Genomic DNA, 66,106 nt, shown 5'->3' on the forward strand with positions numbered 1-66,106 from the left:
GAGGTCAGCTAAGACAGTCGCCTCAGGCGACCGGCAGGGGCACCCATCCCTGTCTACCTCCTTCCTCCACCTCTTGCCTCTCCTGCTTCCTTGATTGAAAAGGGGAACAGGTGTGGAGTTTCTGACGGTCTAGCCCCCTTTCCCCTCTCCTCCACACCCCCTCCTATGCTCACTTTCAAGGCCAGCAGCAATGTGTCTCTGAACACCTTGCAGAACACCTGTTGCAAGGAAGGAATAGCACTGAAAACAGAATTTAAACACACACACACACACACACCCCCAGATAAATATCATAGCAACCTGGAGTGCCAACCTCTGCATGTTCACTCAGAATCAAATTCCGCTGTGTTCAGTAGGACTTAAACCTGCCCAGGCCTGAATGCCACACGGTCCCCGTGCTGTGTCTCAGGCAGCCTTTGAGAAAGGCAACATAGGCATTAGCAGGTGCCCCTTGGCAAATTTCTCAGTTTGCCTCCCGCTGAGCCGGTCCTGGACTAATATTCTCAGCTAAAACGGGGAGCGGTGTGAGCAGGTCTTCCTGTTGCTCTTGCCACAGAAAACAACGGCCTGCTGTTCGTGGAGACGTCGGCACTGGACTCCACCAACGTTGAACTGGCCTTTGAAACTATTCTGAGAGGTGAGTGGGCTGGCGTGGCCTTCGGAGGGGCTGCTCCCAGCACCCAGAGTGCTTCCAGCTGGTGGGCCTACCTGCAGGGCTGGAGCGGGGGGCATGTCTTTCCTCATCTCTTGGCTGCAGGTGACAAATCAAAACCAAAGGCGGTGTGTTTTCGCCCCTCTCTTTCTCCTAGACATTTTCAACAAAGTGCAGAAGCAGAAGCAGAAAAGCCCCCTGGACCCCACCGTGTCCCTCTCGGCCGAGAGCAGCGGCGTGGCGTCCACCTCGCAAGCCGTGGAAGCGAAGCGCGCCTGCTGCCTGAACCTCTGAGGGGCAGGGACGGGGCTGGGGGTCGCGTGGGGCCCGCAGCCACGTGCCAGGGAGTTGGGTGGGTGGACGAGGATGCTCCTCTTTCTGGGTGCCTCTGCAGTCCGGGGCTGGCTTTCGAAGGGGTTTGGTCTGCCTCTCCTCCTCAGTCGAGGGGCCACAGCGGTGTCTTGGAGCAAGATGGTCTCGTGCTTTTAAAAGCCTCTCGGTGTGCCTGGAATGACTGGCGGTCCTTTCCGCTGTTCGTGAGAATGGGCTCTGATGCCATCGATGAACAGGGGAACATTTGCGTGTGCCTGTGCGTGGGCTGCACTCTGATTCCTCCGGTGCGTGGAGGTAGCTTCACTCCTACAGTCTCTCCGCATCAACATCACACGTCCCTCTGCCTGTGTTTGAACAGCTCAGCAACGTCAGAACCTCCTTCCTCCTCCGTCAAGTCATCTTCCCTTTTTTTTCAAGGTACCATGTTAAATTGACTGTATAATTTCATTGATTAAATATGAATGTAACGTTTATTTCAACCACGTGCCTCTTTGTGTTAGGCTAGCACTGCGTTTGTTTTGATCTGGAGTCATACTTGGGGCCTCTCCAATCAATAAGCTTTCCTTGTCCTCCTTTTTGAAGGTTCCTCTCTTGTTGCTCCCCTTCATGCCCTCCCTCTTTCCCTCCCAAAACAGAGCCAGACTTGGCTCCGGAAGAGCCACGTATGATAAACTTCAGACGCTTGAGAGCTTCAATATTTAAGAAGCATTAAAAATCTTAAATGTATTGACTCGCTGTGAACATTAAACTTAATGTTTTAATCCAGTGGACTTTCAGTTGATACCTGAGAAATAATTATAAAGCTTAAAAATGTCTCATTTACCTTTCAATATTGATTATGATGCAAAAAGGAGCTCAGCCCACGTATTTCTGTGAGCCACGCATTATCTGTCAAGGAGCCACAGTTTGGCTACCCCTGGGCTAGAGCATCTGTCCTGACTTCGGCGAGACTTTCAGAGTCCAGCGGTGTTTATGCAGAAGTGACCCTCAACTAGGTGAGGGAGGGTATCTTACTTGGGGCTTAGTTGCATGCCTTGCACAAAGACCCCAAAGCTTTGGGATGGGGGTGGCTTGGAGTGGAGAAAGGGAACCATTCCATGTCCCCACCACGAAGCTGGGAACCTGGTGCCGGTCAGTGTTGCTGGAAAAACCACGTACTGGCTCTTGGGAGACCAGCAAGTGTGCGCTCTGGACTTCCTGGCCTGCCCTGGAGAGGTGCCAAGCTGTGTTCACACACAGTCTGGTCAGACCTGGAACAGCGGAAGTGTTTGAGTGTCGTTTCAGAGGGTGTGGACACTTTTCCCTCTTGTACCGCCCGGCCTGGGCACCGCCCGAGGTGACGGATGGGCAGTCAGTTCAGAGCAGACAAAAGACAGCCTTGTGCAACACAATAATCATCACCATAATAATAGCAAATTATTATTATTGATGACAACGGAGGGAATTTTCTGTCAGGAAGTGTGATGGTGGCCTCTGGCTCAGAGGATTTGAAAAGGGGGTTGGCAAATGTGTGGTCTAGCGATGGTTCTTAGCTGTGCTGTGAGATGGAACCTCCCCATTCAGGGGCAGTTTATCTCTGAATACAAGCAGAGGAAAGGCCTTCCAGGGGGGGTTTTGTCCTTGGAATGTAGGCCAACTCGCAACTCTCTCTTGCTGGATCGTATCCAACGTCCGCACTCCATAGTCACCTCTCTTGTAAAATGGAAATAATTTTCCTTGCCATTCGTGCCATTGATAAGACACAGGCTGGCCTTTGTGGGAAGGGAAATGTGTGGGTATCCATATGTGTGCGTGTGTGTTAATGTATAGATACATACATGGAACTTATTTTGTAAATAAACAGTTCTTCATTCTGGTTTTTATTTCCTGGCTTTGCTTAACAGGCTGATCTTTTGGGAGGGGAGGAGTGTCAGCAGGTGTGGGGGAATCGTTTATCCCACCAGAGCTGGTTTGGGAGAAGGTTGTCATTTCCACAGGACCGGGGGGGGGGGGGGAGATCCACTGAAGCTGGGGTGTTTACATACACAAGCTCCCTGAGACAGAGACTGGTCTGCATAACTTTGGAAAGCACCGAGTAATCTCTCTCTCACACACACACACATTCACACCTCCGAGAGGGAGGGGAGAACTGGACAAATGCTGGATGCCATTTGGGAAGGAGGACTAAGAAGTAAGCTGAAGACCAGGCTGTAACAAGGATGGATTTCGAGGAGGGTTTTCAAGCCAGACCCCTGCATTGGCTGCTGCAAAACTTCCCACTGTCAGGACTCTGTGCACTTGCTGAAGCCAAGAAGGATCAGGCCTCAACCTGTTGGGGGAGGGGGGAGGCCTGGGAAATGGCAAGTTGGCTGCCTTGCAACCCAAAGCCCATGAAGGGAGAGGAACAGTCAAGAGTCTGGTCCACTCCAGTGATTTTCAACTGGTGTGCTGGTCAGTGCCGCAAAAGGTTCACAGGTGTGTTGTGGGAGTTTGGGAGAGGGTCATTTTATGAGTAGGGCTGCTGTTGGGGGACGTGAGCCGGCAGCCTGGTGGGCCTTGTCAAGGGTAGAGAGACAAGCAGCGTGCCCTGAAGACCCACCTCCCCTCTTCTGCTTGGTTCTCTGTTTTCAGGGTCAGGGAGTGGGAGGGGGCAGCTGGAGGCCAGGCACTCCTCGGCTGGCTCATCGGGAACAGGCCCCGTCACCCCACAGTCATGAAAACCGGCATGTTTGGCAGGTCTTGAGCAAACTGGTCCGGCGAGTCCAAAGCAGCCGAAGAGCGGCCATCAGGCAGATCTCGGCCAGGCGGCCGCTGCAAAGAAGCAACACAGAGGAGGTCACACCAAACAAACACTTCCGGCCGTTTCCACCAGCCTGAAAGGCACGTGAGGGCCTTTGTGAGACCCCTGGATGGGCAGCCGCAGAACCATCCGGAACTGCACAAGGAAACCACTCGTATTTCTGGAAACATCTTCAGCACCGGGTGTGCTGCTGTTGTGTGTGTTTTTGTGTTGTTAACAAAAACTAACAGTGCTGGGACAGGAGCTCTCCCCCCCCCCCCAGATTCCAGGCATCCCTTGAGGGCTGACCTGCTCAGACTTCCACGTTCAGGGGCAGTCTACGTTTGAGAAGGTGGGCACAGGCACGAGGGACGAACTGCCTTTCTGGGGGCTCCTCCAGAGGGCTTTTTGGTCTCCCCCAGAGGAGCTGCTCCCTCCTAGTCCTCAGTGAGGCGTGGAGGACAGCCTGCGGTCCCGGGAGGAGCCTGGAGAGGGATGGGGGGGCATGTGAGGCGGCTCCAGTCTGCATCCACCCAAGAGTTATTAAGGAATTGAAGAATGAAGTTGCTGATCTCTTGACTAAAATATGCAACTTGTCCCTCGAACCGGCCACGGTGCCAGAAGATTGGAGGATGGCAAATGTCACGCCTATCTTTAAAAAGGGAAAGAGGGGGGACCCGGGAAACTATAGGCCGGTCAGCCTAACATCCATACCGGGTAAGATGGTGGAATGCCTCATCAAAGATAAGATCTCAAAACACATAGATGAACTGGCCTTGCTGAGGGAGAGTCAGCATGGCTTCTGTAAGGGTAAGTCTTGCCTCACGAACCTTATAGAATTCTTTGAAAAGGTCAACAGGCATGTGGATGCGGGAGAACTCGTGGACATTATATATCTGGACTTTCAGAAGGCGTTTGACACGGTCCCTCACCAAAGGCTACTGAAAAAACTCCACAATCAGGGAATTATAGGGCAGGTCCTCTCACGGACTGAGAACTGGCTGAAGACTAGGAAGCAGAGAGTGGGTGTCAATGGGCAATTTTCACAATGGAGAGAGGTGAAAAGCGGTGTGCCCCAAGGATCTGTCCTGGGACCGGTGCTTTTCAACCTCTTCATAAATGACCTGGAGACAGGGTTGAGCAGTGAAGTGGCTAAGTTTGCAGACGACACCAAACTTTTCCGAGTGGTAAAGACCAGAAGTGATTGTGAGGAGCTCCAGAAGGATCTCTCCAGACTGGCAGAATGGGCAGCAAAATGGCAGATGCGCTTCAATGTCAGTAAGTGTAAAGTCATGCACATTGGGGCAAAAAATCAAAACTTTAGATATAGGCTGATGGGTTCTGAGCTGTCTGTGACAGATCAGGAGAGAGATCTTGGGGTGGTGGTGGACAGGTCGATGAAAGTGTCGACCCAATGTGCGGCGGCAGTGAAGAAGGCCAATTCTATGCTTGGGATCATTAGGAAGGGTATTGAGAACAAAATGGCTAGTATTATAATGCCGCTATACAAATCGATGGTAAGGCCACACCTGGAGTATTGTGTCCATTTCTGGTCGCATCTCAAAAAAGACATAGTGGAAATGGAAAAGGTGCAAAGGAGAGCAACTAAGATGATTACGGGGCTTGGGCACCTTCCTTATGAGGAAAGGCTACAGCGTTTTGGCCTCCTCAGCCTAGAAAAGAGACGCTTGAGGGGGGACATGATTGAGACATACAAAATTATGCAGGGGATGGACAGAGTGGACAGAGAGATGCTCTTTACACTCTCACATAACACCAGAACCAGGGGACAGCCACTCAAATTGAGTGATGGGAGAGGTAGGACACACAAAAGAAAATATTTCTTTACTCGGCGTGTGGTTGGTCTGTGGAACTCCTTGCCACAGGATGTGGTGATGGTGTCTGGCCTGGACGCCTTTAAAAGGAGATTGGACAAGTTTCTGGAGGAAAAATCCATTACGGGGTACAAGCCCTGATGTGTATGCGCAACCTCCTGATTTTAGAAATGGGTTATGTCAGAATGCCAGATGCAAGGAAGGGCACCAGGATGAGGTCTCTTGTTATCTGGTGTGCTCCCTGGGACATTTGGTGGGCCGCTGTGAGATACAGGAAGCTGGACTAGATGGGCCTGTGGCCTGATCCAGTGGGGCTGTTCTGATGTTCTTAACTACAATTCCCAGGAAGCCTTGCAGGTCTCTTGTTGTCTGGTGTGCTCCCTGGGACATTTGGTGGGCCGCTGTGAGATACAGGAAGCTGGACTAGATGGGCCTGTGGCCTGATCCAGTGGGGCTGTTCTGATGTTCTTAACTACAATTCCCAGGAAGCCTTGCAGGTCTCTTGTTGTCTGGTGTGCTCCCTGGGACATTTGGTGGGCCGCTGTGAGATACAGGAAGCTGGACTAGGTGGGCCTGTGGCCTGATCCAGTGGGGCTGTTCTGATGTTCTTAACTACAATTCCCAGGAAGCCTTGCAGGTCTCTTGTTGTCTGGTGTGCTCCCTGGGACATTTGGTGGGCCGCTGTTAGATACAGGAAGCTGGACTAGGTGGGCCTGTGGCCTGATCCAGTGGGGCTGTTCTTATGTTCTTAACTACAATTCCCAGGAAGCCTTGCAGGTCTCTTGTTGTCTGGTGTGCTCCCTGGGGCATTTGGTGGGCCGCTGTGAGATACAGGAAGCTGGACTAGGTGGGCCTGTGGCCTGATCCAGTGGGGCTGTTCTGATGTTCTTAACTACAATTCCCAGGAGGCCTTGCAGGTCTCTTGTTGTCTGGTGTGCTCCCTGGGGCATTTGGTGGGCCGCTGTGAGATACAGGAAGCTGGACTAGCTGGGCCTATGGCCTGATCCAGTGGGACTGTTCTTATGTTCTTAACTACAATTCCCAGGAAGCCTTGCAGGTCTCTTGTTGTCTGGTGTGCTCCCTGGGACATTTGGTGGGCCGCTGTGAGATACAGGAAGCTGGACTAGGTGGGCCTATGGCCTGATCCAGTGGGGCTGTTCTTATGTTCTTAAACTACAATTCCCAGGAGGCCTTGCAGGTCTCTTGTTGTCTTGTGTGCTCCCTGGGCATTTGGTGGGCCGCTGTGAGATACAGGAAGCTGGACTAGCTGGGCCTATGGCCTGATCCAGTGGGGCTGTTCTTATGTTCTTAACTACAATTCCCAGGAAGCCTTGCAGGTCTCTTGTTGTCTGGTGTGCTCCCTGGGACATTTGGTGGGCCGCTGTGAGATACAGGAAGCTGGACTAGGTGGGCCTATGGCCTGCTCCAGTGGGGCTGTTCTTATGTTCTTAACTACAATTCCCAGGAAGCCTTGCAGGTCTCTTGTTGTCTGGTGTGCTCCCTGGGACATTTGGTGGGCCGCTGTGAGATACAGGAAGCTGGACTAGATGGGCCTCTGGCCTGCTCCAGTGGGGCTGTTCTTATGTTCTTAACTACAATTCCCAGGAAGCCTTGCAGGTCTCTTGTTATCTGGTGTGCTCCCTGGGGCATTTGGTGGGCTGCTGTGAGATACAGGAAGCTGGACTAGATGCGCCTATGGCCTGCTCCAGTGGGGCTGTTCTTATGTTCTTAACTACAATTCCCAGGAAGCCTTGCAGGTCTCTTGTTGTCTTGTGTGCTCCCTGGGCATTTGGTGGGCCGCTGTGAGGTACAGGAAGCTGGACTAGGTGGGCCTATGGCCTGCTCCAGTGGGGCTGTTCTTATGTTCTTAACTACAATTCCCAGGAAGCCTTGCAGGTCTCTTGTTGTCTGGTGTGCTCCCTGGGACATTTGGTGGGCCGCTGTGAGATACAGGAAGCTGGACTAGATGGGCCTCTGGCCTGCTCCAGTGGGGCTGTTCTTATGTTCTTAACTACAATTCCCAGGAAGCCTTGCAGGTCTCTTGTTATCTGGTGTGCTCCCTGGGGCATTTGGTGGGCTGCTGTGAGATACAGGAAGCTGGACTAGATGCGCCTATGGCCTGCTCCAGTGGGGCTGTTCTTATGTTCTTAACTACAATTCCCAGGAAGCCTTGCAGGTCTCTTGTTGTCTTGTGTGCTCCCTGGGCATTTGGTGGGCCGCTGTGAGATACAGGAAGCTGGACTAGCTGGGCCTATGGCCTGATCCAGTGGGGCTGTTCTTATGTTCTTAACTACAATTCCCAGGAAGCCTTGCAGGTCTCTTGTTGTCTGGTGTGCTCCCTGGGACATTTGGTGGGCCGCTGTGAGATACAGGAAGCTGGACTAGATGGGCCTCTGGCCTGCTCCAGTGGGGCTGTTCTTATGTTCTTAACTACAATTCCCAGGAAGCCTTGCAGGTCTCTTGTTATCTGGTGTGCTCCCTGGGGCATTTGGTGGGCTGCTGTGAGATACAGGAAGCTGGACTAGATGCGCCTATGGCCTGCTCCAGTGGGGCTGTTCTTATGTTCTTAACTACAATTCCCAGGAAGCCTTGCAGGTCTCTTGTTGTCTTGTGTGCTCCCTGGGCATTTGGTGGGCCGCTGTGAGGTACAGGAAGCTGGACTAGGTGGGCCTATGGCCTGATCCAGTGGGGCTGTTCTTATGTTCTTAAACTACAATTCCCAGGAGGCCTTGCAGGTCTCTTGTTATCTGGTGTGCTCCCTGGGCATTTGGTGGGCCGCTGTGAGATACAGGAAGCTGGACTAGATGGGCCTATGGCCTGATCCAGCGGGGCTGTTCTTATGTTCTTAACAGCTGTTCCTAGAGCGCCCCCCCCCCCGCGCGGGACCGGATCCGGGCTCTGCCCGCTTCCCACGTGCAGGGTGCTCCGGTCCTCAACAGTGGAGCCCCTTCCCGGGGAGGGGGTGAACAGCGCCCCCCTCGGCTGGGCTTTGCCTTGCAGGGGGGAGGGGGGTGGGAGGCGCCGCCCACTTACCTGGCCAGGTGAGCTGCGCGCAGCCACTGCGGGCGCAGCTGGGCCAATGGCTGCGGAGCGGAGGGAGGGAGGGAGCGGGCGGGCGGCCAATGGGGGCCCGCTCCCCAGCCGAGCCCAGGTGTGCGCTGCGTCCTCCTCCCGGCGCGGCGAGAGGCAGCAGGTGCGGGGCTGGGCTGGGCAGCCGGCAGCATGCGGGGCAAGGACGACGAGTACGACTACCTCTTCAAGAGTGAGTGCGACCCCCGGGCCCCCCTCCCCTCCCCGCCGACCTCTTCTCCGGGCGGGCCGGGACTGCGAGGCGGGACCTCTGCTGGGGCGCCCACAAGAGCTCCCGGACCCCCAGGCGGGGCCTCCCCTGACCCGGCCCTGGCTTGCCTGGCAGCGGGGCTGCCCCGCCTGGCACCGCTCAGCTCAGGACAGCACCCTGCCCGGAAAACTCTCCCCCACTGAAGCTGGAAGCGGCAACGCGGTCAGGGCACGGACCTGGCCTGGGGAACCTCCCTGTTCAGGAGCAGTCTACCTCCCTGCTGGGGAACAGCTCGGCCCGGAAGCCTCCCGGGTGCGCTTCCCACAGATGCTGGGCTGACAACAGCCCAACGGGGGAGATCGCCCCAAGATGTGTCAGGAAAGGCCTCTGCTTGAAACATGTTCCCCCCCCCCCCGAAATCTCAGCCCCAGGAAGGCAGCTGAACTGGGGAGTGGGCTTCACTTTCACTTGCCTGCAGCTGTTAAGAGAAGCTGAGATGGTGACTTAGGAAAGGACGCCAGGGGGCTGGAGCCTGTGGGCTTGCCCAGCCTGCCAGGGGCTATTTCTTTCTCCCCCCCCCCCACTTGATGTCAGGCCAGAGGCCCTGCTGAAGTCTTCAGGGTGACTTTCAGGAGTCCTCCGGAGACAGGGGCTCCTCCTGGGAGACTGCAGGCCATTCCTGTTTGGCTAGCAACCCTAGAAAGCCTGGTGCTGGATCACGAGGTGGGCATGCAAATAAAACCCTGAGATCTCCGTTGCTGAACAAACCAGCGCCTGGCAGAGGAGACTGACCTGAAGTCAGAAGTCAAGTGAACCGCAGCCCTGCCGGGAGGGGGCTGTTTAAACCTAATTATTTTCAAAACCACGTTCCTAATTGCGGCCTGGCTTGTATCATGGCGGCCACCTGACAAAAGAGCTTTAAAATACTGTAGGTGCAGAGCCTAGAATTCCTGGTGTCCCTGTCCTCGTTCTTGCCCTTCCTAGTGCACCTGCAGTACTGGAAGAATTGCAGCAGCCTACCCTGCAGGGCTGTTGCCTGGGTTGTTTAAACGCTCTACTGTAAAGCGCTTGTTGCACTGAAGCCTGGTTTAAACAAAAACCCCAAGTCCCTTGTTTATTTTCCCCACAACGCCTGATTGCACCTGATAAGGATCAAAAACGGCCCCTTCTGTCAGACTTTTCCAGGTGGCTGAATATCAAAACTGGTTTGTGCTGCCTTCTGGGGAAAGGGGTGTCCTTCCATTGCAGAGGAGCAGGAGACTGGCGGGCTAGAGTGGCCCCTCTTCCTCCACACTTCCTTGTCTGCTCTCTGTTTTCCCCTTCTGCATGCAGGGAAGGAGAGTGTTGTTGTGGGGCTTGTGTGGCATTTGACTTGCTGTCTTGAGAGCCGGGGAAGGGGGAGGTCTCGCTTATCTGGGAAGGAGGGGGAAGTGTGGAAGGGTGTCTCTGCGAGCAGCGGCCTGTCTGTCGAGGGTCTGGATGGATTGGCCGTGGTCCTCCCGCGGAGTGTTTGAGCACATGAGTTTGGGGGGATGCATCTTACTGCTCTGGTGGGTCCAGCCCCATCAGGCTTGGGTTGCTGTGGGGGCAGAGGCCCCGGCTACACAGCCCCTGGGTTTTTAACAGGGTTGGTCCAAGCGAAGGGGATGGTCTGCCCTTGGCCTCCCTCCTGCCGGGGAATGAGTCACATCAGCCTGTGGAATGAAGTCATCGGGCTGAGCTTGCTGTGACTCACCTCCTTGTTCCGTAGCAGCCGCACACCTTCAGGAAGGGGGTGCCCCCACCGGCACACCTGCGCCCCACACCCAGGTTCGCACAGTGATACGCAAGGACAGAGGTCGGCCACCTGGAAACGACAGGAGAGGCTTTTCAAGTGAAAGGGAGCCGTTGGGTGCTGCGCTTTCCTTCTGGCTCACGCTGTCTGTGCAGGGAGGGGGGAGGGAGAAGAAATGCAGCCTTTCCGGTTTAGTGGCGGGTTGCCTGGACGAGGCAAACTGCAGCTCAGGTGTGCAAAGAGCCAGCAGCCAGGAAGCTGCGTAGCATCCTTTGCAGGAGGGAGGCTTTTCCTCCCACCAGGGGCCCAGCTGGAGCTGGAGCTTAAACTGATCTCCAATGGATTGAGCTCGCCTTTAAGAGTGTAAGAAGAGCCCCACTGGATCAGGCCAAAGGCCCACTGAGCATCTCACAGTGGCCCACCAGGTGCCTCCGGGAGCACACAGGACCACAAGAGACCTGCATCCTGGTGCCCTCCCTTTCACCTGGCATGCAGAGGCAGCACACTTCTAGAACCAGGAAGTTGCGCACACCTGTGATGGAGCTTTCCTCCATCAATCTATCTAATGCCCTTGGAAAGGCATCTAGGCCAGGTGTCATCACCACATCCTGTGGCAAGGTGTTTCACAGGCTGGGTAAAGAAAAAAAACAACTCTTTCATCCATTCTAATTCTCCTGCCAATCAATTCAAGTGGTTGTCCCCGGATTCTGGTGTTGTGTGAGAGGAAAAAGAACACCCTTCTATCCATCCACTCCATGCATAATTTTATGTCTCAGTTCACTCCCCCACACCTGATAGGGCTGTCTTGACTCAGTGATCTTGCATCATGCTAGGATGGGAGCGAAGTATCTCTGGCAATGGCTTCAGACAGAGTGGGTGGGCACAGGAGACAACCTTTTGGAGGCTGCCCCCCCCATTACGGACTTCCCAAAGAGCTCTACCAGCCCTGTACTTGTGGTTCCTTTTAGGAAAGAAGTCTCAAAGGGTCTTATTAGGCAAGGGCTGCCCCAAATCTAGAACTTGTTGCTTTTAATGTTTGCATTTAATTGTATGTGTGTGTTTGTGTAAATTGTCTTGGTTTCTTGGGAAGAGAGTCTAATAACTTAAGTAGCTAATAAATTAGTGTGTGCGCGCTTGGCACAATGGGAGAGGTCAGATCTCTGCCCAGGGGCCCAGCTGTCAGAACGCGATAAAGATGTCAGGGAGGCTGTTTGTACAGTTTGAGGAAGCCCTCAAATGCTGGTGGACTTTGCTTCGTAGAATCATAGAGTTGGAAGGAACCTAATAGGTCATATAGTCCAACCTTCTGCCTTAGGCAGGAAATCCTCTTAGAGCATCTCCAACAGGTGCTTGTCAAGTCTCTGCTTGAATATCTCTAGTGAGGCAATCTCTCTCGGCAATCTGTTCCACTGCCGAAGCACCCTGACAGTCAGGAATTTTTTCCTGATGTCTAATCGAAATCTCCTTCCTTTCAGAGGAGGGGGCCAGGCTCTTTTGGGAGGCCCTTCCTGTTTGTATCTGGTCTTGACCACTGCAGATGGGTTGGGGGGGCAACGGGGTGCTTACATGACAGAATGCTGCTGTACGAATTCCCTGTGCGTAGAAAACTAGGTGCTGGCGTGAGAGTTTCTACCCATACTTCCTTCCTGACCAGCTTGCTTTCAGAATGCGGGGATTTTTTATATTTTTTATTTTTTGCTTAGAGCTGCATTCAGTTATTTTACGCCGGCAACGTTGGCCAGAAGTGATCCAGCTCAGACACGAGGAGAGCTGGGCCTGCACACGAGCGAGGCTGCCAACTCTGAGGATTTTGATCCAGGCCAGCCCTGGAGGTGTCCTCTCCAAAGCCTGTAATTGGAAGCTGTAGAGCGTGGGAGGTTCCAGGGATGTGCTGCATCCTTCAGGCAGCCTCATCCCGATCTGCTTGCTATCAGGAAGAGGCTGTGGCTAAGTTGATGTGGTAGCTGGGTCAACAGGAAGCAGCCGTTGGTCGGCGACTCTTCCAGAGATGCGGCAGCCAAACCTTACGGCCGCGTGAGCTTCTGCTACAACCAAGCAGCCTTTCCAGTGTTCCGAGACCCTGTGGTGTTTCCTTTGCCCCCACAGAGCCAGCCCCCCCATTTATTTCAGATGCTTGTAGGCCGCTGCCCCAGCATCACCCCCAATGCTCAACGCAGCATGCGTCGCTGGGGACTATGAAAATCCTTTAGGAAACCTGGCAAAACGTGCTTGCCACCCTGCCCTGGCGTGAGGCAGCCTCTCTGGGCAGAGTTGGCATTGGCTGCCCCTTGGACCTTCCCCCCCAAGACGCTGCCTCCCTCTTTCATGCCACGCCTCGTCCCTGGAGCCTTTCCAGTCTTGCCCACCCCCTCCCAGTCCTTGTTCTCTAGGGCAGTGATGCCAAAGTACACACGACTGTGCCTGCTGCCCCCTCCCCTCAGGCGGGCATTCTCTTGCTCCCGCCGCGGTGCCCCTTGGACTGCGAGGGCAGCTGCTGAGTCAGTCGGAGCCTTGAGCTCCACCCAGCAAATCCCAGTCCTGAACCTACACGCAGCGCCTGGATGGCAACCAGCTCTTGCAAAGGCACTTGAAGCTGCGCGTGCGAGATACACAAATGCTGCCACTGTTTGGCTTGCAGGTTCCTTGGGGCAGGGACCTGTCGCTTTGAGTTTAGTCTATAACAGCTTTTTTCATGCCGTGACCCTGAAAAATAAAGAAAGAGACTGCGGACCCACTGCCAATCCTGCCCCCCTCCAGGGACCCAATTGGTCCACCTTCCACCCCTGTCGCTGCCCTACCCACCACCTCCCACAGTTTCTCCCTCTCTCTTGTGTCTTCACAACAACCCTGTGAAGTAGTATCCTGAGCAGGACTGGCCTTGGAAGTTGTGGGGCAAGAGGTTGCTATGGGTTAACCCTAACCCCATTGGGGTCCTCACCTGCATGTTGAAGAACATGACCAGAATGTGCGGCTGACAGTAGTCAACACTGCATTGCCGTTCCCGGCAGTGGAGTCCGGACTGCGCTCTCAGAACTCACGCGTATGTGTCGTTTCCCCCTTTCGCAGTTGTCCTCATTGGGGACTCGGGTGTCGGGAAGAGCAACCTCCTCTCCCGCTTCACCCGGAACGAGTTCAACCTGGAGAGCAAGAGCACCATCGGGGTGGAGTTTGCCACCCGCAGCATCCAGGTGGACAACAAGACGGTGAAGGCGCAGATCTGGGACACGGCCGGGCAGGAGCGCTACCGGGCCATCACCTCCGCGTGAGTCCCCCGCTGCCCTTGGGCGCTCTGCGGGCGAGGGGGGGCTTGTGGCTGGCCGCTCTTTTCAGCGCTTGTGCCTCAGTGGGAGGAGGGGGGCTGGTGCTAAAGTCTGACCCTTTCTCTCTCCCCCACTGCAGGTACTACAGAGGGGCCGTCGGGGCGCTGCTGGTGTATGACATCGCCAAGTACCTCACCTACGAGAACGCGGAGCGCTGGCTGAAGGAGCTGCAGGACCACGCGGACGCCAACATCGTCATCATGCTGGTGGGCAACAAGAGCGACCTGCGGCACCTGCGGGCGGTGCCCACCGACGAGGCCAAGAGCTTTGCGGGTACGGCTGCCTCTGCTGGCCCCTGAGGCCACCCAAGTGCGGCCCCCTCGGCCAGGGACAGTTCCCTCTCAGCCTCGCAGGCTTGTTGTGGGGACGCAGGGAGGGAAGGAACTCTGTACGGCCCCCGGAACTCCTTGGAGGAGGGGCAGGATTGCAGAATGTGAAAAACAGAGAAACTTTTTGCCAGGGTCAGGTTTTGCAAAGAAGGCACGTGCAGAGTGCCTTCTCCCTTCTCGCACGAAGCATCTTCGCACTGGGGAGAAAAGACCTGCGGGGGGGGGGCCTTCAGAGTGTCTTGAAACCCGTTGCTTCTGGTTTCCAAAGCTTCCTCACAGAGGTCTGCTGTAGGAGCAGGCTGGACATGACAGAAACTTATTTGGTGTGGACACGCGAATCCTGATCCTGCCTTTCTCCCTCTCTCCAAACCTGCCGCAGAAAAGAACGGCTTGTCCTTCATAGAAACCTCCGCTCTGGATTCCACCAACGTGGAGACGGCCTTTCAGAACAGCCTGACGGGTGAGTCCTGTCCCAGCGCACCGCAATGTCGGAGGTGGCGCTGCGGTGCAAGAATGATAGATGACAGGCCGCTTTGGGGGGAACCTCTGAAGCCTGCCAGGATTCTTGTGATGATTCCAGACTAGGCAGGAAATAGTTCTTGACCCAACTTTTGTTTAATCTGTGGAACTCCTTGCCACAGGATGTGGTGATGGCACCTAGCCTAGATGCCTTGGACAGAAAGTCCATCGCAGAAGGCAAGCCTGGCCCACGATGGGTATATGCAACATCCTGGTCTTGGAGGTCGCCTACCTCTGAAAACCAGGAGCGAGGGAGTTAGGGTTAGGGTTAGGGATACAGCGATCTTGCAGTCTTGTGTGCACTCTGGTGGACCCCTGAGAGATGCAGGAAGGTGGACTAGACAGGCCCGGATGCAGTGGGGCTTTCCTGATGCCCTTGCACGATGAAGGGCGTGCTGGCTGCCACCTTAATCTCACCGCCCCCTTCTGTCCCCAGCGGTGCTTGACCTCACCTCTTCTGTTTTTGTCTTCTGCTGCTGTGCAGAAATCTACCGGATTGTGTCCCAGAGGCAGATCGCTGGGGGGCAGCCGGAAGCGGAGTTCAGCGCCACCAGCACCATCGAGCCCATCAAAGTCCTTCCCACCCACCAGGAAGGGAAGCAGGCTCCCTGCTGCCAGAACATATAACTCTCGGCGACTGCGATGGGAAGAGCTGCTAGGGAAGGCCAGACCCGTGCCTGCGTCGCCCGGTTTGCAGGACTCCTCGGGGGTAACGGACACTCCAGATAAACTCAGGCTGCCCTTCCACCCTCTGGCTTCCCTGGCAGTAGAACCACTTGCCTGCGTCTTTGTAGAGCTTTCAGAAAACACCCTATTTGTGCCTCTTCTCTGTGCTTAAACACTTGACTTTAGGATACACCTGATGTGCCTTCCGAGGTGACAGGGAACCTCTGGCAGCCCCTGTGCTGCCGCCTGGCCAACAAGCGCTGGCCGTTGGCCCTTCCCTGACTTCCTGTTCAGGAAGGGGGGCCAGTAAGGCGATGGCCATCTGTGACCCCCTTGAACTTCCCGCTGCCCCTGTTCTCCTGATACCTGGTGGGACTTGTAGTCTTCTCTAAATGGTCAGTTGTGCTGTGCACAGGGAGCTGCAGAGGTCTCTTACCCCCCACCCCACTTGAAGGAGATCAGCTGAGCTGCTGGATGGCAGTGGGGTCCTGGCTCATCTCCCAGGGACCTGGTCAGCCGTGTGTTTGCTTCCTCCTGGAGCGCCACCTCCCAGCATCCCCCTGAGAGAAGTTGTGGCTCTCAAACCTGCTCTGCTTGCAGTGCAGAAGTAGCTGTGGGCCCGCCCAGCCAGGAAGCCCCCTGAGGTGCTGCTTCCAGGGTGGTGACTGATGCAGGTGCCCCCACACTCCTGAGGAGATGCAGTGGCTGGCGCGCCCTCTGGTAAGGACTGGCACTGTGCCTGCTGGAATCTGGCTGGGGGTGCGTGTGTCTCAGAACTGGCCCGGGAACCCCCAGTTCCCAGTCTTCGCTCTGCTGGAGTCAGCAGGGCGAGCAGATGACCCACTGAGGCCGATCGCTCAACCTGGGCGCAAACCGCCTGCTAGTCAGGTTCAAGGCTCTGGACGTTCTGGGGTGCGTTTGCTGGCAGAGAAAGGCTTGCCTGTCGGGTCCTGCATCGGAGCAGCTGACTCAGATGGGGCGGCAGCCAACTGTGCAGCGACGCCCTGAGTCTTACCTGGGTTGACACCTCCCGGAGGTGCAGACTTCCACTTGCTCACGGCTTCTGGCAAAGGGGGGGCCTTGCTTAACTTTTCCCCACCCCTTCCTCTCTTCATTGAGGCTCTCCAAGTGGATCTTGAAGGCACAGAAGTGGTCATAAGAAATGCCTCCCTAGAAATGAACAGCCTGGAGCAGCACCCAGCAATCCTCTGGTGCGCAGGGTTTGAAGAGGTTTTTTCTTTGGTTAAATAACACCCTTGTGGAGCAGCCTGAAGGAAGCCAGCAGGGGTTGTGTGTCTCTTCCCTGCCCCCCCCCCCGCACAATCGTGGTTTTGTTGACTTCTAGAACGGCCAACTGGTGAGAATTCTGGGTGGTTGGTTTGTGGTCTCCGTTTCCAAGGGCCTGGTTGTGCTTTTGCTCCAACTTTTGTGCAAAAGAGGGGTGTTCTGGCGTGGCGCCGCCTTCCCTCACTGCTGTGGAGTTTGTGGTGTGTGTTTGTGGTGTCACTTGTGTGTTTGAAATAAACTCTCTGTTAAGAACCCTCCGGCAGCCTGGCTGGGTCTTTTGGCAGTCTCAGTGCAAGTGTAAAAATGGGATCAAAATATTCCTATCCCATCTTTCCCTTCCTGCTGGGGAGGGACTCAAGGCCGTGAACAACAGAATACAAACAGTCCCTGCCCCAAATTCCCACAGCACCAGCACTTGGTTAATATAACAAACACAGCAAGCAGCCCGTTCGGAACCAACAGGCAAAATTAGGCTGCTGGGAACAAGTGAGGGCCTGGATATTGCCAGGAGAGTGGGAAAGTGGGAGATGGCAACTGACTTGAGTCCTGGTGGCAGGTTGTTCTACAGGCTGCATCCGGAAGATTCCTGACCATCCACTGTGGGGCAACAAGCAGAACAACTTAGTATTTTTACGGCCTCTCCCCAAGTGGACTTCGTCTCAAACCCTTTTACTGTTGGTTTCAGCAATGGCTGCGTTGCCCTCTCAGGTGGAGTGGGTGAATGACTGAGAACAGGTGGGGGGGACCTTTCAGGTTCAGCACCCAGTGGTGAGCCAGATGCAGGAAGGAGCGCAAAGGGAAACATAAGAACAGCCCCACTGGATCAGGCCATAGGCCCATCTAGTCCAGCTTCCTGTATCTCACAGCGGCCCACCAAATGCCCCAGGGAGCACACCAGATAACAAGGGACCTGCAAGGCTTCCTGGGAATTGTAGTTAAGAACATAAGAACAGCCCCACTGGATCAGGTCATAGGCCCATCTAGTCCAGCTTCCTGTATCTCACAGCGGCCCACCAAATGCCCCAGGGAGCACACCAAATAACACGAAACCTGCAAGGCCTCCTGGGAATTGTAGTTTAAGAACGTAAGAACAGCCCCACTGGATCAGGCCATGGGCCCATCTAGTTCAGCTTCCTGTATCTCACAGCGGCCCACCAAATGCCCCAGGGAGCACACCAGATTACAAGAGACCTGCACCCTGGTGCCCTCCCTTGCATCTGGCATTCTGACATAGCCCATTTCTAAAATCAGGAGGTTGCGCATACGCATCATGGCTTGTACCCTGTAATGGATTTTTCCTCCAGAAACATGTCCAATCCCCTTTTAAAGGCGTCCAGGCCAGATGCCATCACCACATCCTGTGGCAAGGAGTTCCACAGACCAACCACACGCTGAGTAAAGAAATATTTTCTCTTGTCTGTTCTAACTCTCCCAACACTTTCCTGCCTGCCACCTCCTACCACCAAGGTTCAGAGAGACTGCCCCTGCAGCTGGAAGTTCTGACTGACTATCATGGACAGCCAGAAGGTCCACACATCGCATAGCTAGAGATGTTTTTAAACATTTTAATCTTCCCCCAAAGTGGTGCTGTGTGTTTTTATACATCCAAGGGTATGTATTTTTATACAAGGGTGCATTTTTATACATCATAAGCCTGCCTGAGAAGAGGTCTGTGGCCACTAGAGGGAGCCCTTTGGTAGGTTTTCTCAGAGCCCAAAAAAGAGGGAGAAGCAACCTGTTGGAGCCTGTCCTGCTCCACCCCACACCCAGTGGGTCTGAAAAATTGGGGTTCCTGTTTTAAAGGCCAGAAGGAAACCTTCAGTCCAGTCCTGGTGACGCAGCTCTGAATGCTGCTGGGGCCTGAGCTCTGGAGGGGAGAGCTCTGCGTTCAGGTCTCACCTCTGCCGTGAGCTTGCTCAATCCCCTGACACGAGTTGCCATCCTGCACAATAGAACAATTGTGTTCACAAGGGGGTGCGAGAAGATCGCGAGCAGGGAGTGATTTTGAGCGCTCAGCACTGGGCCCGGCCTGCAAATGACCCCAGTGGAGCAGCTGCCTCAAACTGGCTGGGGGTGCCAGCTCCTGCCCATTTCTGACTTGGAAGAGAGGGACGGAGTGGGAGATGGGGGGCTAGGGCATCTCCGCCTGCTCTGCCCCTCGTCCTTTTCCAGAATAGGTTGTGGGAGGAAGAGGACAATCAGCAGCGGCAAGGTGGGTCCCCCCCCCCCGAACAGCTGCCTCAGTTGGCCTCCTGCAGGGGCAGCCCTGCAGACACTGCTGGGAAACCCCATTTCCCGGTTTCAGGGTGCAATTCCTGCCACACCAGCTCCTCGCCCTTCAGGTTTGATTTTCTAAGTTGTGCAGTAGCTGGTTTTCCGTTTGCCACCACTTGTGTCCAGAGTGCCCCGGTGCATGAGCAGAGTGTGACTTGCCCTGGCCCCCGAGCAGCCTCTGCTAGACCTGGAACCGAGGGCAGGAGTCCCAGCGATGCATTTCCCGTAAACGAAGCCCTGTGTCGGCTGCCAGTTACCGCTGGCTCAATAAAAGCGATCAGCTTGCCTCCTTTTGCAACACTTAAGCGCCTGGGCTGGCTGTTTTATTGGCCTCCTGGTTTTATTAGCAGGCTGTGATTCTGGACAAGCCCTCCCCGGCCCAGCAGGTGGCTTTGACCTCTGCTTTCAGCAGCAGGACTTCGGAGAGTCTTCCTGGAATCTGTGCCCCTGCTCTGAGTCAGGGCTGGTCAGCCCTTCTGGGCCGTGTCATGATCATCACCCAACTCTGTTTCCAAGGGGAGATCAGTCAGAGAGAGAGGGAGACGTGACATTCCTAAAGGGGCAACTAGGGAGTCAGAGACCCTGCAGCAGATCAGGGCCACCACTCCATAGAGCGCTATCTTATCCCCTCGGGAAGCTCCGTACTGCAAACGCTGGCCGGCACCAGTTCTCCAGGGTTGAGGGATTTTTTTTTCCTGCTCTCTCAACTGCTGAGATACTGCCGGGGCCTGAACCCGGGACCTCCTGTGTGCAAGGCAAGCTCTGCCTTTGCAGGCCTTCATCCCACGACCCAGTGGTGTCAGGTGGTTGTGGGTCCCCATCTCTGCCCTCCCACTCACTTCTGCTCCTCCTGCTCACAGGCTTGGAACAGGGAGAGAAGAGTGGGGCAGAAGAGGCAGTGCAGGGGAGTCTCAGACACTCTAGCCCACCACTCTCCTCTCCTCCCCCCTTCCTTCTCAAGCCCAGCAGTGGGAGAAGCTGCAGTGTTGGCCGCTGGCAGGCCACCCGGTGAAGAGGGGGGCAGCATTTGGCAGGCTGCGCGATGCCCAAGTGGTCTTGGGCTGCCTCTAGTGCTGTGGGGTTGGCCCCGGGTATGTCTGGGTGTTTCAGCAGCTCTGATGTTCACTGCACGTTGCCACGAAAGAAACAGGGAGTGTGAGCAGGAGGAGGGTAGACGGCCAGGCCGCCAAGCACCCTCCCGGACTGGACAGGGTTTGGAAGAGCGCCACCTCTCTATGCCCCGCACCAAACCAAGGACGAACGCAGGGCCACCCATCCCGCCCCCCAAGAACCAATCAAGACAAGACTCCTTGTTTCTTAAGTAATAATACTTTAATAAAATTAAGTTCTTAATGTAATTTAGCACATTTAATACAATAACCCTTTCCCTTTTTTTGTTTTCCTACAAGTTGTGCAACATCATTATTCTCTCTCTCTTTTCATTTTTAACTTTTTAAAAATCTTCTCTTTTACTATAGCCTCCAAACTCAGCGCTGAGTCTAACTAGTCATCTCAGAGTGTGCAGACCTGCACCTCTCTCCCCAGAAGCAGGTCCCACGGTGTTCAGTGGGGCTTACTCCCAGGAAAGTGGGGGCAGGATTGCAGCCTTATTCTTTTTCTTCTTTATATGTTATGGGTGAACATTTCTAGGCTTCGCTCTCCTGTGTCTCTCTCGTTCTCTTGGGCTTTGACAGAGAGAAGGAGAGAGAGAGAGAGAGAATTTAAAACAAACCAACCAAAATTACTCCACCACCCAGATGCTTGCTGGAGAGCAAGATCAGCTCCCGAGGATCAATTATGGCAGGAAGAAATGGGGGGGGGGGATTTAAGTGTGATATGGACCAGAAATGTCTGCAGTATTAAAAGTACACTATGAGCCACCGGAGAATTGTATATGTGACTGGCAAATGCAAGAATAATCCATACATCTATTTCAAATTAGAACAAAGATTTCAGCACCGTAGTTATAAAGGAAAGCACGTGTCGTCGTCCCCGTCCCCCCCACGTAGCCTACAGGGTACGAGGAACAACTAGATGAATTGATGAGGCTGGGATGGATGAGTCCAGGAATCCACTGCAAAGCCCCAGGCTCCCAGGGGCTCCCAGGCTCCGTCTGGGAGGCTCTGCGTGTGAGTGGAGATTCCTCAAGGCACGTGGTCCAGCCTGCAGGGACGTCGCAAACTCCTTCCAGGGAATCTGGGGAACTGTAGCCTGTGAGGGTGCTGAGAATTCTTGCTCTAGAGATCCCCAGCTCCTCCAAGAGAACCACAGTCCCCATGGCTCCCTAAGGCCCGGGAACGGGCAATGTCTCCTCTCTAGGTTAACCCTGGGAGTAGCAGTCAAATTGACTGAAGCTGCACATAATTGCATCGCAACGGTTCTCCTCGTAATGGAGAACTGGCAGGTCTTGGACCAGTGGACGGTGGACATGGCTTCAGAATGGAAGGAATCCCACCATTTGACGGGAAAAGAGACCTTTATATGACCACACAGAAAAGGTCATTGTAGCACCAATGCAGTGAAATAAATTGCTGTTCCAGTTATTATTTGTAAGTACAGTTCCACTGCAGCAGGAGACAAAACAAAGATCCTATCAGATTTTGCAAATTCAGTGCTGTGATGTTTGGGGTGTTTCTCCACTCCCCCCTCCCCCTACTTGGATTGTTTATAAAGGGTCCCCCAGCACCAAATTCTGCAGCAGCTCTCCCCACGCCCTGGATTCAAAAAGAGGGGGCCAGAACAGAAGAGTGTGTGCTGGAGAGGTAAGAGGAGTCACCACTCTCCCTGTTCCTTCTTCTCTCTTGAATCCAAGGAACAGAGGATGGGCACAGAAGAGACAAGGGGCCGGACAGAAGCAAGCACTGCCAGCCAAGACATCACTCAGGCGACTGCCTCAGTTGGCCTCGTGGACGGGCCAGCCCTGTGCGCTGCCCTGGAAGAACTACCGACAGAGCCAAACATCCACAGACTCATCTACTGTATTCCCATTCCAGTAACTCCAGCACACGCCCCAATGCCCCAAATGGTTCGATAAGAATGAACGTACTTCCAGGGGCACCAGTATTCCAAGGGCGGATCTGGAGCGATCCCATTGACTGATGTGGGTCCAGCTTCTAGTACTGATTTCCCGTCTGAATTGTTAGTACTTGGCGAGAAGGGGGAAAGGTTCTGACTGGGCTCAGAGTGTGAATCTTCACCCTGATTTATGTTTAGCTGCCGTACCGACATTCTTTCATCGATGTTATCGCTGCCTTTAAAGTAAGAAAGTCAAGGAACATGGGAGGGCTCAGGTACACTGGCAGCTCTCCTGGGAGGCATGCGATACGATTGCACCGCAAGTGGTGCCAGCAGGAAGGCTTGGGACGGAGGGAGGGGGGCCTGTGCACGTCACGGACTGGCCACTGACGCCTTCGCTGGGGCACCTCAAGAAGTCTCCACCCGCACATCTCCAAAGTCAACAGGCTGTCTTGGTTAAGGGCGCTGTCAGTGTCAGGAATGGGGACCCCCCCCATTCAACTTTCCAGCACCCTTTTAATGCAGCCCCAAGGTCAGGGGACAAACATTCCAGTACCTTGAGGAAGCCTCCAGAACTGCCCCAATAGAACTGGGCCTGCGTCATATTTGACAGCACAATCCTAGACATGGGGCAGATCCAGAGTCTGAGTTTGGGAGGGGGGACCACGAGTGCTAGCTTAACTCCAGAGCCCAGATCAACCAAGCAGATAGACCTGGGCTCCCGCCTGAACTTAGAGCCCTTCTCTATTTGCCAGGTAGACCAGGGCTCCCAGTTGAACCTATGCCCTCCATGGCCGAGATTTGCTGGGTGGGTAAGCCTGGGCCCCCAATCAGACTGCTTCGTCGAACGCCCTGCCCAACAGGTGCTCCCTTTTCTCCCAACTTTGCTCCCCACGCCTGCGGGTGCCCTTAAATTTACTTACAAGGTAAAGGTGTTTGGGTCCATAGACATACCATTTATCATCATTATAATATGAAATCCGCAGTGCTCAGAATGGTGCATTTGCATAGGATATTTTTCGGGGACTATAATCGCTGCACCCAATCCTGCAAGCCAGTCATTTCCTGCCTGGACAGGTCTACTCAGAAGTCTCTCAGACTTCAACAGGGCTTGCTCTCACACAGGTGTGTATAGGACTGCTGCCTAGCTTCCTTAGGACGCAACCCTGTCATTTCTAAGCCCAATTTTTGAGCCCCTCAGTGTCAGGGGACCTAAAATATTAGCGGCACCAGCCTTTCCAGGGATGCCCTGCCTTAGCAGACCGAAAGGGTCCATCAGTAAGGCCATTCCTTCTAAATTGGGGGGGGGGAGGATATTCTTTTGTTCTTGTGGCTGCTGCATATCCCCTCCCCCCCCAAAAAAGGACAGGGGCCACCCAGGAAAGGACCCTGGTCAAACATTCCACTGTCACCAAGCCTAAGAGCAGCTGCACTTTCACTTGAGAGGTGGCTCCGCCACCTCGTTTAGGGGCAGGATGTAATTAGTTCTTCCAGTCTGTTGAAAAGGCAATTGGTCACCTGTCTTATTTTTTAAAACAGAAACAGAAGCACCCTCTTCTCTCCAGTTCCTCACTAAACCGAGACCTTTTCTAGCCCAGGGCAGAAAGAAGAAGTGCAAAGGCCGGTCTTTCTATCTCCTCCTAAGGGATCTGATGAGAGCTACATAAAAACGCCAACTTATTCTTATAAAAACAAAGCAAAACACTTCATCTTGGATTCCATAATTTCCCCCTCTATTCAAAAACCTGAATGCAGCTTCTGCACTTGAATGGTTTGAATTTCAGCTCAGGAATGCAGTTTTGGGCTGGGGGAACCCTCCAGATTAGCAGGGAAGCTGCCAAAACCCAGCTTTGCGTATAGAGGTCAGTTTACATTCTGCCATCTCTGGGGTCCTCAGTTCTGATTGCACAGGTAGCACCTACTCTTCTCGTCGACTCTTGTCTACCAAATGGCTGGGAATATGCTAGAAAATTTTCTTTTAGATTTATTTCCTACTCTGCAAGTCTTTTCATTTGCCGCCTATATTTGGTGTTAGCAGACCTTGTCCCAGCATACAGGATTTTGCTGGTCCTGCATCTCCACCTCTAAGAAACGGGGGGAGGGGGCTTTCAGGGGCCAAAGGAGGATCACCCCCTGGCTCACTGACCTTAGAAAAGATGCAACAGCTGCAGCAGGCAGGTAGGGCCATGAGCAGCCAAAAGATGAAGTGCTCCGTTGGCCACGAAAGACACTCACCGGAACTGCCCCCAGAACTGCCCCCAACCCCAGTCCTCTGCCCTGACCTTCCATCCCTCAGACCAGGAGATCCCTTCTAAGCAAATCCCCCAAGATTTCCACCGCTTCCCCCCTGCCACCACTACTCCGTTCCAGCCAGCGAAAGTCTGAGCAGGTGCGCCTGGCCAAATCACTTCGGACAATTTGCACTGCAGTGTCGGTCCCGTCAGGAGAATTTTAAACCAAGACCAAACATCTGATTTGCCAAAACTGACGTTTTGGTGATTTTTCCTTAGTGATATTCGTCATTTAAAAAATACAACAGTCTGACAACCTTTTCTGTTTCTGGGAAGGGCTATTCTTACCATAACTACTGATACATACACACGCACACACAAGAGGAAGGAATAAACAAACAAACCAGAAACATATATTAAAAACACTTTTTAAGCAATACTCTGGATACAAATGTATTTTTAACCTACATATAGTCTAAACATTCTAATCTTTTTAAGGACCACTTTATCATAAAATAAAATATCCTTTTTTTCCTCATAATAAATTACCTAATAAAAAGTATTTTTATTAAGCCCAGTTCCTTACTACATTTACATGTAATAAATGCATTTATTAAAATAGAATATTAAATTATAAAGAAATGTTCTAATTTTTTTTTTCATCTTTTCCCCACTCTCCGTCGAAGGAAAACCCAAACAACCAAAGTTGGAAACGCAGCTCGATGCAACTGCAGCAGAAAAGGAAAGAGGCGGAAGGCAGGACAGCTCAAAAACGACCGCTGTTGCTCAGATCTGAGAGGGGTTAACAGTCGCAGCCTTTGCATTGCTGGAGGTTCAAAAAGTGAGAGAGGGAGAGAAAAGAGAAAAAAAAAAGAGACCGACATCCTACCAGCTAAAAATACTTCTGCAGCTACAGTCTGGGTAGGACAGTCACGTTGATCGTGTCTCCTCATTTAAATATAAATCCGAATTCATTTCTTAGTTTTAAATGCATTATAATACTATTCTCTATATAATTTATATCGATGAGGCTGTTATCACAGTATGCTAATTAGAAAACCATGCCCCCCCTTACGTATCTCCCCAGTCCTCGACACAAGCACGGCGATGGCTTTCGAGGTTCCGTGACAGTCCCCCTGTCCTGGCCAGTGAAGAGGGGAGCGAAGAGACCCATTCCGGGAGAGCCGAACAGAGCAGGCTGCCAGGTCAGCCACAGAGCTGAGCTTCCCCACTGAAATGCCAAAAGAATCCAGAGCTGAAGAGGGAGATTTCACATCCCTGTCAGCAAGTCCTACCAGCTCTCCAAACTGCCATGTCAAGGAATCAAGGCTGCAGTCAATTCAATAGACAAATCAAATCAATCAGTGAGGTTTGGTCCATTAAAAATGTTTTGATTCACTCAGTTGATTTAATATATCTTTTTCCCCCCTTTTAAGACACATATTTGTATCCCTTTTGCCTTTCCCAGTTTGAAGAGACACTTGGCCAACAGACTGAGGCAAAGAGGCAAAGAAGGAAGGCCCATAGCCAGGGAGACAGACCAGGGACAGACTGCACTTGCTCCCGGTGTGGAAGGGATTGTCACTCCCGAATCGGCCTTTTCAGCCACGCTAGACGCTGTTCCAGAACCACCTTTCAGAGCGCGATACCAGAGTCTTTCGAGACTGAAGGTTGCCAACAAGAGAACAAGATTTGCATCCCTTGCAGGGAGCACAAACCTCTTAGAAGAGACACAATGGAGCCACGTCTAAGATGGTGCCATGACACTTAGCCAAGTTTTTTTTCTTACAATCACTTTTCCAATATGCCAATTTATGCAACTTTATCCACGTATTATCAACTGACAAAATGTATAAATCCAGTTTTCTTGAGCAGGAACCAGCTTGACCCAGGCCTCGCTGCGATGTCCCAGACGTGTAAGTTTGGAACAGCGGTTGAGCAGTCGGCAAAACGGGGTCCCCTTTTTGGCTGGCAAGCTGGTGACGGAGAATCACCGTTTGTGCCCGACACGAGAAAGCCAAATTGGAAGGTTGGACACTGGGTCTAAATCTGCACCCCAATTCTTGGCCTTGCAAAGGAGGGTCTCTGGGTTTCGCTCTCTGCAGAAGGAGTTCCAAGCATCATCTTGGACATTTCGGTTTGGACAGGGACACAAAGGACTCTTCCGGATGCGTGAAATATCCAGTGCCGCAGTCTGCACTTTGAATTTACAAATTTGAGCATTAAGTGCAAGAACCATTTTGGCTTTTAACGGGGAAGTTTTTCAACTGGGCAAGTTCAAGGCATTTCAGCTCTGCCCGTGGGCTCTCCTCTCTCCACTGTCTCGCTCAGTCTGAAGACTCCAAGCAACCTGCCTGTCCCCTGTTTTTCCACTAGAGCGACCTCTTGCCAACTCCTTGGCATCCCCCCCCAGATGTCACCTCCCTTTGCATGACTCCACTCACAGGCACGAGGACCTGAAGCTCTGGGTTTGAGTTCTACATCTCCAGTCCCAGCACACTGCTGACTCGTACCTTTCACCAGCACTTTTCCCCGTGGAAGTAACCTGGTTAGCAGAGGCCACCCCTCACTATTACCCTGCGTTTTGCAAACACAACATGGCAAGAAGGCAACGCATGAGAGGTTCCTGTGTGGAAGTGCAAAGTAGCCCAACCTCGCAACCCCAATCACCCCCTCCCTCAGAGGCAGGCGTTATTGGGTACAAATGGCAGAGGCCACTGGCCAACGCTTGGCTGGGACCGTGTTTGGCCGTGCTGGGCAATGGTGAGGTTTGGTTGTGCAGAAGTACGGCTGGAGGCCTGTGCAGACATGCTAGACCTCGCTCGCAAGGAGGGGCACTTAAGTGGTAGGTCTGCCCTATTTTGACCACACTCTGAAGCAGTGGCGTAGCGAGGGCATCTGACACCCAGGGCCGTGACATCGGACCTCACCTCCTCCGGAAGTGCCTAACCTGAAAGTAATTGCGGTGACGTGATGACATCACCACTAACCACATCCAGGTCTGTGGTGCACTTAGAGCAGCCAATGGCTTTTTCACTGAAAAAAAGCTAGAAAGCAGTCAGTTGCTGAGGGGCTCACAACCACTGTGAGTGCTTGCAAGGCTGGCGCAGGAGAAAGTTTTGTGGCAGCAACGAGGCATCCTCACCGCCACAGTACCCCCTCCTTGCATCTTGAGATCCCCTCTCGGGGGTGTAGGCTGGCACCCCCGGAAGGCTTGGTTCCCAGAACAATGTACCCCCCTGCCGTCCTTAGCTACGCCACTGCTCTGAAGAGCACACCAGCACCGTCAACTGGGAGAGATACTATACCATCTTTCTGCGGTGGTCTTCTGGGTGTGACCCCAGGGCCAAGTCACTGCAGGAACACAGCTTTGCCTCCCCAAACGCCCTCTGCCCAGTCTGTGTTCTCTGGGGCACGGCTGCCCAGAAGAGATGAAAAGAGAACCTGATTTTGCCCCATCTCCTATTTGGTACGAAACACAGTGGAACCAGGGGACGGGGATCCCCACCAGTTGAGCGGTCCAACCTGTGGCCGACGGGAGGTTTAAAGACACGATTCCCCCACCCCACCCCGTGCCACATAGTAGTGGAGCTCTTGGGGACAGTAAGGCCTATGGGAAAAGTCTGGCTCTGCAAAGTGCTGGTGACATCCAACACCTGCCGGGCTCACTGCAGCCCCCTGCAGTCCTTCTAGTGGGAGATGGCAGTAGGGGTGGACCCTGGGCCCTTTGGGAAGCAGTGCTGGGCTCTGGCCTCCGTGGGGGGAGGGGAGGCGTCTGACAAGCTCAGTGCAGATTCAGGGACTGGCCCCACTTGGGGTTTGGGAGCCCCCAGGCAACCAAGAGCCCAGGTGATCGTGCCAGAGGCCGTGGCGCTTACCGGCGCTTTGCGTCCTTGTTATTGCTGGTGAAACAGACCAACGAGCCCCTCCCCCCCACCTGCCTCTCCAGGAAGATACAAGTCAGAGCAAACAATTAAGGTCGTGGGCATTTTTTTGTGGTTTTTTTTGTTTTGCTTTGAGATTTTTTTTTTATATATATATACATATATTTAAAAAAAAAAAAAAGAATTACACAATTTTATTCCCATTCCCTTCCTGCAAGGAGTTCAGGAATGTCAATGTGTGGAGTGCCCCATTCAGGACCCCTTCCCCCCCCACGCCAGTATGCAGCCCCCCTCCCGCAGACCAGAGGTAGCTCTTGGTTTTGCAACTTCGGTGGGGTCTTTTTCTTCTTCTTGCTATATTTAAAAATAACAGGGAGGGAAGGTGGGCAGAAATATATATATGCATTTATATATACTTTGCTTTAAAAGATGGGCGTTAAAATACTGCTATTAAACTAGAGTTGCTACATCAGGCTTTCTTTTAATATATATGTATATATAGATTAGATAGATAGATAGATAGATAAAAGGTTATTGGAACTAAAACAAGGAAAGCAAAGGAGTTTCTTTCTTTTAAGACAAAAAAATTAATTTGGACGCCGGGAGGCCAGGCTCGGGCGCCACACCGGTCCCGTTCAGGCCCCCCCTTCCGTCTCTGATTAGCAAGTGTGGATATTGGGTTGGGTTGCATATCCTAATTTATTAATTTATTTTAAAAAGGGAATACAGATTCTAGTGTTTTTATCATGCATGCGCGTCACGGGGAGTCGCTTCCACTTCTCATCGGAGTGAGGGGACAATGGAGGAGACCGTCCTTCCACACTCGCCCCACCAAGCCGGGGCGAAGGATCTGGGCCCCCCCATACACGTCCCCCCACCAAGGAAGGCCTCGCCTCCCTTCTCCATTGCCTGGCATCACATCAAAGAAAACTGACCAAAAACTCTCTCACATTAACTACGAAACAGACGTCACTCCGCCAAGAACCACTACAGACATCCAAAGAATACATCTGGCCCCCTCCCGCGTGGAGCCCGGCGTGGCCTGAGGGAGTGGTCAGGCAGAGCCGCGCCGTTCATGTCCCACCGCGATCCTTCCCCCAAAATTTCCGAGCACCCACTCGTTCCTCCTCCTCCCCCACCCCCTTTTATCTACATCGGTGGAAGGAGGTCAACCCCATCCACCACCACGACCACCACCACCACATGGAATCGGAGCATCAGTGCACCATGTGAGTTTCCTTAGGTCACCTTCTTCCCAAAAGAAAGGCTTTCTCGCCCGCTCCACCACCCTCCTCGTCTTGCCCCCATTTCTCCTACTGGGATTAACGCAGTCCTATTGAGTAACACAAGTAGGCTAACTTTTTTTCTTCTTTTTCATTTTTTTTAAAAAGGGAGACTGTCAGAATCGTTGTATCCATGAGGTTTTGCTTTGCAGAAAAGCTGATGAGGCCGGTGACTGAGATTGCAAAGTCTCTTTTACAGGCTTTCGAAAAGGAATGCATAGAAAGTGGGTTTGCTGAGCAGAAGGACGTAATCTACACCTGCGGCCTCGCAGCGTGCAAAAGGAGCCGTGTGGAAGGCCACTCCCAAAGAATTTGGGGAGCGAAGCCATTTGGCCTGGGCTTTGGAATCGGGGACTATGGAGGGGGTGCAACCGTCACCCAGACCAGGCCGGCATCCTCCACTGTGCAACGGTCAGCCTTGCTCTGGGAGGGGTCATTCATCTCACACTGAAAATTCACCGGCGCTCACTTTCAAAGCAAGCCACGCCCTTCTAGTCTCCCCATTCCCTCAGTCTGGCCCTAGATGTGGGGCTGCCATCAGCCAAGAGCACTGAGACAAAGCCACACTGGGGAATTTGGAAACAAGACGGGGCAATTTGCGCTGCAAAGCTTGCCTGTTTTCAAAAAGAGACTTCTCAGGAAGGGGGCGTGCTTTGGACCCCCAAATGCTGGCATCAAACTGTAATGCAGAATGGGGAGAGGGTCGGGAGGAAGGCCAAAGGGCCAGCTGACAGTGTCCCCTTTCAGAGAGCTTTTTTTTTTGCAGATCTCAAGAGGCCTCCACCCCTCCCAACCTCCTGTCTGTTTCAACTCCTGGAGAATATATATTTTTGCCGTCACTTAAACAGAAAAATACCTGCGGCCCCAGCTCCCTCCCTTGAAACATGGATCATGGATCAGTCCTCACGTTCTGTAGAATGCCACTCGGGCTATAGGGCTGGCCGCAGTGAACAGCGGAAGGCAGTCAGGGCTGTGTGTACGCTGGGATTCTACAGTTGCACCGTGGACGTGCAGAACTGAAGGTGGGGGGGGTAGAATTTGGCATTGTATGACTTGGGTGGCCAAGAGATGGAACCCCGGCAGCTGCCCGAGACTGTAGGCCCTCCTGCAGACACAGCTTCATGCACTTAGCAGGTGCAGAATTAGTCATACACAGGGTGGAAGAATTGGGGGGGGGCAGAATTTAGATTTTTGCTTTTGCGGCAAGAAGTACACACAGCCCTGTTGAGAGATGACCGAAGACCACTCGGAACAAATCAGCAGAGGTCCAAGGACGACATGTGGGGCTGAGAAAGAGGCGGACTCAGGCAGCATGTCGCCTTAAAAAGAAAAGTCTTCTGTGAAGCAGAGGAGGAAGGGCGGCAAAGGAAAAATGAAAAAAAAAAAAAAATCCAGCTCTTGGGCTCTTGCTTGCTTGCTCGGAGAACCATCTCCACCAAGTGCCTCAGTCCCAAAGTTTCCTTCTAAGCCAGGGCCCAGGAATTGTAAGCAAAAGACAGGGAGTAGGAAGGAAAGAAGGGCTTCGCAAACATAGATCTGTGTATAAATTTGTATATATGCATATCTAGTGGTACTTGATTGTTTTCAACCACCCCTTTGTATGGTGCAGCCGTCTTGGCAATTTGGCATCTAGGTAGCAAGTTGAACAAACCCGACTACGTCACACTGCTGGGCCACAGACTGGCAGAGAGGTGAGTTGGGGGGGAGCCCATCTCTCCAAATGCCCAACTACTGGATGTAACCAGAACAGGAGTCAAATATCTTGAAATGATTCAGGATGTTCAACAAGGCAATTTGAAATTTTATTTTCTTTCTTTCTTTCTTTCTTTCTTTCTTTCTTTCTTTCTTTCTTTCTTTCTTTCTGACCACGTGTCTGTTTGTCTCATTCTGAAAAAAATAGAATATAGAAAACTAGCAGCCTCCGGAAGATCCAGGTGAGGACAGTGAAAGAGGTTTTGGTCCGTCAAGAAATACTTTTACCACTTTTTTGTTTCCATTTGTTTGCTTGGTTTTGAGTAACAAAAGTTTTGGTCCAGTTTAAAAAGACGACAACGTTATATATAAACATGTGGTTTCGCTCATATATATATATATATATATGTGTATATATATACACACACACTCAGACATACACACATCATATATATATATATACATATATATATTCTTTTTTGCTTTCTGTCGGGATGTGGGTTAACTTGAAGCGGACTCACGACCAGTGTTGTGCGATCGTCTCTTCTTAGGTTTGGGTGCGGGACAAACCCTGTTGTCGTCGTCGTCAAAATCAAAAGAGAGAAAGCAAGGAAGGAAAAAAGTGTCTCTTTCTTTTTTGCGTGTGTGCGTCTACCACTGAAATTGCATCGCTTGGCAACATGAGGAGTGAGATGGAGAGACACGGCGGACGGCCCTGGGCAGTCCCCCGGAACAGGAAGGCCGAAGCCTTGGCTTGCGGGGCTGGGATGTGAAGTTGGTGTGTGTTGGATTTTTTGGAAATACCCTGTTAGTGACTCCTGATTCTTACTCGATGAACAAATCCCTGCTCAAATAGGAAAAGGAAAATCAAAGTTCAAAAAACCCTTTGCGGTGGCTCAGAAGACTCACAATGAAAATGTAACAAGCGGCCGGGAGGGTTTTGCGAGGGGTCCGTCCAACCCCACTTCTCCCCTCCCTCTTCGTTGCAACTGGCTCTAACGTAATTTCATTTTAATTTCTTTCTCTTAGGAAAAAAATAGAGGAAAAAGAATATAAAGGTCTTTAGCTGCTTTTTCTTTAAACGTTTGAGGTAATACAGTTGTGCCCTCGTTTGATCACATTCCCAGAGGTTGATGGTTACGCTCTTGCCTCTCCGTCCCTGTGTCCCTTCCTAGCCGGTTTGGTTCCTTTCCGAGCTTTCGCCTGCCAGGCGTCCCTGCAGCTTCAGACTGCGTGTGGACCACGGCCGAGCAGGTGGCGCAGGGGGGGTGCTCCCTTGCCACTCCAGCAAGGACTTCGCTTCGTCGCCAGCCCAAATCTCGCCACGTCGCCTCCTGCGCCGCTCGCGCCTGGCCCACGTGCTCACGTGAAGAGAGAGTCCTCCGCCTGCCGACGGCCCCCACGGGCTGCTCGGAGCAAACGCCTTTCCACGTCTCTCTGGCTTCTCCATTTTATCCGATCACCACCATTATCATTTTTTATTTCCTTAAAAAATAATATACATTGCTCCTAAAATAATTTCTTTTTTTCTTCTTTAAATTAATTTTCTTTTCTCTAATTTGTTTTGTTCATTCTTCGGATGCACTTCATTCTCTGCGTCCCCCACCCCGACACCCCTCCCTCCCTCCCACCCCTCCTCACTCCAACTCCTCGAAGGCAGTCTCTGTTTAAGAAAATATTCGGATGGCCTGAGTGGCTGCGGCGTGGCAAACGGGGCACTCCGGGTCGGTCCGCTCACAGATCCGCACGGCACACTCCATGCAGAAGAGGTTGTGGCCGCACGGCACCAGGGCCGCCGTGACCTCGCTCTCAAAGCAGACCATGCACTCCCGGCTGCTGGAGAGGGAGGTCCGGGTGGTGGCGGAAGCCCCCAGTTTGGAGAAGCCTTGCAAGGGCTCCCCCTGAGACCTGCGCGGAAGACCGGAGAGGGCTGGCTCTTGGACAGAGGAGGACGGGGAGCGGTGCGCGCTGGGGTGGAGGGAGCTGCTATTGCTAGAGCGCTGCTGCTTGGAGAAGAGGACGGACACCGGGCTGGTGTTTTCTTGCCCGGCCCACAAAGGGGCTCCGGACTCGGGAATCCCATAGTACAGATCCTGCTTGTTGACACCGTAGTTGGGGAAGAGGTAACTGTAATTGAAGTCGTTTTGGTCATTCAGCCGGGGCGTCTCATAGGCCGGGTCCACGGAGCAGTCGCCGATGCACCCCAGGCTGTTCTGGCGGAAGGTGGAGAGGGGCTTGCAGCCAGGGGCGGGCGTGTGGACCCGCCAGGCCTCCGAGTAGCGGTTCTCCATGCCCGAGTCGGGACTGCTGGACAGGAAGTCGTTCTCGTTGTTGTACTCCAGGATCTTGCCAGTCCGAACGGCGATGTGGGTCTCGATCTCCTCGCGGGCCCGCTCCACGTTGCCCGGGGCCCCCGTGATCTCGAAGACGGGGTCCCGGTCCCGGCTGGGCGTAATGATGTAGGTGTTGGTCTGCTGCTGGATCCGCTTGATGGTGGCCCCTTTGGGCCCCACCACCAGGCCCACCACCCGGTACGGGACCCGGACTCGGATGGTGACCTGCCCTGGCAAGGTCGGGGCGCTGCCAAAGCTGGTGCCCGCCTTGTTGCGCGAGGCCCGGATCATGGAGAAGTGCTCGGCGGCCGAGATGATCTCTCTCCGCGCCATGGCCACGTCCTCCCGCCGCCCGGTCACCATGAAGACGGGCTCCTCGCCGCGGACCGGGGTCTTGATGTAGGTGTTGGTCTTTGCCCTCAGAGCCTTGATTTTGCAACCTGGAGGCAAAGGAGAAACAAAGGGGAGGTGTCAGTGGGCCTCTGTGTCTGTCCTGCTCCTGACAGACTCACTGCTTACGTGCCCAGGCAATAATCAGTGAGCAACGTTGTACGTTCTATATTTATATAAAGCGTTATAACTTCCTGTGCACAATCATACTAATAAACAAGTTTTGCCTGTGGGCAGCTGCGGCCAGTGCTAGCCAAACCACTGCTAAAACCAGGGTCACCTCCACTGCGGCTGCCATCTTGGGGTGGCCTCTCGGACACCCCCCCGCAGCCCAGCACCCAGGGCTGGGAACCTCTGACCACCCTCTTTGTACGCCACTGCCAACAACCCACTCCTAAGCAGTTCTACTCAGATGCAAGTCCCATGACAGTCAATGGGGCTTAAGACTGCAGCCCCGTCCTCTGAGTCCACAAAAGCTCCTGCCCACCTGCAGTTAAGTCGGTTTTCGGTAACCAGATTGAACCGGGCTTTTCAAAATGCCTTTGGTGTTCTTTGCTTGCGGGGGGGGGGGGGTCTCTCTCCTCCCCAGGCAAGTTGCCCATCTCAACCCAGAGCATGCACTTCAAAGGCCTGACAACCACTGGTGCAAAGCCTGCCCCTGGTGGCTGGAAGCAGTTTGAAAAAAGGCAGTGCAGGGCCTCTTTTTCCAAGGCGGGACACGCCCCCCCAGGGCAAGACGGCCCCCCCACTCCACGCATTTCGAAGGACTGGCAGGAGCTGCAACAACCACCGCAGTGAGGAGGTTCATGGGGGGGGGGTCCGAGCGCTCAGCACAGACAGGATCGATGGCGCTGGGGCCAGGAATCTGCACGGTAAAGAGCCGTGGTCCGGTGGCCACGGCGGAGACAAAACAACCCTGCCCGTGTCTTGACGGGCACAAAGAAGACCCTCCCTAGCCTAATGGATGCTGCCAGTGGGGGAGGCTGGGGGGAGGGACTGGGAAAGGTGAAACAAAGGGGTCAGGGTGAGAAGGCGCGAGACAAAGGAAGGGGGAAGCCCATGCTGGGCGCAGATGGGAGGAAATGGAGGCGAGGCAAAGGCGTAATTGGGGACAAACACTGTCATATGAGTGGGGGGGAGGGGGCAAAGGGGGGCTGTGGAGAGGAAGGCTGCCAAGGAGAGAGCAGAGGAGGGAAGGGGAGGGGCGAGCCAGGAAGGGACAAAAGCAGGCAAGGTGGGAGGGTCTGCGGACGGCCCGGCATCCAGACAAAGGGTGCTGCAGGCTCAGGCAGGAAGGCAGAGGGCATGCTGGAGCCGGGGACAAGAAGGACTACTGGCACCCAAGGACAAGCCCCACACAGAACCCTGCAGAGCCCTCCCCCTTCAAGTGAGCTGCCGGCCTTTCTGCACCTGAGGCAGCCGGGACATACTTCCAACTTCACCACAGTACTCAGGTCTGGCCTGCAGCCGGACCGCGGCTGCAACTGGCCATGTCCCGGGGAAACCTCTCCAAGGAGGGGTGGAGGGTGGGAGACCCCCTGCTGGATTCCAGGGTTGTGCTGGAGCCACAGCGCTGAGACTCGAGTCCCGAGTCTCTGTCCCCTTGACTCGAGTTGCAAACGAGTCACAACGTGACCGCCCAGAGTCGTTTTGTGAGTCGTTTTGACACATGAAAAGCGAGTCTGGACTCGAGTCTTTTCATTTTTACGGTACAGTCTGAGCCCCGAGTCAGTGTTTGACTCAAGCCCATACGAGCCGTGAAAAACATGTATCAGGGTCACCCAAGTCTCGGCTCATCCCTGCTGAACTCCACACAGCAGAGAGTGAGCAAGAACAGATCTGCCCCGCTGGGGGAGAAACAGGGAAAGGAAGGAACACGCTAGTCCGTGGCTTGGGTGCAACTGGTTTTGGGGGCAAAGCAGGATTCAGACTCGCTTCCAGCTGCTGAACTGATGGTGTTGGGGTCCTGCCCGCCCCAGGACCCTCAGAGCACAACCACTGCAAGCACACGCTGCACAGACAACAGTCCCCTCTCTCCAAAGAAGGTTGTCTGGGATCTCCGACAGAGCGGCACTCTGACCTGCGGCACTCTGGCCAAACTCCCGTACTTGGGGGACGGGACCATGATGGCTAAACAGGTGCAAAGGCAACACAAGCCTGCACATAAAATATCCCGAAATCTCAATCAGTGCCCAAGGCTATTTCCGCTCCAACATAAAAGGACAACACAAATCAACTGAGTTCTCATCTCCAGCTACCTGCAGTTGTAAACAAGGCACTGATAAATCCACGTTGTTTGGTTTCAAGGGTTTCAAGAGAAAGGGCGCATCACAAAGAAGGCAGGCAGGGGTATCTGCCACTGGGACGCATCAGGCCTTTTGCACAGTCACTGGCACAAATCAGCAGCCGGGCACACACTGCGGGCTGGAGGAAAAAAGGCACAAAGAGGCTGAACCTCCAACACATCAGTGATGCCCATTCTAAGCATCTAGTCCTCAACAAGGTCCTAGTCCTCAAGCATCTAGTCCTAGTCCAACAAGCATCTAGTCCTCAACAAGCACCTGCTAACAGCTTCACAACTTTGTTGTACTGGCTCCCCACTCCCCAAGGCTGGCTCTTGCACACATCTCTTGCTTGCAGCATGAACCATTTCTATCCACACATAACACTAACACTCCCCGGTTTCTAACAAGGAAACACCCTAGAGCAGTGGTCTTAAACCTTTTTCATGCCATAACCCCAATAAATAATGAGACTGGGGATCCACTGCCATCCTGCCCCCTTCCTGACCTGCCCACCCCAGTCCCTGCCTGCCGTTTCCCTCTGTCTCTTATGTCTTCACAGGCAAGACAGTACATAAGAACAGCCCCACTGGATCAGGCCAGAGGCCCATCTAGTCCAGCTTCCTGTATCTCACAGCGGCCCACCAAATGCCCAGGGAGCACACCAGATAACAAGAGACCTGCAAGGCTTCCTGGGAATTGTAGTTAAGAACATAAGAGCAGCCCCACTGGAGCAGGCCAGAGGCCCATCTAGTCCAGCTTCCTGGATCTCACAGCGGCCCACCAAATGCCCCAGGGAGCACACCAGATAACAAGAGACCTCATCCTGGTGCCCTCCCTTGCATCTGACATAGCCCATTTCTAAAATCAGGAGGTTGCACATGCACATCGTGGCTTGTAACCCATAATGGATTTTTCCTCCAGAAACTTGTCCAACCCCTTTTAAAGGCGTCCAGGCCAGATGCCGTCACCACATCCTGTGGCAAGGAGTTCCACAGTGGGACGAGGCCGTGCAGGAGTGGATCAAGAACTCAGTTTGGAGAAGGCAGAGCCACGACTGGATTGGACCCAAACCCTCCCTTGCAGAGTCTCGGAAAGGCTGCTGCGAACCCCCAAATGAGGCTTCACAACCCCGTTGGGATCGTGACGCTCTGGGTGAGGAACACTGCTCTAAAGGCTGCACAGAGAGACGGTCCAACTTCCAGCTCTCCAAGGAGTTCCGCTCAGGCACACAGGCTGGCACCCCTCCACTCTGCACTCTCAAGTGCAGGCAAACAAGGTCTCCGGTGTGCACCTGACCAGCAGAATTTGGGCGCACCTGCTGTCTCTTCTCCGCCCGGTCGAACCAGGACGCTTGGAACTCTGGGCAATAAGAAGAGACTGATTTCTGCAATGCATGACTTGGGTGCCTGTGGAGAAAGCAACAAGTCCCCTTCTTGTGCGCCACCAAACCCTGGCACAGGAACCGGCAAAGGACTGCAAAAAGCCACTCAGCAGCAGAAAGGGAAGCTCCTGAGTCCAGTCGGTGCTGCAGCAGATCTGATTCTACAGAACACAGCTAGAAAGAAACACGGGGGCGGGTCTCTTCGGCGTGCCGCGCTGACAGCGTCAACTGTTGCTACGCTCAGGGCAGCGGCAGCGAGGCGCGGAGCTTGAACGCCAACAGAGGCTGGGCGCAATACGGTATATCGAGTGGGTGTGCCCATCAATGACGGAGGCACGTGTTTGCCTCGCTCTCTGTGGGGGGGGGCGAACAGGGAAGGCGGCTCAGGCAGGTGCAAAGCCAAGGGGGAGGACAAAGGCCTGGGTTGGCGGAGAGGCGGGAGGGGAAGGAGCATGGCGAATTAAGTTGAGAATTAAGCGGCGCCCTAGATTTCTAGCAGGCGGCACAGAGAGAGGCTGGCTCTCCTGGAAACACTCTGCACGCTCTCCGCAGATTTTGCCCTCTCCTGCTGTTCTCGGGCTTGGTAGCCGTGTGGTTTTGGGCACACAGCCCCAGGCACTGGAGAGCCCGTTCTGGCCTTAGACTTGCCGTGTTGCAGCAGAAGGCAGAGAACAAAGGCTGGATCCAGGGAGGTGCCTCCCCCCCCCTTGCACCAACGGGAGCACCAGAGCAGATTCTGAGCTCCGACCACGGGGGGCAGGCCTTGTCGCTGTGCTCGCACCAGGCTCTGTTTACGCTGCGAGCTTGCAAAAGGACAGGGCACCCAACCAGCTGCTTCAGGACCAGCTCTCTCTTTTAAGAAGAAGTCAAGCTTCTAGCCCTCATGGCTGTGAACTAAGGCTTCAAAGCAGGTGACGATTCAGAAGAACTGCAGAAAAACATTCTCAGCAAAGGCAGCAAGGGGGAAGTTGCACCCCCCCCAAGTTGCCTGCCTCCTTGCTGGATCTCTGTGGTAACCCGAAGGAAGGGCATTTCCTAAATATGGAGGTGGGTTTCTTTAGTGTTGTGAATTGATCTAGACCAAAAACCTATTGATACACAAAGGACATCAGGTGTGCTCCCTGGGGCATTTGGTGGGCTGCTGTGAGATTCAGGAAGTTGGACTAGATGGGCCTGTGGCCTGATCCAGTGGGGCTGTTCTTATGTTCTTAACTACAATTCCCAGGAGGCCTTGCAGGTCTCTTGTTATCAGGTGTGCTCCCTGGGGCATTTGGTGGGCCGCTGTGAGATACAGGAAGCTGGACTAGATGGGCCTATGGCCTGCTCCAGTGGGGCTGTTCTTATGTTCTTAAACTACAATTCCCAGGAATCCTTGCAGGTCTCGTTATCTGGTGTGCTCCCTGGGGCATTTGGTGGGCCGCTGTGAGATACAGGAAGCTGGACTAGATGGGCCTATGGCCTGCTCCAGTGGGGCTGTTCTTATGTTCTTAAACTACAATTCCCAGGAATCCTTGCAGGTCTCGTTATCTGGTGTGCTCCCTGGGGCATTTGGTGGGCCGCTGTGAGATACAGGAAGCTGGACTAGATGGGCCTATGGCCTGCTCCAGTGGGGCTGTTCTTATGTTCTTAAACTACAATTCCCAGGAAGCCTTGCAGGTCTCTTGTTATCTGGTGTGCTCCCTGGGGCATTTGGTGGGCCGCTGTGAGATACAGGAAGCTGGACTAGATGGGCCTATGGCCTGATCCAGTGGGGCTGTTCTTATGACAATTCCCCTCAGAGCAAACTTCCATTAAGTTGAAGGTGAACACATTAATGCGCAATTTCTCTTTGGTTTTTCTTTCAGAAATCCAACGGGGCAGGGCAAATTTTGCCTCTCCCCACAGAAAAATAATTTTGTCCCTTTCCCTAAACATACTTCTTCCTTCTACGCAACGCCTGGCTCCCTGGCCAGCAAGGCACGTCCCACACTGCTCTCCTCCTCCACACTTCCTGTCCTGCTCTTTCAGGGAGTGGGGAGCAGGTGGGTGGCCCCTGGCAAGCTGCTGCCTGAAGAGGCTCCCTCAGCTGGCCTCGGGGAGGGCCAGACCTGCCTGCCATCCGGAAGGGCTGCCAGCCAACCAGTTGGCCGGAAAGCAGAGAGGACGGCTGGTCTCCCCTTCATTCCACCAGAAACAAACACGTGGATCTTTTCACAAATGCTCTGGGATGTAAACAAGCAGCTGTTTTCTGGGCCGCTCCCTCCCCAGCCAGCTTCTGCCCCTGGATCCATACTGGGGGGCTCTCACTGGGCCGCAGGCGTCTTCCACCTGAAGAGCTGCTGCATCTCCGCTGCCTTCCTGACCTGTTTCAGGGCCCATCAATCAAGAGCGCTCAGGACACCCCCCCCCCCCACTTTCCAGGCTGGGCCTACATTTTCAGGTGTCTGCCCAGTCAGGTGTCCTTGCTAGGCCTTCCCTCCCGGGCACTGTCTCCGGAGCTCCAGGCTGCCCTTGATACAGAGAGGGAGGCGGCCCATTCTGGTTGGCACCACTTGGTGCTGTGGAGTGGGGTGTCACTGTTGCCTTGTCCCATACAGACACCCGCACAAACCCTCACACGCAGCACATCATCCACACGCACCCTAGAGGAACGCTGAGCAGAGCGGATCATTCCCTGGCCAGGCTGCGATGGGTTTCCCACAAGCACCACAAGACCTGCAGACGGAGCAGTCTGGAATTCTGCCCCTGCTCCAGTGCAGGCTGGCCCAAGAGCCCCTGGGTCCCAGCCTCTGCGTTCCATGGTGCAGGGAGGTGGGGGGCCCTCTGGAAGCCTCTGCAGTCCCGCCCTGAGAGCCCCAGTTTGTAATGCCCAACATTTGAGCAGTGCAAAACGCGAAGAGCTCTAAGTTTTGTAGGGAGCCTCACCGCGGCATGCAAGTGGCCCCTTTCCCTCCCCTGGAGAGGCATTCTGGGGAGTGGGAGCCTGGCTCCAAAGGGGAGGGAGAGGGGCTGCTTGTACTCCACTATGAAGCTCCCTGCAAAACTTAGTGCTTTGAACCCCTTTAGCTACACCACTGGGTCCAAGCTCACCGCCTACACTCCACACAACTGTGAAGAAAACACACCTGTTCACACCTGCCCAGGAGCAAACTCCCCGATTCTCACTGCACGTGCCCAGGGTTGAGCCTTCGCCCGGCAGACTGGCCTCAGGTCCTGCCCTGGGTCAAAGGGTCTCGCAAGTTCCTAAGCGAGGAGCTTCCCTAGGAAGTTTTCTCCAGCAGGGAAATCACAGGATGTTTTCCAAGAGCCCAAAGCAGTTTTCTCTCCCACTCTCCAGAAGACTTTCTTCAACAGCAGCAGGAAACAGGGGTGGTCCTCGTGGCAAAAGAGGGGGCAACAGTCTGCGTGGGCAGAGGGGCAGAGACTGCCTCCTTTCCCTGTCAGGAACCCTGTCCAGGTCAGCACTGCTGACTCCATGGGCTTGAGTCAGGGAATCCTAGTTTGGAAATGTGACTCAGACACCAGTCCCTGCAAGCCACTCACTGACTTGGCCTCAATGTTCATTCGCTGTAGTACGTATGTCTGTAGTATGGGAAGATTACTGGGTGAGCCTGATAGGAATGCTGGGAGACCACACGCGGGACCCTTTGAAATACTCTTCAGGTAGGACTGTTTGGCCATTCTCTGCATGCGGCATATTTCATAGTATCCTAGTGTTGGAAGGGACTCACAAGGCCATCTAGTCCGGAGCAGGAAGTGCTCCTGGAGCATCTCCAGCAGGTGCTGCTGAGCCTCTGCTTGGCAATCTCTAGTGAGGCAGATTGCCACCACCTCCCTCAGCAATTTGCTCCACTGCCCTTTCTGGAAAGGGTGGCTCCCATTGGAGCCAGCTGGTGACAGAGTTCCTGGAGGCGGGTGCGGCATCAAGGCTGTGGCCTGGCCTGGCCCCCAGCATGTTGTGAAGCAGCCACGCTGTGCCACAAGGGGCTGGGCTTCCACAGAGAGTGGGCGTGGCCAGGTCTGAGGGCATTGTTTTCACCCTGGGCAGCAAGTGACCATACCTGCCAGAGGAGGGGAGGCGTGGCCTCCCACATAACAGCCACCCATTTTGCCCAAAGGCCCCACCTGTGTTGTAAGCGCCAACTCCCAGAAATCAGGTCCCTGAGGCAATTGCCTCAGTCTGCCTCAGGGACGGGCCAGCACTCATTCCAAAGCACCTCATCAGACAGAAGGCAAAAGAGTTATGTTCTTTTGTGTTCAAAAGAGTTATGCGCTGCAGCTCGCCTAGAACTGCACCTCTTCCTAATTCAGGGAGCGATGTGTGTGTGTGTGGGGGGGAATCTCATGGTTGCCTACTTGTGTGTATGCGAAAGCAAAGACAACTAGCACACCAGGACCAAGGTAAGATCTTTCCCCCTGAGCAGCTAGCTTTCCACAGGCAGGACAATGCATTCCTCCCCATTGCCTTCTGAAGTGACAGTCCCAGGAGGGCTGTTTGGCCTCAAACATCTGAGACCGACCGAAAGCACCCACCTCCTGAGCACCAAGCCTACGAGACCCCTCCAAGTCTGGGCCTGAGCCTTTCCAGGCTTCAAAACACCAGCAGCCTTTGTCTGGCTGGAGTCTTTCCGCGTGTTCCCTGCCACAAAGCCTTGAGCTGGAGCACGTTGGGAACCTACACAATAACTAAGTCAACGGGCCCTCGCTGCACCAGCAAACCCCCCCCCCCCCGCAGGGGATTATCAGGTGTCCTTTGCGCCAGTTGGGGACGGGGTTGTTCTGCTCCCTGGCAAAGTCCAGAACGTGCAAGACCCCTTTCAGAAACATGGTTCCCGCTGAGCGGAGCGCAGGAGACCCCACGCAGGCTTCCACACGCCTCCACCCACCTGCATGCAGAACTCAGAACGGACCCTTCTTGTGCAGGGGAGAAGCAGCCTGGACTGGGTGCCCGCAGTTCAGCAGGAGCGGTGGGGGTCGCCTCCATGCCAGGGGAGGAGGCCTTTACTCCAGTCCCGACTGGGGGTCCCGCAGCTGTGGCCCCCAGCTGCCCCTTTGGCACCCCCCTCAGTGTTTGCGCCCGCCCACCTTTCGATGAGAAGAAGGGGGGTCTCCTGCGGGCACGCTGAGCGCGGGCGCCTTTGTCCCCCCCAGGGAGTCATCCTCCCCTCCCCCCACCAAGGGGTCTCCCCTGCGGGGCCTGCTCTGCCAGGGCTCCGGCCAGAGAGCCAAGCGCGGGCCTCTCCGGCCCAGGAAGAACAATGGGGCCGAGCCCTTCCTTTGTGGCGGCGGCGGCGGGGCTGCTGGAGCCCCCTCCTCCCGGGCGCCTGGGTTCTGGGCCAGCCCCCCCATCCACCGGGTGCGGGAGCGCCCCTCCCCTCCCCTCCCCCAGGGGGAAGACCCCCTCCGTCCCTCCTACTCCCGAGGGGCCCCGGCGCCTCCTCGGCCGGCTTCCGCGCGGGGGGGGGCTGCGCAGAGGCGCCCGCGGAACAAAGAGCCCCGTCCCGGCGCGGACAATGGAGCTCCAGGTGGCGGCTGCGGCGGCCGCGCACGCCCCTTCCTCCCGCGCGGCCGGCGAGGACCACTGCCGCAGCCCGTCCGGGGGTCGCTCCGCAGACCCCAACGCGGACGGGGAGGGGGCGCCTCCGGACAGCGCCGCGGGAACGCGCCACCTGCGCCGCCACGCCCCCGGCCGGCCCGGCTCCCGTCGGAGCGCCGGCAGGACCGGCCACACCCCCGCCCCGGAGGGAGCGGTCCGCGCGGGGCAGTGTGGCGGGGCCCAGGCCCCTCGCGCGCGCACCCACCTTGCCTGCCGACGATCTCGGCCACGTGCTCGGAGCTGGGCACCGGGACGCACTCGGTGGTGTTGGAGCTGCTCTTGAGCCGCAGCTCGGCCTCCTTGTAGAGCGCGCACAGCTTGCCCGGCTCGGGGGCGGCGGCGGCGGCGGCGCCGGGGGGCGCGGGCGGCGGGGGGGGCGGCGGCGGCGGCGGGAGGGCGCCCTTGGGGGGCGCGGGCGGCGGCGGGGGCCCGGGCGCGGCGGGGGGCGCCTGCGGGGCGGCGGGGGGCGTCGCGGGCGCGGCGGGGGGCCCGTCCTCGGGCGCCGGGGCGGGCGCGGCGGGCGCGGCGGGCGGCGCGGCCACCGGCTCGGCCAGGCCCAGCAGGCAGAGCTGGTCGAGGGCCAGCTGCAGCGCCCGCTCGTCCTCCAGCAGCGCCCGCTCCTTGCCGCTGCCGCTGCCGCTGCCGCCGCCGCCCGGGAAGCAGCCCAGGTCCCCGAAGCCGCCGTTGCGTTCCATGAGCCCCGACACGACCAGGCTCGGCATGGCGGACGGGCGGCCGGCGGGCGGGCGGGCTGGACGGGACGGGCGGGCGGGCGGCCGCGGCTGGGTTGCCGCTGCGCTGCGCTGCGCGCCTGGCTGGCTGGCTGGCGGGGCTGGGAGGGGAGGGGAGGGGGCTGCGGGCGGGGGAGGGGAACAAAGAGCTGGGGGAGGGGCGCGAGGGAGGCACAAAGGGGCGCGGGAGCGGCCCGCCCACCTCCTCCGAGGCCGCGGCCGAGCCCCGCAGGCTCCTGCCCGGCGAGGGGTGCTGGCTGGGCACGGGGTGCCCCGCGCTGGCTGGCTGGCTCGAGCCCCGCCTGCCCGCCGCCCGGCCGCCGAGGGGGTGTGGTGCGGACGGCGGCGGCGGCGGCAGCAGGAGGAGGAAGAGCGCGGCTCTCTCCCTCCCGCCCGCCCGCCCGCCCAGCCCAGCACCAGCCCGGCAGCGGGCGAGGAGCCGGGGCGGCGGGGGCCGGGCCACCTGGGGGCTGCCGGGGGTCCGGGCGCCTCTTTGTCTCCGCTCTCCTGGCTGCGGCGCGGGGAGGGGCCGAGGCTGCTGGGGGATGTAGTCCCGCGCCCGGCCGCGCACGCCCCCTGCCCTGGCAGCCGCGGCAGAAGCGGGCACTGGAGCCGCCGACTTCGCCCAGCCCGGCTCGGCCAGCAGCTCCCCCGGCAGGGCGCCCTGCCCTCCTGGCCCGCCGGCCGTGGCGAGCCGCCTGCCCGAGTCCAGCGGCCTCTCCGCTGCCAGGCACTGGCTGGCAGCAGCTGCCGGGGTGCGGGGAGAGAGGGGGCCTTCCCAGCCCCTCCTGGAGGGAGCTGAACCCGGGGCCGACCTCCAAGGCGCAGCCACCCTCTCTGGACACCCACAGTGGTGTGGCCTGCCCCCAGGGCCATAAGAACCTAACAACAGCCCCGCTGGATCAGGCCAGAGGCCCACCTAGTCCAGCTTCCTGCATCGCACAGCGGCCCACCAAATGCCCCAGGGAGCACACCAGATCACAAGAGACCTCATCCTGGTGCCCTCCCTGGCATCTGGCATTCTGACGTAGCCCACCTCCAAAATCAGGAGGTTGCGCACACACATCAGGGCTTGTAACCCGTAATGGATTTTTTCTCCAGAAACTTGTCCAATCCCCTTTTAAAGGCATCCAGGCCAGACACCAGCACCACATCCTGTGGCAAGGAGTTCCACAGACCGACCACATGCTGAGTAAAGAAATATTTTCTTCTGTCTGTCCTAACCCACCCAACACTCAATTTTAGTGGATGTCCCCTGGCTCTGGTGTTATGTGAGAGTGTAAAGAGCATCTCTCTGTCCATCCCCTGCATAATTTTGTATGTCGCAATCATGTCCCTCCTCAGGCGCCTCTTTTCTAGGCTGAAGAGGCCCAAACGCCCTAGCTTTCCTCATAAGGAAGGTGCCCCAGCCCCGTAATCATCTTAGTACCTCTTCCTCTTTTGCACCTTTCCCATTTCTACTATGTCTTTTTTGAGATGTGGCGACCAGAACTGGACACAATACTCCAGGTGTGGCCTTACCATCGATTTGTACAACGGCATTATAATATTAGCCATTTTGTTCTCAATACCTTTTCTAATGATCCCAAGCATAGAATTGGCCTTCTTCACTGCCGCCACACATTGGGTCGACACTTTCATCGACCTGTCCACCACCACCCCAAGATCTCTCTCCTGATCTGTCACAGACAGCTCAGAACCCATCAGCCTATATCTAAAGTTTTGATTTTTTGCCCCAATGTGCATGACTTTACACTTACTGACATTGAAGTGCATCTGCCATTTTGCTGCCCATTCTGCCAGTCTGGAGAGATCCTTCTGGAGCTCCTCACAATCACTTCTGGTCTTCACCGCTCAGAAAAGTTTGGTGTCGTCTGCAAACTTAGCCACCTCACTGCTCAACCCTGTCTCCAGGTCATTTATGAAGAGGTTGAAAAGCACCGGTCCCAGGACAGATCCTTGGGGCACACCGCTTTTCACCTCTCTCCATTGTGAAAATTGCCCATTGACGCCCACTCTCTGTTTCCTGGTCTTCAGCCAGTTCTCAATCCATGAGAGGACCTCTCCTATAATTCCCTGATTGTGGAGTTTTTTTAGTAGCCTTTGGTGAGGGACCGTGTCAAACGCCGTCTGAAAGTCCAGATATATAATGTCTACGGGTTCTCCTGCATCCACATGCCTGATGACCTTTTCAAAGAATTCTATAAGGTTTGTGAGGCAAGACTTACCCTTACAGAAGCCATGCTGACTCTCCCTCAGCAAGGCCTGTTCGTCTATGTGTTTGGAGATTCTATCTTTGATGAGGCATTCCACCATCTTACCTGGTATAGATGTTAGGCTGACCGGCCTATAGTTTCCCGGGTCCCCCCTCTTTCCCTTTTTAAAAATAGGCATGACATTTGCTATCCTCCAATCTTCTGGCACCATGGCCGTTTTGAGGGACAAGTTGCATATTTTAGCCAAGAGATCAGCAACTTCATTCTTCAATTCCTTAATAACTCTTGGGTGGATGCCATCAGGGCCCGGTGACTTATTGATCTTTAATTTATCAATGAGGTCTGAAACATCTTCTCTTTTAACCTCTATCTGACTTAATTCCTCGGTCAGGAGGGGCCGTTTGGGCAGTGGTATCTGCCCGAGGTCTTCTGCCGTGAAGACTGGTGCAAAGAACTCATTTAATTTCTCTGCCATCTCTAAGTCTCCTTTTATCTCCCCTTTCCCTCCCTCACCATCCAGAGGGCCAACCGCTTCTCTGGTGGGTTTCCTGCTTCTAACATATTTGAAGAAGCTTTTATTATTCCCCTTAATGCTGCTGGCCATGCGTTCCTCATAGACTCTCTTGGCCTCCCGTATCACCTTCTGACATTTCTTTTGCCACAGTTTATGTTCCTTTTTATTCTCCTCATTAGGGCAAGACTTCCATTTACGGAAGGAAGCTTCCTTACCCTTCACAGCCTCTCTAACTTGGCTGGTTAGCCATGCGGGCACCCTCCTGGACTTAGTGGAACCCTTCTTCCTTTGCAGTATACACCTCTGCTGGGCCTCCATTACTGTTGTTTTAAGCAGCCTCCATGCACTTTGGAGAGATTGGACTCTTTTTACCCTCCCTTTCAACCTCCTTCTAACCAGCCTCCTCATTTGAGGGAAGTCGGCCCGTCGGAAGTCAAGGGTTTTTGTGAGAGATTTGCCCGGTATTCTTCCCCCGACGTGCATGTCGAAGCGGATCGCAAACTTGCCAGGGTCTCAGGTTCAGGAATCCGCCCCCCAGGCTCCACTCAGAGATTCAGGAAGGGATTGAATGTGGGAGAACCTTCTGCATGCAAATGGGGGGGGAGTGTTCTCTTAAAGCACCCTCCCTGCACACCCTTCTTTACACCTGCAATATGTTCCATTACCTGTGCAGTGTCCTCCTATCCGTCGTGCTCCTGTCCCACCAGGGCCCGTGAGAGTACAGGCCCAGGGTCACAAAGGGGGTCCAGGAACCAAAGGAGGGGAGCTGGAGACGTCCTGGGATCTCAGCAAAGGTGAAGACTGGCCCTCACATGTGGTGTCAGCCAACGTCGTTTTATCCTGTATATGGTCATGTGTAGGAATTGGATCCAATGGAGAAGGGCCCAAGAGAAGCTTTGTAGCCCCAGATAAAATCCCTCTTAGAGGTCCTGGTCTCCACCACATGCCCAGAAACAGGTGCCCCCTGTCTGGGTGGACAAAATTCAAAGCAGGACAAGGGCAAGAGAAATGGTTGCACGGGGGGGGGGGTAAACACCCAACCCCCCCGGCTGCTGCTGGAACAATGCAAATGTGAGGAAGACCCCATTGCAGGCCTGGCCTTGCCCCACTCCCCAAGCTGCCTTCTGAACAGGAGTGAGAAGGACTATGGAGGTGGTGGGGAGGAAAGGGGGGCTCTTCCGCAGCTCTTCCTGCTGCTTTCCCCAAATCCAGGGAAGGGGGGAGCAGATGCATTTTTTTTTCTTCTTGAAAGAAGGGGGCGATTGAGGGTGGGAGGGTCTCTTTGTGTTGTTGCTGGAAGGCTCTTTCCACCCCCACCCGCTACTCCTGAGTTGAAACAGATGTCTCTCGCCCATGGAGCCGGCTTGTATGAATGAGCTCATGGAGGAGGGCGAGGGGGGAAGAGGGACAATGCTGACAAAGAGAGAGGGAGGGAAGGAAGCCCAGTCCCCACTGAGCCTCGAGCGCTCTGCTCTGCTCTGCTCTGCTCTGCTCGGAGGAACTGCCCCGCTCTCAGGATGGAGGTGTGTGGAGTGAGGGGAAGCAGTCAAGTCTGGGGACTACTCCTCAGGCTTCTCCTGCCTGGCAGTCCACAATGGAGGGGGCCTTCTTGCTGTGTGGGTCATTTGGCAAGGTAAGGCCTGGCTGCAGCTCTCTCCCCCCCCCCGCCCGCAACTTTTTTGTCTGGACGGATCAGGAAAGGGCAGAGGGCTCCCCCCTTCCTGCCCCGGCACTGATGATCCTTAGGACGAAGCCAGCAAGGTGCTCGCCAGCTCTGTGGCCCCTGGAGGGAAACCAGTGCAAGCCCACTCCAGGCGCCTCTCGGCTGTCTATCACTGCAGCAGACACAACAGTTTGGAAGCAGAAGCAGCCACCAGGATCCTCCTGGACAGGAGGCGGGCCGGCCTCCGGCTTCTGGGCACCTGCAGTGGCTCCATCCCTGCCCTGCCTGCCATTGCCGAGGGCAGCCCCGCGGGCTCTAGAAAAGCGGCATCTCCACCTGAAAGGAGCTGTCCGCGCGTGACATTCTTGGCGATTGTATTTTGGGGTTGATATTTACATAAAACACACGTGTGTTACAAAGTGCGCACAGTGCCACTGGCAGCCTGGCACTGAGCGTGGTCGTGGAGGGCTGCCTTTTCTCTGTGAACCCCTCTGATGGGCTCACCAACTGGTGGAGTTTGTCCTGTGCTTTGGTTTTTTTTGCCTGCAGTACAGAACTGGTCATTGCAGCAATGCTGTGGGCACAGTGGGGTGCCCAGTGGTTAGAGCTGCGGTCTTGGATCAGGACAGCTGTGGTTCTGACTGAGGACACGTTCTGTGCCCAGGACCGCTGGGGTTTAGTCCTTGGGTGCTGTGGAACCCCACGCTGCGGACCATTCGGGTCGCACCAGCGTGCTGCCAAAAAGAGGTTGGAAATCGCTGCTCTGAATAAGGACTGAGGGTGGACAGATATGAGCAACCAGGAAAGGACCAAGGGGAGCTTTGAGGGAGGCTGCAGTTCCAGGCCTGTGGGGCCACGTGGCTCCCTGCCTGTCCTGAAGTGTAGGGCAGAGAGGAGGGTTGTGTGTGAACCTCCAGAGAAGGTTGGGATCCATTCTTGCTTTGTAGCCAGGCCCTAACGACAATGTACATCAGGTGCCTGAGAGGCGGTTGTGCCCCAAAGCCCCTCCTGGGTTTTCAAGAGTCTGAGGGCAGGATGTGACCTCATTTGCCAGTGTTTGGGGCAGCCAGTGGGGGGGGGGAGGAAGGGAGCAAACATTCCCTCCAGTGCGGCAGATTCGGTGCCAGACGAGCAGCAAGAGGGCTGCCCAGCACCTGGGTATCCTTGCTGACTGCTGGAACCAGCCTTCTGGGGGGCTCCTCATGCCCCCAGACCCCCAGTGGGGACACCCCTGCCGCAGGGCTTTTGCTTCCCACACTTTGCCCTTTGTCCCTTAAGACAGCTGTGGAGTTGGACCTGTGGAGTGGGGGGGGGGGACTGATGGGGTCAAAGCATTAGTGGGCTGGGGCTCTGCAAAGAAGACCCCTGGGGGGGCATCTAAGCCCCCTCACAACCCCCTGGTTTTAGAAGTGGGCTTCCTCAGTATGCCAGGCACAAGGGAGTGGCTACAGGCTGCAGATCTCCTGCGGTCTTTTGTGCTCTTGGGGCACCTGGTGGGCCACTGTGAGATGCTGGGAGCGGATCTTGGGGGGCCCCGGCCTGATCCAGCAGGGCTCTTCTGACGTTCTCATGTTCTTAGCATAGCTGCCCCGCCTCTTCCTGAGCCAGGACTGAGGGCTGGAGCCCATCCCTGGTCCTGCAGAGACTTCTCCCACCTGGCTGGTCGTTGGCTGTCTTCCACAGAAAGTAGCTGAATAAAGGGGGAGGGTCTTTCCTGGCCCCAATCCCTGGCTGCGTCCCTGGCTGCCACTTGAGGGCAGCCTAGAGGGCTGTAACCCTGAGTTTTGTTAGCCAGGCTGCCTCCTCTTTCCCTTCGAATCCCAAACACTCTGGTCACTGCAGAAGGCTAGAGAATTTCAGGTGAGTGTTTATGGGGCCGGCGCATCCCTGAGACCAGCTGAGGTGGTTGCCTCAGGGAGCAGATGGGGGGGGGGCCCTCCAGATTGGCACCTGCCTCCACTACCCCACCTCCTCCTCCCACTCCCTGGGCTGGAAAAGGAAGAGGAGGACAGAGTGGAAGCTATTCTGGCTCCACCTGCACCCCTCTCCTCCTTTTCCAGTACAAGCAGGAGGAGCAGAGGCTGACCCGACAGCAGGGGGGGGTCAGTTTGCATTTTGCCTCAGCCCCCCCCCCCCCGTGGTCAGTCCTGGATACTTACAGGGCTTTAGAAACTAAAGAACAAACAGGTAAAGAAATGTGCAAGTTTCTTTTCAAAGTAGCTTGCTTGCTCTCCTTTTTGCAAAGGCAGGATCCGGCCCTTGGGTCTGCCTGAAGCGTCCTTTGCCTCTGAGGTTGGCAGCCCTGAGAGGGGCCCCTGGAGCTGGGGCGAGGGGAGGAAGAGCCAAACAACCCTCCAGGCAGCCAGGTGTGTCCGCCTTTCTCCCTGCACCTTCTGGCCTGCTTCCTGGGAGGGGCTGCCTCTTGGCATCCTGGAGGTGGCGCCCGCACACCAGCCGGGCACTTGGCAGCTGCAGAGCCCGTGAGAGAGGAGGGGGCTGTGCCAAAACAACCCAGTTGGTACGAGGGGACCGTGCCAACCTCCTGATGATCCCAGCAGCAGATGCTCCCCTCTTTGTGCTGCTCATGAGCAGGTGAGCTCATGTTTCAGGCCAAGACAGTCTGGGGGGAATTTCAGGGCCAGGAGGCGTGAGGACCAGAGACACACGCGAGACAGGAAGTTACATGGGAGACAAGCAGGGAAGCAGCACCAGGGGTGGGCCAGGGGTCTAGGCCAGGGGTGGGCAGACTTTCAGCTTTAGGGACCCTGGACCTTTAACAATGGTATAGAAGAGGGAATTTCAGCAGACGCAACTGGTCCTCTCACAGATGACAGAACCTGGTCTGGTCTGGGCGATGGGGATCCTGTCATGTGCAGAGTGTAGCTGGGGGAGGAAGAGTGCTGAGATGGAGACACTCAGGAGAATTGTGGAGAGAAGGCCAGGCAGAAGGAGGTGGAAGAAGAACCCCCCTTTCCTACAGTCAGTGGGGACATGGGGGGGGAGTGCCTGCTTGCCCCTTTCCCTCTGCACAGCGAGGACAGCTTGCAAAAGAACCTGCCTTTGTGTGCCAAGACGCTCAGAGCTTTGGAGTTTGTGCACAAACAGACTCGTTCACAGGTGGGTGTTGGGGGGAGCCTTGGCTGTGCAGCGGCCCCCTCCCCGAGTTCCCCTTTGTGACATTTTCCCTCAGCCGCCTGGTGATGCTCACGGGGCCAGGGGTTCCTGGGGAGCGTCTCACAGTTTGCCCTGCTGGGAGTCTGGATCGGAGACGGCTTGTTAGGAGAACGACACCAGAGCAACCCCAGAGGGCAGGGCAGGAGGATAGAAAACAAAGTGCTCGGCGGAACCAGAGGGCCTGGTGGGACCAGGGGACGCCGCGGTCTGTTTACAACTCACTGCTGTGGCAACAGGGGCGACGCTGGGGGCGTGGAGTGGGTGGGCAGCAGCCTGCACTGAACTCCAACCATTTCTGTTCCCACTGAGGAGTTTAAGTGCTCTCAGAGAAGCCGTCCTGCACTTCCTGCATTTTTTAAATCTAAAAAACCAACCTTGTAAAGGCTTCCGACCATTTGACTAACAGCAGTTTCCTTAGGAATAACTCACCTCAATTCTTGTAGATCCTGATTGGTATCCAAGTCAGTAGATGGAAATAGCCCCTCCCCCCTCCAAGACCTGACTGCGGGCTTCTTGGGGCAGGGCCCGCCTGCACACTCTCCAGGCCAGTCCTGCCCCACTGTGTACGGAGGCAGTGAGTCCCGTTGTGTATGGAGACAGGTAGCACTCCACACCAATTTCCTCCATTGACTTCACAAACAGGCCAGTCCTGTGCCATTAGGTGCTAAAGGGCAGCGTGCAAGGCTGAGCTCCTACTAGGACCACCAAACCCTGGTTTGATTAGGGTTTCGTGTCACGCCTGAACCTGGTCCCAGGCACTTCTTGCCACAAAGACTGAAAATGTGTCTGACTGCTTTGGTGCGCCCCTGCCAGGTGAAAGGGGAAATTCACAAAACCCTCATGAGTTGAGAAACCTGGTCTTCAGTGTGCCTTCACCTGGGCTGGGGGAGGGGGTTGCAGTTCAGCAGCTATCCAGCCACACGGACTTGAAACCTGCCTTTCACAATGGCTTGTGGGTGGCTCTGCAAAGTCTCTCTGAATGTTCAAACGTGTGAGCCGTGTGGTGCGCTTGCAAAGGAGTGCGCTTGCACTCTGACCCCAGCAGTGTTCAGCCCCCCAGTATGAAGACAGCCACCTGGCAGCCTTGGCTGAGCACTGGGGAAGGGCCCAATGAGGACGGGTGCTGGGCCTTCCTCAGCCTGAGGGTCATTCAGCCCATGAACTGCAGGGGAGCCCTTGGTCGCATTGAAGACATTTAACACCAGAGCCCCAGCTGGCGGCTGCCTCCCCTCTCCAGGGACTGGAGTCACTGGAGCCACCTTGGCTGCAACCCGGGTGCTTGACGCCAGTTGGTGGCCCCCACCCCCTCTCATTCATCGGAGGAAACCGGAGAGGCCTGTGAGCTTCCCCACTTTCCTCCAGGGATGGCTTAGGTGAGCATTCCCACAACAGAGGGGTAGTATGGCAGGCCGAGCACAGGCTCTCTCGAAATGTGGGGTCAGGAACTGGGGGGCTCCAAGCCAACTGTTCCCCCTTCTCCTGTGCAAAGCTGCCTGCTGCCTTGACCCCACTCTTGGGGCAGTTGACAGGGTTTCCTGAAGACATTGTTAGATGCACAAAGCAGTTTCCAGAGCAAAACAAATTAAAACCTGGTTCTCTGTCTCCTGGAAAGATGCAAATGAGGCTCTAGCAAGACCCCCTGGAAAAGGCTCCCCCCCCCCCCCAAGAGCCAAAGGTGTTTCTTGGCCCAGCTATCAAGAGGAGGGTCAGCCAGTCCAAGCCCCCAGGAACCAGAGGGAGGTGGGGCACCAAATGCCCCTTCCCCTTGTGCCAGCTGCCACCTCCTGGTCCCTTGACTGGAACAGGAAGAATAGGGTGACCAGATACAATGGAGGACAGAGTGCCTATACCTTTAACCATTGTATAGAAGAGGGAATTTGGGGCAGGTGCATCTTTAAAACCTCTTCCATGTTTTGCAACAGTGGACCCTAACCCTCACCTGCCCAAATTCCCTCTTCTAGACAGTGGTTAAAGGTATAGACATTCTGTCCTCCTTGCCACAGGATGTGGTGATGGCACCTGAAGGTTGGCAACCTTCAGTCTCGAAAGACTGTGGTATAAGCCTACAGCGCCCGGTATTCCCAGGCGGTCTCCCATCCAAGTACTAGCCAGGCCTGACCCTGCTTAGCTTCCGAGATCATGGTATAAGCCTACAGCGCCCGGTATTCCCGGGCGGTCTCCCATCCAAGTACTAACCCGGCCTGACCCTGCTTAGCTTCCGAGATCAGACGAGATCGGGCATGTTCAGGGTAATGGAAAAACTGTCCTGAAGGTCTAGATGCCTTTAAAAGTCGGATTGGACCGACTGCTGGGGGAAAAGTCTATCACAGGATACAAGCCATGGTGAACACACAGAACCTCCTGGTTTTAGAAGTGGGCTGCCTCTGATGCCAGCTGCAAGGGAGGGCACCAGGATGCAGGTCTCCTGTGGCTGGTGGGACCCTAGTGGGTCACTGTGAGATGTAGGAAGCTGGACCAGGTGGGCCCTGGGTCTGATCCAGTGGGTCTCCGCTGAGGTTCTTATAAGAGCCTGCTCTGAGCTTTGGCGGAGAAGAGCCGTGGAGCAGCGCCATCATCACCCTGCCCAAGTCGTGCCAAGAGGCTTCTCTCCGACCTCACTGTTGCAAAGGGCCCCCCCTTCTCTCCCAGACCTCCTGCTCTTTTCTTTGGCTTGTTCTTGCTCTGAAACAAAAGGCAGGGGAAGAGTTGGCTGTAACTTGATGCTCCAGTTGGAGTTTGCGCCGTTGCACGTCCCTCCCTGTGTGACCACGACTGGCCACCAGATGGCAGCGTTGCACTCTTTGCCTTCGGTCCTGGAGAGGTTCGGGGCGGGGAGCCTCTGCAGAGAGTGGGGGGAGCAATTAGCAGTTGAGCAGCGCCCCCTAAGGAGTCGCTTTTCAGCACCCAGGAGCAGCCCGCCCCCAGGCTGGCCTGAGAGATCCCAGTGGCTGCTGTGACACCCCCTGAGCTTTGCAGGCTGTGGTGGGGAGCAGGGGTCACTGGGGGTCCTCACTGCTGGGGGGTGGCTGTGTGAACAGGGGTGGGTCCCATCAGGCCCCACCCCTCCCTCCCCAGAGGCTTAAGAATGTGGCCACTGCTCACCTAGCCCAGCTGTGCACACATGTGTGTGAGCGAGAACAATGTAAAGCAGCACTGTCCAGACTGACATTCCCTCCTTTCTGAAATTCTTCTGGCCTGGATGTGAGTAGGGATGCTCCAGTCATCCCTTTCCTGTTTTCCCACATTGCCCCCCCCCACTGGCTGCCTCTGGGAAGCCCCCAAGCAGGAGAGAAAGGCACCCCCTCCCACCACAGCTCCCCTGTGTTCAGGGGCCCACTGTCATCATGTCTAGTAGCCATTAATCCTTCATGATTTTGCCCAACCCCCCTTTGAAAGTCATCTAAGCTAGTAGCTATCACAGCAATCTGGCAGCAGTGAGTTCCACAGGCTAATTAATGGTGTGGTGTGGGAAGAACTCCCTCCTTTGCAGCCGGAAGTCATGGGCATGAACTGGAAGTAACTTCTTGCTCGGAAGAGACTGGTGCATCCTTTGGAGGGAGGGACCAGCACAGCACCCAGGCACATCTTTGCAGTACCTTGACACCCCCCACCCCCCATGGATAATATTATCTGCAAATCCACTGGGGGGGGTGTCGTAGAACCAATCCCCTTCAGGTTCCGAGGGCCCACTGTGTTCCAAATGTGGCTGCCCCAGAGATTCCTGTATGGGCAAATAGTACACGAGCACCCTTATGAGCAGCTTGTGACATAAGGGAAATGTGTCGTCTTCACCACTGCCACACAGGGGTCCACACTGATGCCGAACTCTGTGCCGTGACTTGTGTGCTTCGTTCATTTCCCTTCCTGCTGATTTCTGGGACTGTTTGCCGTCCTTCTCGTTGTATGAGAGGAAGGGCCGTCTATTGGAGGAATTTCTTAAACCTGGTTTCCTCCTTAAGGGGGAAGCAGAGTAGCTTCAGCAGCAGACCCCCCTTCTTGCTGGGAATCAACCCAGGGAGCCTCCCACACCCGGCTGACTGCTAATCAAGAAAGACAGACAACATTGGCTGGTTGAAGTTGCAAAGTAGATTCATTTACTCACAGTTCCTTACTAGTACGGTTACAGCATCTGAATATGTTCAGAGGTACACTAACTTAAGACTACAAGGCCCTACAGCTGCCTTGTTCTACATGTGCCATGTGGTCAAGATGGCGTCACCAGCAGAGCCCTGCTGGGAGTGGTGATCTTGTCTGGTCAGTGGTCTTGAGGAAGAGAGGAAGCACTTGGAGAGGAAGGGAGTTATATAGGGTCTGGGGCCACGCCCCACATAGGTCATCCAAGGTGGACAGGTAAACTGCAAAGGACACTGGGCTATGGCTTAACCCTTTTTAGGACAGTCTCCTGCCAGCTCTTGGAGGCAGAAGGAGTTGTACCAACTCCAACACCGTCCATGCGCTCGTCTGCCGCCTTCAGCTGGGTGCAGCATAGAGGTTTGTGCCACTTCAGGCCCTTTCGCTGCTGCCAGATCCAGCCTTAGGAGCTGTGGAGCTAGCCCTGTTGGAAACCCTTTTTTGCAGGGCCCTTCAGGTTCACAGCTAATTTCGAAATATAAGCAGTATAAACAAACACTTTTTCGGAAGTCAGAAGGAAATTAAAATAGTGGCCATCCTCTAGAACCGTGATGCGGTGTGAGGGGTCTGTTGCTGTGTGTATTTGTGTATATTTGATGAGACTAGACTACCCTGGTGTGGGCCCCTGAGACATGGGGCTCAGTTGGGAGCTGGCCCTGCCTCTTGCCTACATGAGAACCTCAGAAGAACCCTGCTGGATCAGGCCCAAGGCCCACCCAGTCCAGCTTCCTGCAACTCCTCACAGTGGCCCACCAGATGTCTCGGGGGCCCACAAGAAGGAAGATCCCTGCGTTCTGTTGCCACTCCCTCGCATCTGGTGTTCATGCAGAGGCTTCCTCTAAAACCAGGAGGTTGCATCTGCCCATCACGGCCTGTCACCTGTGATGGACTTTTCCTCCCTTAATTGTCCAATCCCCTTTTAAAGGCATCTAGGCCTTCAGGTGTTCCGCATGGAGTTCCGCAGATTAATGCGTAAGCACAGGCGCATACCACCTCTGTAGACGAGATGGGAGGGCAGGAGAACACACAGGTGCATCCTGGTCCCCCTTTGCTTGTCCTGCACTGCGCTTCCTCTTGGAGATGAGCTGGGGCAGGGGGTGTTGGGGAAGGGCGATCTGAGGCCATGGTAGCTTTTCCATCCCCTTCTCCTTTCAGCAGCGCTGGAGGGGCTGCCGCTGCTGTGATTCCCTTCCAGTGTCCTTCCAAGAGGATCGGAGTGCCCGCTGGAGCTACAGCTTGGAGGGGTCAGTGGAAATGCAGACTGGGAGTTGTCCGTTTGTGGCCCCTCTAAAGGGGCTATTCCACACGGAGGCCGAGTGGCGCAAGAGGAGCCCTACCGCGTCCAATGGGGAGAGGTGTGTTTTGCTGAGTGGATGCTGCTGGGATGGCCTGGAAGGTAGCCCCCCAGTTCCTTCCCCAAACCCTGACGTCAGGCGCCGTATCCAAAACCAGATGCTTTGGGGTTTCCCTGCTGTCACTAAGGAAACCACCTCCAAGAGCAAAACAGGCTGGGGGGGGGGATCCTCTGAGTCATTCAATGTGGAGCGGAAAGCGGGGGGGGAAGAGCAGTCAGCTCCCTGGTGAGAAAGCCTGACTGGATCTATTTTTAAACTCACTACTGATATGGAGAAAGAAAGAAAGAAAGAAAGAAAGAAAGAAAGAAAGAAAGAAAGAAAGAAAGAAAGAAAGAAAGAAAGAAAGAAAGAAAGAAGTCTGTTTATTCCTTGCCAAATGCTCCTGGCCACGAGCTTTGGGACATCCAGCAAACACCCTCACTGGATGCTTTTGGGTTCACCTCTCAGACTGCACATTGCAGCCAAGGGGGGGAGGAATTCCGGGACACCCCTCAGCCTCACTGTTCAGGTGGGTCCCTGATGCCTCCCATGGAGGCCTTTCTGATTGAGGGCTATGGCTTGAAAGTGCAGCATCTCTTTTTTCTGACCCCATCCCCTGGTGGGGCACCCTGGCAGGCTCGGCGTGAGCGAACTCCCGCAGCTCCTCTCAGCTGCAGTCGGCAACATTGCCCTTTCTTCTGCACCCACATCTTCCCCCCTCTCGATTCTGTCCCTTCATCAGCGGTGAGACCCAAGCGGTAGGAGGTGTGGTAAGGCTATGGCGTTTGGGCCTCTTCAGCCTAGAAAAGAGGCGCCTGAGGGGGGACATGATTGAGACATACAGAATTATGCAGGGGATGGACAGAGTGGATAGGGAGATGCTCTTTACACTCTCACATAACACCAGAACCAGGGGACATCCACTAAAATTGAGTGTTGGGAGAGTTAGAACAGACAAGAGAAAATATTTCTTTACTCAGCGTGTGGTTGGTCTGTGGAACTCCTTGCCACAGGATGTGGTGACGGCATCTGGCCTGGATGCCTTTTAAAGGGGATTGGACAAGTTTCTGGAGGAAAAATCCATTATGGGTTCCAAGCCATGATGTGTATGTGCCAGTTCCTGATTTCAGAAACGGGCTATGTCAGATGCAAGGGAGGGCACCAGGATGAGGTCTCTTGTATCTGGTGTGCTCCCTGGGGCATTTGGTGGGCTGCCGTGAGATACAGGAAGCTGGACTAGATGGGCCTACGGCCTGATCCAGTGGGGCTGTTCTTATGAGGCAGTGGGTGCCTCTGGGTATGGAGGGAGTTTGGGGACCTTGGCATTTGAAGTGTTAGGCACCTGCAGGTCTTATGACAGGACCTGAGAACTTGCCCCAAAGGTGGCCCAGGGCTCCAGAGGCTGGATCAGTTTTCTGGATGTTGAGAAAATGAATCTAATTACTTTGGATTAAAACAGGAGCAGATTTGGGTGCACCAACCGTTCTCTGCCCAAGGCTGTTGGATAGTAAGGCTGTTGAATCTCTCTCTCTCTCTCTCTCTGAAATTCCTTGGCCCTGAGTAGGCCTGGATGTCTTTTTCCTGGCTGGGGACGCCTGGTGTTCTTTAAAATTTCCAACCAGGAAGAGTAGGGTGGCAGGCCTTGCTTTTCAAAAAGGAGGCTCCTTGGAAGTGGGACGAGGGTGGGGCGAGGAGAGGGAGGGAGCCTCGTGCTTGATTCTTCTCCCCTCCTCTCCCCCCCCTGGCAGTTTTTGGTAAGAATGACTCACCCTCCTCCCGCTTTCTGGACGGGTGCCTGATTCCTCACTGTCAGTGGCCAAATGGGAACATCCCCAAGGCGGGTGGGGAGTGGGGGGGGTGTCTGCTGAGGCTATATATTGGGGGAGTCAAAGCCACAGGGGAGGAGCTGTCTTTGAAGTTGGGGTGTGGGGGGGTCAACTGAGATACCCCAACTTTTTAAAAAAGTCCTGCTACAAAAGAGAGGAAAGTTGCCCAGAGCTGTTTCCCATTAGTCTGCCTGGGACACTTCATGCTTTTGTGGCTTTGGCAGCCTGGCCGCTACCCCTCCCTTTCCCCTTCTCCCTCCCCCCTCCCGCACAGACTGCAGGGCCTCACCAGCCCTCGAAGTTCTCCTCACTGCAGCTCCTTGTGTTTCCAGTGGGCGCCCCAGACCCCTCAAACGCGAGCAAGCGGCCCTCATCCTCTGCGAGGGACAGGCTGCAGCTGGCATTGGCCTGTGGTGACACGGGGCCCAATTTTTCCAGAGCCAATGCAGCTGCAGTGCAGTCCCCAGGTAAGGGAACAAACATTCCCTGACCTTGAGGAGGCCTCTGTGACTGCCCCCCCCACCCAGGATGCTGCACACCCCCCCTTGGCGCACCAAGGGAGCGCTTGGCACAAAGAGACACTGCTGGAAAGACAGCAATGTGCCCACTCTCACCTTGTGAGAACTTGCATGGCGGGCAGCCTGCCCCAGCAGTGCTCACAGTGGCCAATCTTGACTGAGCCAGTTGGGCCTCCCACGATCTGCCCACTATCGCCAACTGCTCCTCTTCAGGGCGCAGACCATGGCTATGGAGGGCTCTGATGGTAAAGGGTTTGTTTTATTACTTTTCCTCAGCTGTCCAGGCACAAAGCCACGAAGAAGGGCTTTCACAGGTCATAAGCAGCACCTTGAATTGGGCTCTAAAACACACTGCTGACCACCGAAGACAGAAAACAAGGGCATGATTCTGTTGCACAAGGAGTCGCCCAAAGGACCCTGGCTACTGCATGCTGCACGAGGGAGTGCCCGGACAGTTTTCAAGGCCAGCCCCACACAGAGAACACTGCGGCAATCCAGGCGTGATGTTCCTGGGGCATGAATTACTGTGGCCAGACCTGATGTACCAACTGGAGCTGGGTGAGTACCTGGGGGTGGCAGGAGCAGTCCCTGCCTTCTTGCTGTGGGGCGACTGGCTGGGCATGGATCTGACCTTTCTGTGGCCCCAGCTGAGCCAACTCTGGGCACCTGTATCCCTGAGCTTGGCCTACAAGAGGCTCTTAAAGTCTCTGAAGGCAACTGCAGCCCAGCTCCAAATTTGGGAGGCACCCAGGCAAATTTTGAGCAAGAGTGTCTCCTTCCTGAGAGAGCAGTCCTGGCTTCTTCCAGCCTCTGCCTGTCTCAGGGCCTCCCCTGATTTCCTGCCTGAACTCCTTTGATCAAACCTGTCATTCAGACTTGGGTTCCCCTCTTGGGAAAGAGCGCAGATGCTTCCCCCCCCCCCCCCGGGCTGGGCTTTCTTGCCGGACCTTGGTTTGTCTGTGGCCAAAGCTTCTCCATCACCCCCATGCAGACTTGCAAGAAGACCTCCTGCCCCCTTAGAACATTCTTGGCCAGCAACTGGTAGGAGGACAAAAGGTTTAATTCCTTCCCAAAGGGCTTAGAAGGACGTGTAGCTACCTGAAAGTGGAGTCACGTGGAGGCTGCACCCTCCTGAATCCCTGGGCCAACTTTTCCACCCACGTTTGGAATTCCTTGGGGCAGGAAGGAGGGAGAACCACCCAGGCACCAGCCCTTGCATAAGGCGATGCTTTCTCTACTGTCAGCTGTGGCAGTTACGGTTGGAGAAAGTTTGGGCCCTGGACCTGCGGCAACCGGGTTGCGTCCACACTGCCCGTTTGCTCTGGAGTGACTCTTCTTGTGAGCTCATCTCTGCAGATAATCCAGATGGTTTCACTGCATATTCTGTGCTGCCCTCCTAGGTTTCCTTCAGACCTGGCTGTGAACCTGGTGGGCCCCACACAGAATGCTTCCCATGAGGCCCCGCTGCAGCTCCTAAGGCCTGCCCTGGTTCTAACACACCAAAAATGAGCCATGTCCCGACTGTTGTGACAACGGCCGGCTTCTGTTTTTCTTTAAGATATTTCCCGGCACTTTTCAAAGGAGAAACCGAGCCCCCGAAGAACACAATCCTGTTTGCGCATTTAACGCACCTCTGGGGGAGCCCTGCCTATTCATAGCAGCACTGGGCAAACGCCTGAGCAAAAGCGAGACTGCGTCAGGGTGCCATCACCCCCCCTGCCCTCCATCCCCCCTTTTGAATGGGCAAGGAAGGGAACTGCCTCCTCTTGCTCGCTCCCTCGCACCTGCGCACTCCTGTGGGCGGCCATGCGCGAAGCATGGGCCTGGAAGGGGTCTGGGGGCTCTGTGGAGATGTGGCTTCTTGGGGGGGGCAGGTTTGCCAACTGCAGAGGGGCCTGGCACATGGAGCAGATCGGAAGAGCCTGGTGCCCAGACAGAGAGAGGCACTTCTGCCACTGACAATGGGTGACTCACTCCTGCCGTGACTGGGAGATATTAGATTACTCCTTCGTAAAAGGCCATGTGTGTTCGCACGTGTGCACATGTGTTGTCGTGGCAACCGAGTGAGTCACTCCCCCGCTGCCGGGAAACCAGCTGCGGGTTTTTTCTCCCTTGGTTTCTAATTAAGCTTGGGGAGGAATGTTTGGTCTCCTTGTTTGCAGGGACCCGGAGGAGGCGGCGGCGGCAGGGACTGCCCCACTCTGGCGTGCAGGGAAAGTGTGTGTGTGTGGGGGGGCTCATTTCGGAGAGCTCCCCAATGAAAGAAATTTCCCTGAGCATGTTCAGGGTGAAAGGTGGTGGGCCAGCCGGCCAGCAGTTCCCTGCGCTGCTAGCTTTCCGCCTGCAGGATTTGGGAGGCCTCCAGGGCACAGTCCTCCCCAGCCCGCTGTGGTGCAGTCCAGTCCCTTCTGCCGCCTCCTTCTGCTGCCCTACAGAGCAAGCCCCCCCCCTTGGGACCAGTCTGGCTTAATGGGGGACCTGCTTCTGGACGGGGGGGGAAGAGGCACAGGCCGCAGCAGCCCCACCTGAGAGCCAGGGGGTGCGGGGGTTCTGCCTAGGTGGGGCCCAGCTGGAGCCCCTCCCTCGCCAGGGCAGTGCCCCCCTCGCTTGGGGCAGCCTTTCTGGGAGGCTCTGGCTGGGGGGCCTGCGCGCGCTGCCGGGGGAGGGGGCTGCAGCGGCGCCCCTCCCCCACTCTCCTCCCCCGCGAGCGCCGACGGGCGGCGCCTGCCATTGGCTGCGGGGGCGCGCGGGCGGGCGGCCAGGTGCGCGCAGGTGAGGCCGCCCGCCGTTGGAGGCGGTCTCTGGAGAGGCAGGCAGGGCAGGGCAGGGCAGGGCGGCTCCCCGCAGCAGCGCCATGCAGTGGCTCCGCCGCGCCCCGACGCCGCCCCTGTGAGTGGGGCAGTGAGCCCCCCTCCCCCCGGGGCGCGCCAGCCGGCAGGGAGGGCGGGGGCTGCTCCCGGCGTCCTGGGGGGCAGCCTGAGGCTGGGGGCTAATGGACTCCACCGGCGCGAGCCTGTGGAACTCCTGGCCACCAGGGGTGGGGGTGGCCCCTGCAGCCTGGACTCCTTGCGGAGACTGGCAGGCGCAGGGAGGACCAGGCCATGGGCACCAGGAGTGGCTGCCCCGTGCCAGGCGCCAGGGTCAGCTGGCGGCGGCTGGCAGATGCAGCTGGGTGGGCCCCCTGGGTGGGCCCCCAGCAAGGAGGCTCCTCTGAGGTTCTTGCGTTCGGAAACCGTGTTCTTGGCTGCAAGTAAGCCCATTGGCTTCCGTGAGACCTAGGCTGGACCCCTTCCTTACTCTCAGGGAGCGGGCACCTCTGCTTACCTTGCTGCCAGGAAGGCTGCCTGTCCTGGCACGGCAGGCTCACCACCTCCCTGTTCTTAAAAGTGAAACCAAGGAAAGAGCTCTGGCGTCTCGGCCTGGGGGCCTCTGAGCATGTGCAGAATGCCTTTCCCCTGGACAGAAAGCCTTCCTTGAGGGTTGAGGAAGTTGCCCTGCCCTGCTTGGTGGCTGCGCTCCAGGGCTTTGGAGAGGAATGGTTCTCTGCCCTTCCTGAGGATCAAAGCTGCTTTTGGGGCCTGTGCTCCCCCCCCCCCCGTTTTCTGTACATGGACAGAGTTCCTTGCCCTTCTGACAAGAAGCAAGGAACCAATGAGGTGCCCTAAAGCCTTCCCTCCGGAAGAACACTGTGGGTGTGGTTCCCCCCCCCCCATTTTACAGCAACAAAATGTGGGACACACCAATGTCATGTTCTGGCCGCACTCCCTCCCGGTTCTGGCTACTGGGTGGACCAATCAAGTGGAGGTCCTGTTTGAAGGGTTTTTTTCTCTTCTTTCAAATGCCACATGCATTAATTTTCCAACTGCCTAAACAAGCCGTGTTTGTGCAGTGAGATGCCATCAGGATTCCATAACTGTTCTTTTTTTTTCTTTTAACGTCCAGAGCATCCTGGGAATGCAACTCCCAAAGGCCCCTGATGTCCAGCCTGCTAGAAGTCCAGCTTCCTAGCAGAGTTGAGCTCTTCTACCTGTCCGGGAAAGTGGCTGTTTCACCACCCAAGGGTGTTTGTGTTTTGGGGGGGCAGGGAAGGAGAGGGGTGCCCCGGCACTGGGTAGCAGCTGGTCACCAAAATCCAAGAGTGTATCTCCCTAAGACCCCTTAGGGGGAGGAAGGCTGAATAAAAATACAGTAAATAAATAAGTCTCCTGTTCAGAAAGGTTTTAGTGAAAGAGCAGAATGCAGCCAGATGTCCCCTGATCAGCTCTGGGGCAAGTGCAGTGCTTCTCTGGCCTCAGAGCGGATCCTGGAACCTGGCTGTCTCTGAGCATGTGCAGACTGCTTTTCCCTCACCACTGAACCACCATAGCCATCCCAGAAAGGAGGGATTTCGGAGTGGGACCGCGACATCCACGTCAAGGGTGAATGTTGCGGCTGCTCAGAAAGGCATTACTAGAGGTGCTTGTTTCTGGTGAGTAAGATAGGATTCCAGCCGAAGCCTTACTGCGCACAATGGGCTCCCTTCTGAGTAAGGTAAATAACGCTGTTTTCAAACCCCTCTAGGCATGGCTCTTCCCACCCAGAGGAGGGCATCGGCTGCTCCAGGGATCTGGAGAGGAAGAGGCAGGCGGTTGGAGCAGGCTGGGAAAGACGCTGCGCCTTTAACTTGGGAAGAGAAGGGGCTGGCCTGCGCTGGGCTCCCTCCCAGTCCCGATCCCGCCTCTCCCAAAGATAAACCAGCGGCTTTTCCAGCCGTGACTCAGACCGCCTGTCAGTGAGCAGCAGCAGCGCAGAGGAGGGGAAAGGCCAGGCCAGCAGCTCTCGCTCTCCGTCTGTCTGACTGTCTGTCACCGTCCTTGCCCTTCGCAGGCCCCGCCGCTTCTGCAGCAGCGCCATGGAGACCCCCGGCCAGAAGCGCACCACCCGGAGCGGGGCCGGCTCCACGCCGCTCTCGCCGGCCCGCATCACCCGCCTGCAGGAGAAGGAGGACCTGCAGGAGCTGAACGACCGCCTGGCCATCTACATCGACAAGGTGCGCTCCCTGGAGTCGGAGAACGCCGGGCTCCGGCTGCGCATCACCGAGTCGGAGGAGGAGGTCAGCCGCGAGGTCACCGGCATCAAGGCGGCCTACGAGGCCGAGCTGGCCGACGCCCGCAAGACCCTGGACTCGGTGGCCAAGGAGCGGGCCCGCCTGCAGCTGGAGCTCAGCAAGGTCCGAGAGGAGTTCAAGGAGCTGAAGGCCAGGTGAGGCTGGGCTGGGGGCTTCTCCTGGGGCCGTTTCCCCCTTTGGGACACTCTCCTGGCTGGGACGCTGCCCAGAGGCTGCAGGAAGCCTGGCAGCTGGAGCCTGGCGGAGGTGGCGAGGCTGGTTCTGGACAGGGAGCAGAGGCACTTGGGAGTTGGCAGGCAGGCAAGGGGAGGTGCCAGCCTCCGCCTGGAGAGCTGCGGACTCATTGAGAGGTAGAGCAGCACACCAGGGGCCAGGACAGGTCTGTCCCCCCCCCCCACGCCTCTCCGTTTCCTTGCTTTGGTTCTGGTCCGCGGGTGGCACTGCTGCGTTCTTGGCCGGTGCCTGCAACAATCCCGGCTGGGGTGGCGGTCCAGTCCAACGGCTGTTGGCAGGCTGCCAGGGCTGGAAGTGGGGTGTGGGTTCCTGGGTCCCGTGTCCTCCCTGCCACCCATCAGAACTCTCCTGGAGTCTGTGGCTGCCCCAGTTTGGGAATTCTTTGAGCCGTGTCCTGGGAAAACCTTTCCGAAGCCGGAGGCGGGCCCTGAGCTGGGCAGCCGCCATCTCGGCAGATCACGAGACCACCCACTGTGCCACGGTCCTCCTTCCGTGGCCCCCCCGTTTGGGAGATGTCTTTTTAAGCTTGCGTGCATCAGCCCCCCCACCCCCCGCCCCCAGTGGCAGCTGATTTCGCCCTTCCTCTGGACTGGCTTCAGCCAGCACAGCCGCTCTGCTCCCTGCAGCCAGGAGGGTCACCCGAATGGTTTGCCACCAGCACCCCGAGCCTCCCTGCGTGGGCCACGGCTCAAGCTGGGGAGGGGGCTGTGCTGGCGGCAAATGGTGGGGACGAGCCCGGCTGTTCTGAGCGGGGAAGGGGAGTGATTCTGTGCCTGTTGGATCTGTTTACCGACTCCGCGTGGGGCTCAGGCGTGTTCAGGAGTCCTCCTCTGCTGGGGCTTCTGCTTCCTGCCGGCTCCAGGCCGGCCTGCCCAGACCTTTGGGCTTCTCAGATGTGTCTCGTGTGCACAGCTGCTTCTGGCCCAGCGGTACTGCCTTGCCTGGCGGAGTGGGGGAGCCCCTTTCTGGGCAGGATGGAAGCGGGTTGGGTGTGTGTCCTCCTTGTCCCCGTAAGGGTGAGCCCCACTTCTTCCAGGGTGTGGTGGGGAGTCGCCCTGCCTCTCCGTCCCTCCCTCCCTCCCACGTTTCTGCAACTGGAATAAATTATGTGCTTCGGGCCGGTGACGTCACGGGCTGGAATGGCTGCATGTTGGCGGAGTGTTTGTGGTGAGCCCAGCGGGGGGAGCCGTCCCACCCTGGCGGTTCTTGGTTGTGTGCCGGAGAGGGAAGGTTGAGACGGAGGCGCAGTGTGCTCTGAGGGGGGCGGCCAGGGCTGCGGGAGTGGGAACCCCTCAGAGAGGATCTGCCCCCAGCCACCTTGTCTCCTCCTCTTGTTTCACAGTGTTGTGTGGAGTGTCTTTGTGAGCTCTTGGGGCTTGGTTTTGCTCTTCCTCCATGGGGACTAGACACTTGGGTCCTCTTCTTAGCCCCTCTTTTCCAGTCCAGCGCAGTGGGGGCGGGTGGAAGAACAGTGGTGTCTGCTGCCTGAGGCGGCTGTTCCAGGGGGCCTCTTGAGTGGGCCGGCCCCACTTGCTTTGTTCCAGCTGGGTGGCTCTTATATC

At 55.8% G+C, this 66,106-nt stretch overlaps 4 protein-coding genes and 1 pseudogene across 4 annotated transcripts in view; 3 read left to right on the top strand and 2 right to left on the bottom strand.

Annotated features, from left to right (window-relative positions):
• The window catches only part of RAB25 (RAB25, member RAS oncogene family), a 4,268-nt gene extending 3,322 nt beyond the window's left edge, over positions 1–946 (top strand). The window contains exons 4-5 of the mRNA XM_066610206.1: positions 557–637; positions 810–946. Of these exons, the coding sequence (XP_066466303.1) occupies positions 557–637; positions 810–946 (218 nt within the window). The remainder of the gene's footprint in view (positions 1–556; positions 638–809) is intronic.
• A 7,854-nt stretch (positions 947–8,800) lies between these two features.
• Positions 8,801–15,427, top strand: LOC136635052 (ras-related protein Rab-11A-like). The gene is made up of 5 exons (XM_066610139.1): positions 8,801–8,840; positions 13,699–13,894; positions 14,032–14,225; positions 14,661–14,741; positions 15,285–15,427. Exons 1-5 carry the CDS (start codon positions 8,801–8,803, stop codon positions 15,425–15,427), a joined length of 654 nt encoding a protein of 217 aa, XP_066466236.1.
• Positions 15,428–32,799: 17,372 nt separating this feature from the next.
• MEX3A (mex-3 RNA binding family member A) lies at positions 32,800–43,818 on the bottom strand. The gene is made up of 2 exons (XM_066610352.1): positions 43,302–43,818; positions 32,800–33,905 (listed from the first exon to the last, which is right to left on the bottom strand). Exons 1-2 carry the CDS (start codon positions 43,816–43,818, stop codon positions 32,800–32,802), a joined length of 1,623 nt encoding a protein of 540 aa, XP_066466449.1.
• Positions 43,819–53,541: 9,723 nt separating this feature from the next.
• LOC136635358 (5S ribosomal RNA) lies at positions 53,542–53,660 on the bottom strand (annotated as a pseudogene).
• Positions 53,661–63,961: 10,301 nt separating this feature from the next.
• The window catches only part of LMNA (lamin A/C), a 35,773-nt gene continuing 33,628 nt past the window's right edge, over positions 63,962–66,106 (top strand). Inside the window, exon 1 of the mRNA XM_066610426.1 lies at positions 63,962–64,444. Coding sequence (XP_066466523.1) covers positions 64,095–64,444 — 350 coding nt within the window. The 5' untranslated portion in view covers positions 63,962–64,094. The remainder of the gene's footprint in view (positions 64,445–66,106) is intronic.

This window comes from Tiliqua scincoides, chromosome 15, assembly GCF_035046505.1.
Source record: "Tiliqua scincoides isolate rTilSci1 chromosome 15, rTilSci1.hap2, whole genome shotgun sequence".
Taxonomy (NCBI): Eukaryota; Metazoa; Chordata; class Lepidosauria; order Squamata; family Scincidae; genus Tiliqua; species Tiliqua scincoides.

What these genes read in the sequence shown, in the direction of transcription:
- LOC136635052 (XM_066610139.1), top strand. Translation starts at nt 8,801, where the DNA reads ATGCGGGGCAAGGACGACGAGTACGACTACCTCTTCAAGA. An exon ending in GTACGACTACCTCTTCAAGA is followed by an intron (nt 8,841 to 13,698) that starts GTGAGTGCGACC and finishes CCCCTTTCGCAG; the next exon opens with TTGTCCTCATTGGGGACTCG. An exon ending in CTTTCAGAACAGCCTGACGG is followed by an intron (nt 14,742 to 15,284) that starts GTGAGTCCTGTC and finishes GCTGCTGTGCAG; the next exon opens with AAATCTACCGGATTGTGTCC.
- MEX3A (XM_066610352.1), bottom strand. Translation starts at nt 43,818, where the DNA reads ATGCCGAGCCTGGTCGTGTCGGGGCTCATGGAACGCAACGGCGGCTTC. An exon ending in CGAGATCGTCGGCAGGCAAG is followed by an intron (nt 33,906 to 43,301) that starts GTGGGTGCGCGC and finishes CTTTGCCTCCAG; the next exon opens with GTTGCAAAATCAAGGCTCTG.